Below are 57,027 nucleotides of genomic sequence, written 5' to 3' on the forward strand. Positions count from 1 at the left end.
CTGAGCCTGCCACATGGGCACTGCTGATTCTAGCATGAAGGAAAAGACATAGGCTGCTCTTCTGATCGAGGGAACAGCATTTTTTTAATGGGAAATTATGTTTTGTGGTGGCAAGCTTCTCATTCACGTCTGACTGCATCTTTCTAGTGGAGTAAGAACTGTTTAAGGTGCACTGAGAAATGGAAATCAGTCACGTTACAAGGTGAGCCTCACTGGTTATGAATGATGGAATGGTGCCTTCTGGGAAGTGGTCTTTAGGCAAATCCCTTTCTGCAAAAGGATTAGTTAATAAGATGGGAGATAATCACTCTGTCTGGGGTGGGCGTTTTCTTGTTCTGTGCACTCAGCCCCCGTGCTGGTTTTCTTTGTTGCTCCCTCAGCTGCTGCCAGAGCTCTGTCTGGGGTTCCCATCAGAGCCTGTGCAGGGAATGAGGGGCTCCAAGTACTGGAGCTGCAGAGTAACCAGTGAGAGGCACAACACGTGGTGTAACTTTCACAAGTTACTGAGTGTTATCTTTAAAATGTTTGAAGAGGAATTCAAATTGCCAACTGAATCATTCAAACAGCAAAAGTATTGACAGAGAAGTCAAATTAAGTCATCTTGCCTCCCACTGCCAAGGCATCGTTTTTCTCTGATGGGTATTTTCTGATGACTTTGCTAATTCATTTTCTGTTTGTCAGGGCAGTGGGCAGTTTCTTAATTGGAAAAACTCTGCATCCTCTGCTGGCAAACTTTGTGCTGGTTCCCGGATCCCAGATGCTTTGTGCAACACCCTTCTATCTGTAATAAAACCAGAAAATAGAAAAAGTGAAGCATGTCACAGCTTGTGATTTCTTGTTCGCATAATGCTGCCTGTGTCACTGGAAGTTGCTTATTACACCAGGAAGCATCTCAGGCTCCATAGCTGTGACTACAATGTTCATTAGATTCAGAGAATGTTGTGTCATTTGAAGGAAAAAGACTGTTGACGTTAGGTGGGATTTGACCCCCTCCTTCACCAACATTTACAAGCTTGAGCAAAGGAAAGCCATGTCCTGAATGAGGACATTTCCTTCCTTGATGTCAAATCCATACAGAATGGCTTTACACTGGTTTTCCTGTGGGCCTGGAGGCAGCAGATCTTTGATTGCACATGAAAGGGATGTAATAATAGTGTAACTTTGTTAGCATGATAAATAAGCGTCAGGTTTCATAGCTCATTTTCCTCTAAGGTCTGTGGGTTCAGCTAGAGAAGCACAGGGAAGCAGCAGGGCAGTGGTAGTGGCAGGTTAACACTGATTTCTTCACCCTCATCTGCTTCCTACAGGGCTTGATAAAATTGCATCCCTTCACTTATATGCACGTGAAGTAGCAATGGTGAAATAGGTCTAAGTTGTCTTGTTTCGTGCAAAGTCAGAGCTGCCTTCTCATACTCTGCAGTCCTGATTTACGAGGGTGTCCTGTTTTTGGAGACTGCCAGACAAACAGGGTTGTTCTGCTGATTCATTCTTGCAGCAACATCAGGACAGCCCCCAGCACTGCCTTCCATGCACCTCAGGGAGAGTCAGGCTAAGGACAAACACAGAAGAAACAGTGAAAGAGCCAAACTTGACAAGAAAATTTGATTGTCCTATTTACCTTTAGAAGCAGAGGTCAGAGATGGGTGGGATCTTTCGTTCCCCAAGAAATGGCATGTTCATGAAGGGCAGGTGACTGACAAACCTGCTCTCAGTCAGCTGGAGAGGGCCGGGGGCTGATGCCTCCATCACCACGCTCCAGTTTCTAAACTTTTGAACATAGCAGGTTAGAAGATGAGACAGACCTTTGTGGTCCTCCAGGCTGCTCTGCATATCAGTCCCTGTGGGACTGCTGTGCTCAGGGTGATGTCTTTGATGAAATCCTTTACCAAAGTCAAACTGCCGCAGAGTCAGAAAGACAAGCATTTGACTCTGTCAAAAGCCTGTTCAGTGTTTCATATCAAAGCCACAGGGAAAGTGGGTTCATAGCATGGTAATTTCAATTGCAAAATGCTATTGTATTGTTGGAGGGTGTAATTTCAAGCAACACACACAGCCTGACTTCAGCGTGCTGTCAGTCTGTCATGCTAACAGAGACCACAACTCTGATGAGCAGCTGGAAGTTATAATGTTCTATACTGGGTTATTCCAAGAATATTTCTGAAATGCAGTAATGCTTTTTGCTCCCAGATTTATTTAGTGCAGAGCAAAATCTATGGAAAATTTTGGCATTTCAACATGTGTTGTTTTTTTTTTTTTTTTTCCTTCCTGAAATGAGCTGCTACTCAAAATGTTAACAAATAATAATTGTGGAACAAGGGTTCTGAAAATTTCCCTGTGGGGAATCTGGATTCTCCTTCTCCAAGTCCTCCAAGGAAGGACTATTATCTCCTCCTCATTGCCCAAGGACTCCTGTGGCACTGCAGGCCTCGTGTTCAGATGCAAACTGAGTCACCCAGTCATGAAGTTGTTGGGGACAGAAGGGGACAGAGATAAAGCTCTCACAAGGCAGAAGAAGTAATGTTTTCAAGAGAGTCAGAAGCACAGATCTGGCATCAGTGTGAACCCCAAAATATTCCAACCTGGCTAGAGTCTGCTGGGCCCACCTGAAGTCACAAGGTGGTGACCCAGGAGGTTGTGCACATCAGGTGAGCTCCAGCCACCTTTAAGATGGAAGTAGTTCAGGACCACCCCAGAGATGTCACTCCAGACTTCCAGGAATAACCAAGTAAACTTGTAGATATCTTCTGTTGGTTGCAGGTCAGTGGGCATCTTCAGGATCACAGTTTGGGGAAGGATGAAACTGTAGCCACTGTAAGAGCTGTCTAGCTTCATGTGGAGTAGACTGTTAGGGCTTGGATGAGATGGATTTACATAAAAAAAACACACATTCAGTATAAGTTTGAAGCCTAAAATATTCTGCCATTACACGTGCCAGATTCACTTCAAGAGCAGCCAGCTCAACTCCTCTGAGTTCATGTTCTGCCTCTCAAAATCAGTCTCTTTCCACCTGTTCTGTTTGTTCCCTGCTTCCCAGATGGCATCATCATCCAGCATCTTCCCCAGGCTGTGCAGCCTGGCTTGGATGGTCTCACTCTGCGTTTGGCCTCTGCTGTGATGGCAAATGCTGACTTGCTTCCAAACATCAGTCTGCTGTTGTGACTGCCTCTCATTCCAGCCTGTCCCAGGGATCACCAGCTACTCTCCTCCGTGCCTGCTTTTGTTCCCAGAAAGGACTTTGAGGACTAAGCTGAGATTTCCTTGTTTCCATGGTGTTGCACTTGACCTAATCAACCATTGCAGACCTCAAATGTCCTTGCCTTCAACCTCCCTGCCCATGGCTTCAGGAGAGCACGCTGACACTCTACAGCAAAAACAGGTGGTGTATCTAGAGATAATTAGTGATTACATGCCAGTGATTACAAGCCTATAATGAATAATTAGATGTCAACAGAGTAGAATTACAGTGGATTTAAAGGCACTATGTTTGTTTGTTTGTTTATATGCTTCCTTGTGATTGTAAGGAAGCAAGCAGTCAAATATGTTTTGGCCAGGCTGGTGAAGGAGGCGGAGCTACCATTTGTTTACATTTTTTGTCATGGCCCTGTCCCCTCTGGTATAACCCATGACAAAAGCTGAGTAAGTTCTGCAGGAACCAGGCTGTGACTGAAGATCCTGGTCTGTTTTCTTGTCAGCCCATTTGCTGCCACTTTGGAGGCAAACTGTACTCTCTAAACTGACTGATGCCTTGCAGGAACTAGAACCTGTGCTTGTTATGGTCAGGACTACTTCCTAATTTTTCACTTAATTTTCACTCCCCCAGCTAATCTAGTTATGTTAGAAATTGTGTTCAGTCTGTATTCACTGTCCTACCACTTTCCTTTGAAATCACTGTCATATTATCCCACTCTTATGGACTGGGGGGCTATCCCTTCCACACAGATGTTAAAAATAGATAAAAATAGATAATGTCCATCTATGTTCCTTTTAAGTATGTCCCAGAAAAAAGCAAATATAGCTTACAGGCTCCCTTTTGCAGGGGATAGAAAAAGGCTTCTGTACTACCAATATCCATCACCCCACCACAGCTTGCCCACCACCTCCTTTGCAAGATCACTCTTTTGCAAGTGGTCTTGGAATGGGTTCTTCCCTAAACTCTTCTTCAGCTGCTCTTGTGAAACCCAAGACTCTGACACTGCATCAAATACACCTGGAAGAAGTGAAGAAGTCACCTGAAAAAGAGGGACTTAGTCCAGAGTAAATCTTGCCACATCGAGGTCAGTGTCAGCTATGACAGACCCACAGGGTGGAGGAGAGCAGGTTGTGCCAGTTCCAGACCACCCACCATCCCTATTTCCCAGGGAAATCCTCACCTTAGCTTATAGGATTACCGTGTTGCACAGACACTAAATTAACATCAATGTTTTATCTGCATCATACATGCTCATACCCACCTTTGCTCAGGATGAAGGGGCTTTCCCTAACTTCTGGCTTGGTTCTTTCATCTCAGCTGCTTTTTACTTCTAAACCAGTGGCCTGTGAGTGCCACACCATGAGCAGAGTGTGGTGGAAGGAGCTGAGCTGACTCATCAGACCACAGGCTCGTTCCTGTCTAATAGGGGATTGTGCACCACAAAATTCCATTGTGCTGAGTGTCACCACTCTACGAATTTTACTAAATATGAAAAAAATAAAGACCAAAGAGAGAGATGAACTGATTAAAGAGCCAGATGCTTTCTTGCTGGAGAGGCTGGAACCCAAGGTCAAATTGCAGCATTTCACAGAGCACGGGTGAGTTATCAGCATCAATTGCTGTGAACTTTCTAACACAGTGAGGTGTTTGGGGTTGGGAAAAGGCAGCTTGGTAGTCATTTCCCCACAAAAGCATATGAATGTTGTATCTGTTCATGATAAACTTTGAATGCCTGAAGTTGAAATCAGTCTGCACCCCAGATGTGCTAATGCCTTAACTGCAATACAGCTTTCATGCATCCATAAAACACAGAGTATTTTAAGAATTTCAGACCCATAACTGCCAAATGAACCACTTGCAATATGTGGAGCTAAAATTCTTTTCCCTGTACTTGTTCCATTGCTACAGATTTCTCTTGATAGAACATGGATAAGAAGGTGGCAGGTTACTTTTGCATTAACTGTTAGTGATTTACCTTTCCATTATTTCTGACACTGTGATACAGAAATGAGGACCTGTGTGTGTTACACACTGATATGTGCAGGTGATCAGGCAGTGTTAGGCACCATATCCATGGTTTGTTCTTACAGGTTTAGACTAAGTGGCTGTCCATCATCAGAGTATTCAAATCTTTCATTCAGTGACTAGGCTAGCTGATAAAAATCCAAGTAACAGATGCCACGGTAACCTCTGGAAGTTTCTGTGCTGAGAATGTGAAAACAGAGGCTTGTCTTTCCTGCCAAGTCAGAATACTTGAATTCTTTTCACAGCCCCTATCAGTTAAGCAACTGCAACTGTACTGGCTGGCTTACCTGGGACTGGGGAACTGGACACTTCAAAAGTTCCCTGTTCCATAGGCAAAAGAATCCAAACTACTATAGGTTGTTGTCTTTTTGCTGTAATACTTGGCAGATTTTGCCAAGTGACAGGGCAAGTTTAGCACCAATGCTTTCTGTATGTGTCCAAACCAAGAGTCTGGTTTGAGAGTGTGTGTTGGTTCTGGATGAGGAGGTTTACAGACAGAGCTTTCCCAGCATCACTTCTGGGCTCGAGGGGAGCCCTAATGGCTCAGGGGGACTGAACTCCAGCTCACACAGCTGCCTTCTGCTCTCCTCTGGCTTGTCTTATATACATGTAATGTGTGTGCCTTAACCCTGTTAAGGAGTCTGTACCTTTTCTGTACTTTTTCTGTACTTTCCTTTGTTTGAAACTGCAGTTTCTCTACTCAGACTTGCACTGTAATAGTTTCTAACACACTCACATTTTTCCTTTGAAGACTGCAAAGCACTTTCCACAACAAAGAGGAAAGGACCAGAGAGGTTCACATTTTCTCTCCAGAGCTCAAGCAACGAGGGCAGCTACGGCACAACCTGGAGTGTGGGGACAGTGCAGGCATCAGGGGGTGGACTGCAGCTGAGGAAGTGTTGCTGAGAACATGGCAAGGAAAGCCCTAAAACATGCTGACTGAGAGAGTTACTGTGGTTCTAAGATACTGCGCTTGTCATCCTGAAAAACTGTTTCATGTGTTCTACGCTCATGATTAATGCTATTTTTGTAGATTAGAATGTTTCCATGGTTTTAAATTAGAGAGAGTATCACAGCTTGCAAACTCAGGACCTAAAAGATAACTGCAGCCAGTACTACTTGTCAGAATGATCCTGTAGAATTTACTTGGCTTCCATTCATAAAATTCTATTTTAGATGCCTAATGAAAACAGACTGATTTTCCTGTGTGTGCTGAGCACTTCCAAATCTGCCTTTTTCCCTCCTTCTTTTTCAGTGTAGCCTCTCCATTAATCCTAAAAATCATCCAGTTGTATTCTCTGCATGCCTGGACAGGAGTTCAGATCCCTAACTTGGAAACTGCTGTTGAAAAATGTTGTCTTCTGCCAGCTCTCAGACCTCCTTTATCTGTCTCCAGGAAGTGAAGCTCATTATATTTCTCCTGGACCATGCAAAGCAGAATAATAATCTTGTTTTGTAAAGTATGTTTTGTGTCAGGTTAACATGACTTAACTTCTGGGATGGTTGAAAACATACAAAGAATGTACAAACAAAAGATTTCCAGTTCCATTCAGATCTCTGAATGCACATAACCTAATTAGGCTGTTATGAAGAAATCAGAACTAATGAGCCACTATTACTTGATCCTGACTCCATTTTTTATCTCAGTTTGTTCTTAAAGGAAATGGTCTGCTCAAGACCTGAGCATTTGAAGCACCTGAGAATCAGCAGCTGCTCCTCAGCAGATGTGGGACTGGGCCATGGAGACACTGACCCGTGGGTGTAACTTCATTAGAGCATGAATGGAGCCACAGCAGAAAGCACACAGATCTCCTGCTGCCTGTGAGCATGGACAGGCAGCCAAACCCAGGTTGGGGTGTAGCTGAAGCATTTCAGAACAATGTTAGTTCATGCAAAGGATCAGATGTCCTCCCTGGGAGGCAACTTTCCCTGTACAGATGTCTGCTGTGGGTGGGTACCAGGCTGCACATCTGCCTCTTGCAGGCATTCTACAGCAGTTAGGTCATGGTGTGTGGCTGTCTGAGAAAGAAACTGGTGTCTACCCTGGTTGTGAACTCACTCCTCTGCTGCTGGCTCATCCCAGTGTCCCTCCACAGAGCTTCCCAGCGCAGGCACTCACGGCAGAGAGCATGTCCTGTGCCCCAGCTCACCACGCAGTGTGTCTCACTTGGGGACAGAGTTTTACTGGGTGGGTTTGCTTCCCTGGTTGTGCCACACATGGCACCCACAGCCATGGGAGCTGGTGGGTGCTGCCCTGCCAGCCCGTGTTCACACACAGGGCAGGGAATTACCTCGACGCCCACACGGGGCCCTGGGGTGCGGGTTTGCTGCGGGTGCTGCCACGATGGCACAAGGGCAACTGCCCTCCCAGCAGCCCAGAGCTCACATGGGAGGTCCATCACCACTGCTGAAGTCAGCAGTTTGGGCTGGAGGCACTGAAAACATATTTGATGACTGCGTCTGGCCAGATCCCAGGTTTTCGTTACTAATCTCTGCCATTGCCTTACACTTCCTTCTGCGGGTAAGAGGTGTCCTCAAGTCACAGTCACAGAATCACGTAGGTTGGAAAAGGGCTTTAAAGTCATGACCAGTGCCTGGTGTGGAGGAGCCTGCTCTGTGCAGCTGGGGTCCTGCTCCATGTGTCTGGGGTCCTGTCTGTGCAGCTGGGGTCCTGATCCATATATCTGGGGTCCTGCTCTGTGTCTCTGGGGTCTTGCCTTTGAGTGCACATGCCAGGCCCCCAGACATGTCCCAGTTTCAAGATCTGCAGTAGACCAGAACTAAATGCAAGATATTCCAATATACAAATGAGCAAGAAGCTTGTACAGTGAAATTTTCCAGTCTGTGTTCCTTCCCTAGTTATCCCTAACATGGCATTCAATTGTTGAGCACTGACCTGCAGGATCCCTCCCTCAGTGGAAGTGCCTCTCTCTCATAAATGGTAAGTGTTAGTCTATAATTAGGGAGTCTGTAATCCATAGATTAGTGGCTCCATGCTCTAAAGTCTCCATCTGTTGTACACACTGAAATCATTATATCTCAAGTCTCAGTCCTGTTTCAGGCTTCTAAAATGGTTTTCACAGGATTTTCTTTGTTGTGCAAAGCAGCTTGTTCATGGTTGTCTCTTGCTGTCCAGGCACTGGAGCAGACATTGCACAATGGCCTCTTGTCAGTGTGGCACAAACTGTGGGATGCACCTCTGTCCCAGGCAGGAATGGGACTTTGGAATGTATATTTCTGCCATCTTCAGAGACTCAGCCCCCCTCAACACAAAGCATATGGCACACTGCCAGTTATTAGGGTTTTTACTATGTTTAGACAATCTCTCAAACAATGGAAAACTTTTGCCTTCCAAACAGGCTGCAGAGACAACCCAGAGACCTTCTAACACGCTGCCAGACTTCCCTTCACACAAGCCATTGGCACTGGCCGTGCCTGCCCTGGCAGAGGCACAGTCTGGGACAGGGCTCAGTCCTTCACTCTCCAAATCCTGTTCAGTGATAAACCACTGCACAAACTGGAGGTGTCTCTAAGCTGGCCCACACAGCTGCAGCCTGGGGCTCATCCTGCCACCACACACCCTGCCTGGGGCAGGCTGACCTGCTGTGGTGGGACAGGGACAGGCTCACACGGGGCTTGCCCATGGCTTGTGCCAGGACAGTCTGGGGCTCCCCTGGCATTGTCCCATGCTTTCATTGTATTGTAGCTGAAGACACCTTGCAGCTGCCCCAGAGGAACACCCAGAGCATTCTGGACCCAAAAGCTCCCACAGAGTTATTTTTTTATTAGAGTTCTTTTTATTAAAGTTCTTTTTATTATCACTTATAAAAATGATCCCTTGGGTGGCCATGCTTCCATGTATACACAGGAGTCAGACATGACAGATGTTGACACCTAGGCTTACCACTCTGAGCTGTATCCGTGCAGAATGCTGGTTTCCTTGCACTGTCTCTTCGTTCCATCAGCAAAGTACTCCTGGTACAGGAGCAGTTATTCAGGCTGGAAGCTAATCCAGGAGCTTTTCTACACCCCTACTGATCTGAGTCCCATTATCAGCACCTTGCCTGAAACACATTTCTAATTTTATTACAGGTTTTTAGAAGTCTGAATGTCTCCCAGTCTGGTCACTGAGCAACTGTTGCAGAAGAGATGTTTGTAGGGGCACAGGAGCTGCACCCCACAGCCTCATCCAGGGAAGATCCACAAAGTCCTTCTGAGCTGAGCTTGTCCCATGGGCCCTGTAGTGCACCTCTATTTTACACTGCATATCTATTATCTTTAAATTAGTGTATTTTAATATTAAATGGCCCTTACATTTTTTTACTGTCAAAGAAAATAAGACTGCTTGGCTCAAGTTCTTTGCATCATTCATTATTTGAAGATTATTGTGCAAGGGAGATGGAGATGAACATGTTTGAACTCTGTAATAGCAGAGAAATAAATCTAGATCCAAGTTTCTGAGGTTTGGACCCATTTATGTGTTTCAGTCTTCTAAGAACACTTTAAAGATATGAGCTGCAGTTCTTGGGAACCAGAGGTTATTGGTCACTCCTGGGGTTACTGGTCAGTCCCAGGAGTTATTGGTCAGTCCCGAGGGTTACAAGTCACTCCTGGGGTCTTTGGTCACTCTCAGGGGTTATTAGTCACTCCCAGGGGTTATAGGTCACTCCTGCAGTCATTGGGCACTCCTAGGGTTACTGGTCACTCACAGGTTACTGGTCTCTCCCAGGTCACTGGTCACTCATTGGTCTCTCATGGGTCATTGGTCGCTCAGGTCACTGGTCACTCACTGGTCACTCAGAGGTCACTGGTCATTCATTGGTCACTCCCAGATCACTGGTGACTCCCAGGTCATTCATTGGTCACTCACTGGTCACTCACAGGTCACTGGTCATTCATTGGTCACTCCCAGGTCACTGGTCACTCCCAGGTCAGTGGTTTCTCAGGTCATTGGTCATTCCCAGGTCATTCATTGGTCACTCAGGTCATTGGTCACTCCCAGGTCATTCACTGGTCACTCCCAGGTCACTCACTGGTCACTCCCAGGGTCAGTGGTCACTCCCTGGTCATTAGCCACTCCCAGGTCACTCATTGGTCACTCCCAGGGTCAGTGGTCACTCCCAGGTCAGTGGTCACTCCCAGGGTCAGTGGTCACTCCCAGGTCACTCACTGGTCACCCCCAGGTCACTCACTGGTCACTCCCAGGGTCAGTGGTCACTCCCAGGTCACTCAATGGTCACTCCCAGGTCAGTGGTCACTCTCAGGGTCACTGGTCAATCCCAGGTCAATGGTCACTCCCAGGGTCAGTGGCCACCCCCAGGTCACTCACTGGTCACCCCCAGGTCAGTGGTCACTCTCAGGGTCACTGGTCACTCCCAGGGTCACTCATTTGTCACCCCCAGTCACTCAACTGGTCACTCCCAGGTCAGTGGTCACCCCAGGTCACTCACTGCGTCACCTCCCAGTCAGTGGTCACCCCCAGGTGCACTCACTGGTCCCTCCCAGGGTCAGTGGTCACTCTCAGGGTCACTGGTCACTCCCAGGTCAGTGGGTCACCACAGGTCAGCTCACTGGTCACGCCAGGACATCCAGCCCTTCCCGACCCGCCGGTTGCCGCTCCCGCGTGTCCCGGTGCTGCCCCCTTGCGCGCGCGCGGGAGAGTCGTTCATTGGCCCCGCCCCCTGGCCCCGCCCCGGCTTCGCTCCGCCCCCAAGCACGCCCCTGCGTCCCGCCCCCCGTCGCCCCGCCCGCAATCGGCGGCTTCTTTCACAAACTGGGACAAGAGACTCGAGGACCCCCGACCCCGCCTTCAAAACAGCCCCCCGACCCCGCTCCCCGGGCTCCAGTACAGGGAGGCAGCAGCTTTCCGCTGTGTTTTGGTTTCTGCTCAGGCCCGGCAAAAAGCAATAAATCCGCCCGTGGCCCCTGCCGGGACCGCTACCTGCCCCCCCTTTCCCACTGATCCCCCCGGGACCTCGCTAACCCTTTAACCGATGTACCCCATCCCCAAGTACCCCCATCCCGCTGTACACCCCAATCCAATAAACCCCTACCCCGATGTACCCCATCCCGATGAACCCCCTCCCGATGAACCCCCATCCCAATGTACCGCCCCACAGCCGTGTCACAGCCCCCAACCCAGCCGAGCCCCAGCCTGTGCCCCTACAGCTCAGCTGTATAGTGATTCCTCTGAACAGATTCCAGACAGATGCCGAGTATCTCCGTGAATGTAAAGTGATTTTTTTTATTATTTTTTTTAAAAATGCTGCTGTTTTATTTTTTATACAAACTAAAACACCAGAGGTCATTGAATCCTATATTAAATACATAAATTAAAAAATAACCATTCATAAAACTTTACATACAATAAGGATTCTCTCCTACACGTTAATACATATAGTACAGATACATGTCCAGTGTTTATCAAAGGGTCATTCTGCCAAGTCATTTACAATTTTGTTCTGGAATAGACACCAAAAAAACTGGGAACAAAAAAGTATATATAAAACCACAGAGGTGCTGATGTGAGGGAGGGCAGGGGAAGAGAAAACCCTTTGGATCACCAGCAGCTGTGTGTCTGTTGTCTGAGCCCTGCCCCAGTCAGGAGAGCCTGGCCTGGGCAGTCCTCTTGGGATGCCACGGAACGGAAAGCAGTGGGGTTCAGAGGATGTTTCCCACTGAGATGAGGGCAGGGGGTTGGAAGATGAAGAACACCTACAAAAAAGTCTCCATGACCCCCCAGGCACATCAGTAAGAGAGGATGGAGCTGTGAGCCAGGCTGACAGCACTGCAAGAAGAGCCATTTACTTCTGCAACCCCAACTGCCTAAATTCATCTCGCCTAACCAGGCCCTCATCTGAAGAGCTTAAATTGAAACTGTCTTCAAAATCTCCCAACTTGGTCAGTGGAGAAAAAGCAGCAAGTCAAACTGTGGTCAAGCTGATGTGCACTACCTTCTGTGGCTCACCTCCTGCCTCAGCAGGACAGAGAGCCTGGAGTGCTGGTACTCCTGAACAGGGATGGATGGGAGGGATCCAGGGCTGTATTTGCTGTCCTCAAAGGCTGCAGTAAATTGATTTTTATTTTGCTGGTTGGTTTTGGGGAGGGGAGGTTGGCTGCAGTGACTAATCTGAGGGGGGATTCTCAATCCTTTGATTCGATGAATATCAGGAACAGCAGAAAACCCAGGATTAACAGTCCCAGGACAGAGCAGGGTCCAGAAAAAGGATCAAAAAACTAGTTGCCCATGAGATGTGAAACTAAAACTGGAGGAGTGTACCAGTTGGGGCAGCTAAACAAGTCTAGATTCAGTTCCCCATACCTAGATTGAAGTATACTTTCATCAGCTATAGCAACGATTTCTATATACAACAGGGAATAGATAGGTATATGCATATATATGTATATATATGTACATATACACTATATATAGATACATGTATATATATATACACAAACATCAAACTCATTTAGATCTAGCTGATAGCAGGACGTTTGTATTAACTCATATCAGCAAGTGTGTTTTAGGCATGGCATGTGTTACACTGCAAGGGGAGTAAAGCAGCGGCGGTTCAGCTCCATGGAGGGAACAGCAATCTCTGAAAGGTTTGCAGACCCAGGTCTGCTGTGGCCAGACCACCACCCCACCCTGAGCCCTTGGGAATGGAGCACCTGCAGGCATATGTATACACACAGGAGCAAGGGAGGGCAAATTGGGTAAAAAAGAGAAATTAAATAAGACAACAAGGCTCAGAGAGTCTAAATGATGAAGCCTGCCACAAGATCAGTCAGTTTTTTCTATCTGTGCCATAAACCTTCCCTATGATTGCCTGAAATAAATGTTTCTAGTCCCCTTTTTTTTTTTCTTTAGCCAAACCAGTGGTGGAAGTTATTGCACTGTCATTGAAACCAGGTGCTGCTTATTCTTCTGCAAGAAGAGCTCAGTGCTTTAACTGCCAGCCCTAATGCTGAGGAAAGCAGCCTAATGGTGTGAAATTAAGTGGTGCTGCAAGAGGGGAGAAAAGAGTGAGGGAGGAAGAACGAATAGCCAGTGAGACACCCCCCCCCTTTTTTGTAGCTATCAAGCTGTTGTAAAGCTGCTAGTGATCTCCAGCTGTCACAGGGGTGGGACAAGGCTTCCCCCGACTCCAGAACTTCAGGACTGAACTGCTGGCTCATGGAAAGCAAGTGTACATTTGGGTCAACCTGATCCACAGAGTCTTCTGCTGAGGAAAAGGAATTTGAACAAAGAGCATGCAACGTACCTGCAGTCGTGTAACATATATGCCTACAAGCCTGTCTTTTAAAACAATGAACCAACAAACATACAGCAGAATTCAGTGCAGAACTCAGTGAACCCCTCGGCTGAACCAGAGTGCTTCAAGAAGATGGGGTCATTCTATAACTTAAATCAATTTTAAGGAGCAAGGGGAAAAAAATCACTTGCTAATAGCTTCTAACCTTTGATGAAAGGCTTATCACAATATCCTGGCATTCAAGAAATGAGGATGTAAGGAGTCTGTGGAGAAACTGAGCCCAGCATTGCTATGCAGTTGGGTGAATGGACATTACTGATTAAAAGCTATCCTGGCCAAGTAAAAAAGATATCTGTGAGGGGCTGGCACCCTTGATACTAGAGAACTTCCTCCCTGCTAAGGCCACAGAACTGCTTTTGACCTGACAAGTTGCTGTGGCAAGTGACTTCACTGCTTTGTGCCTCAGAAGCTTCATATGTAAAAGTAAACAGGCAAACAAAGGAGAAGCTCTTTGAAAAGCACTTTTTGATGAGCCGTCTGTGTGCGTAAGATGTTGGTACATGTGAGCCCTGTTTTGAAGGTGTAGGTAATGCACAGGCTGTATTCTGGCCCTTAATTTTCTAGTTTGCAGTACAGACATCCACTTCTCCCAGTCAAAATTAAGGCTCCATCGTGGAAGACACAGCCTTGCCACAGGAACCCCAAAGTCTGCCCAGGCACGACTCCATTCCCAGGAAAATGAAAGCTGAGGCACAGAGATGTGCACTGTCAGCCCACCAGCGAGGGAAGGGAGGGTGGGTGCAGCTGGCTGTGCTGCTCCCCGCGGCACAGGACCCTCGCAGGGTCTGCTGCAGGGTGATGCTTCTCAGGGTCGTTTTTATAGAGTACTGGGGGCGTGGACCTGTGACCCTCAGGGGGGCACCAGGGCCGGGTTCCAGGCTTTGTGATTAGAGAGGTAAGTAATGCTTTGAAATGCAAACTGCTTTTAGTTACTCTTAACAGTGGAAAAATCTAAACAGACTAGCAATACCTCTTACTTGTAATGAGGCTGTGTTCACACAGCTTTTCCCCATTTTTAGTTTATGTGTCATTAATCAGGAAGCCAGCTAACAAAGTCAGCAGACAAGCTGAACCAAAACATTTGTTCCAAGCCGGGACAAAACAGTTGGAAGCTGATGCTTTATGGATCATGTCAAATGGGCTTCCCCTGCCCCCCCATCCTCCAACATTTGTTTTCTTTCTCAGAAGCTACTCTGTAGGTCCAATCCAGTGATCCTCAGTGGTTATTCAATAGTAAAACCAAGTATAGTCATTATTATCTCAACGGCAGTCTTTAAAGAGTATGAAAAGTATCTGATAATAGACAGGCTGTTCTTCATGGAGGGACAGTGAAGAGAGATAAGGCTTCAACTCTGTCGGGAACCCTCCTTACACCACACACCCTCTTCTCCCCTTCCTTGGCCCAGGCGGGTGGTGCTGTGTTACGACCTCAAGCACAAAACGTGGTGACCTGTCCTGCCCATCCTGCAATAACCCAGACCGGTTCATTTTCCTTTCCTCCTCCTCCCACATTGCAGCTGTCATTTGTTCCTGAGGTTAAAACCAAAGAGGGAGAGCAGGAGTCCCTGCAGCGAGAAAGCTGCACAGTTCAAGCCGAGCGCTTGGTTGTCGGCATCTCCCCGCGGCTCGAGTTTCTCCTGCTCTGTCCTGTTCGCTTTTGATCCATTTGTGGGATGACAGGGTGACATTTAAATGATTGCCCTGCACAGCAGGGATAGATTTTTCTCTGTTGTAACTTTGGTTCCATGCCCAAGACACACTGACTTGATCAGCTGAAAGTGGTTCCTTCCCTTTAAGTTCTTCCCGGGTGATGTAGGTTCACAGTTTATTTTTCTTCCCCTTTCGTAATTTCAACATATAGAATTTCATTAGATGCAGCATATGTCATAGCTTTAGACAGGAACTGTCAGGTAACAAATTTTGAGTGATGGCTTTAAAATACAAGGTGGTTGCAGTCTTGGCTACAGGTTGTTCATTTTTATACTTTTTAAAATAGGTGTAAACAATATTCTCTTCATCAGGGGATGGAAGCATTTGCCTTTATAAGGACTTATCTGGGTAGTCGGGCACTCTAAAAATAAAATAAAAAAAATCTGTATCAGGTAAGTGGTAAGTTCCTCTACCTACCTATCCCAGCTGCCAAGATGCAATCTATCAATCAGGAAGCTGAAAAGGTCTGATCTTACAGCTACCAGTGTTAAACTGGTTTTGTTTGTTTGTATGAAAAGCATTTGTGAAAATTCCAGGCATTTTGCTAAGCCTGTCCATTTAAACCCCTCAAAGCCCAACCCTCTGGTCCAGAAGAGTCCCCATAGGCATCTTCAGATGAATAGTTACGCACAAGTTTCAGTGACTCTTGAACCAAAGCTGCCCAAAATTCACCCCTGACAGGAGACATGGCAGCAAGCAATACCCTTGTGGTGTCAGGGCAAGCCCAGAATTTTGGCTAATACAACACTGAGGCAAACACAGAATGCTGCTGTCCCGAGGAAGCCTTCCTTACAGCTTTCCCTATGGAAAAGAACTTTAGTTCTCAGATTTGCACCTAGGGAAAAAAAGGCACCATTTTGTCTTTGTTCTCTCAGCATTCAAGCCTACATAGTAAAATTCACTGGGTGCAAAATCCACACAGACCACACTCCCTTATGTGATCACAAATAAGTGAATGTGTAAGTTCACAAACACAGAGAGAATGCAGGTAGGAAAATCCCACGTAAACAGGAATTAGAGAGCTTCTGGTCTGCATACAATATACTGCTGCACATGGTTTCCTCCATGCTTGTCCCTTGTTATCTCAGTTCAGCAGTGAGTGCTGTGTTCACTCTGGGCAAGAAAGAAACCAGAAAGTATAATCTGTGACTGCACTGTGGTTTTCTCTCACCTGGTGAAAAGGTCCATAAAGAATAAACTGCACCAGGGCATGAACAAAACCAAAGACCTTTCACCACCAAGTGGCTCCCTAGGTGCATTTCAAGGAGGAGTTGAGGGTTTTGTTTGTTTGTTTGTTTGAAGTCCCTTACGACAAGGGTAACACAGTTCACTTGCATCCAGTGGAAATAAAGAAATATACCTCAGTAGCTGTAATAAGAAGAAATGCTGATGGCACACTCCCCCTGCCATTCTCACCTTTGCTGAGTTTGTCACCTGGGTAGGCAGGTGGTTTTTAACGTGAGTGGGAAACACAAATCAATGTTAGTTATTCTCTCTGATTCCATGTATTCCAGCCTCAGAAAATATGATGTTGTTAAAATCCCTCTCAATCTCGCCAACTCCATTCCCAAATTGCTTCTGTCTGGAGATTTTCCCTCAGGTAGTGAGGGGAAAGAATCCCGTGGAGGAAAACGGAGGGGTGAAGGCAGGGGACGAGGAGCTTACCATTGCCTTGTTTTTGAGGAACTGCTACAAGACTTGATGCTTTGCACCTGTGGAGTGCCTGGCCTTGGTAAAACACTCTACAGGTATCATGCGTGCTGTGATGCTGGGCCTGCTGCAGCTCTTACAGTTCAAGGGAGTTCACAGCAGTGCAGATCCTCTGGAAAAGCATTGAGTTTATGTATCCCACACACACCTCACCCATAAGATTTTTCCACTTTCACTGCCAATGCCCCATTCTCTAAGTCACTGTATCTCCACCGCTGTCACGGCTCCTGCCCCGGTCACTCAGCTCACCCTAACCCATCTTCTTGATTCCTACCTGGCATTCATAAAGCCAAATATGCAAAAGAATCCTTCATCTCCTGAGCGGTCCTAGGAGTAGCACAACCCAACAGCAGGCTCCCTGGGGCTGTAAACCACATTTCAGCTCTCGCTGATGCTTCTTGTCCTCTCTGTGGGGAACTGGACCCCCCTGTGCCCCTGGGACCAGCCACTACGGAGCAACAGTGAATTCCAGGAGTGAAACTCATCTTGGCACTGCAGTCAGAGCAGCCTTCCTGGGCTCACCAAAGTGACACCAAAGGGATTTACACCTGCTAAACCTTAGATGGTGCATAAAACAAGTGGAAAACCCACTGAAGGAGACTGGGCTGGGCTGGGGGGCAGGGTGCGGTGCAGGGAGGGAAGTGAAGTCTTGACACATCCCTAAAGGATCCATGTAAACCCCCTGCAATGACAGCAGTCAGTGCTGCACCTGGGACAGTCCTGTCAGCCCTAAAGACAGCAGAGAAAGGCTTATGTTGCCTTTCACTACTAGCCCTGCTCAAGGAACGTGCCAGCGAGGTGGATCAGCTCAGTGGAGAGCGAGAGCTGGATGGGACCCAGCAGCCCCTGCAGGCAGAATGACTGCAAGTGAGTAACAGCAAATCTGCTAGAATTTTAGGAGAAATGTGGAGTTCTGACCTTAAACACCCCATCAGCTTTTCTAACCACCAATACCTCCCCTCAAATTAGGCCAAAAGGACAGAAGTGTTAGCAAATGTGGAGGTGGTGGTCTCTTTTAGATGGTCTTGATTCTTCTCCTTTTCTATTCTTGGTTCCCCCCTTCCTGCTTTGAGAAGAGGGAAGGAATGGCTGCTCTGCAAAGAAGAATGCAGTCTGCTTTGAGTACATTGCAGAGCTCATTGTGAGGCTGCTCAAACACATTTTTTCTTTGCATGCAGACACTGAAATGTTACAAGGCACTAGAGATATTTTCATAGGCTCCAAGACAAAAGATTAATCAGCATTACTGGAATTCCAATGTCAGAATAATAGGGGATTTTCTTTTCTGTTTTGAGAAATGCCTATTTCAAAAGATACTGCTATATAATTGCAGTTCCTGAAAAGCCAATTTTCTTGTCTAGAGGGTCTGTAATTCTCAGCATGCCTTCCTTTCTCCTCTGTGCTGGCATACCAAACCATGCAGACAGTCCCAGGAAGTACACACTGGCATTTTTTCCCAGGACTAGGGATTTTGTATTCTAAATTACAGTAGAATTAAATTTTTCATGTGAATCATATTTTTCTTTTCTAATGAAAAATATTCTGATGGAAAGATTTTTACGCATTTTTGTGAATATTTTTGTCAGTTGTATCTACCACTGATGGTTTTTTTAAGCTTCAGAAAAAAAAGTTTTTTTCAAAACTAATAACCATTTAAAAATCAGGAAGACAACATTTCCTGATGAGTTCTAATACTAATGAAAATTTTAATTGTTATTTCTCAGGATGCATGCTCTACTGCAAAGGCTTCACTGCATGCTTCATCTTAAAAGAGACAGGATTAGGAAAAACTGTTCAGTAGTTGAATGTCATGAATGCATTTTTAATCAAGGTGACCTAAACTGAGCAATGTTGTCCTTTGAGGTACTCCCTGGTTTCTTTCTTTTGAAGAACTCTTACTCCACCACAGCCAATACCAGTATTGGTAAAACTAGGATGTATAAGCTTCTTACCAATTCTGTAGCTGTACCAGAAGAGGCAAATAGTCACTAGAGAACCCATTCCAAACCCCTACAGGTGGAAAATGTAGGTGCAAAATGTATATACAGCAAACTCTGAACCTCTTATTACCCAAGTTTTTCTTGTATGCTGCACAAGGACATTATTGTAGCTGTGACAGGAACTGAAAAAGGATGACACTACAGGCAAATGGAAAAAACTCATGCAGACAGGTTATTGCAAATGTCACTGTCAGCTCCTGTGAGTTTTCAAGGTGCATCTTAAATCCAAGAATTTTTTTTATTTGGAATCCCCCCCTAGGTTGACTGCTTGTTCTGGACTCCTGATCCTGCAGAAGACAGTCACGTAAAACTATTTGCTGCTACTGCATACAGTGAAAATTTTGGCTTCTTAATATTACCCTGTCCCTAATTTGGCTGTTTCAGAAGACTTTCTGATTTTTTTTTCCCCACTGTGAATAAGTTAGAAATCGTAAAGTCACATTTCCACCAGTCACAGCCACTCAAAACATCTCGCAGCTGCTGTGCTGTGTCACGGTTCCCAGAAACCCTGCAGCAGGAACATTACTAAGTATGCAGTCAGAACTTAATCTGTTTAATGATCACTGGATCGAGGCAGCATGTTTTAAATAGCAGCAGCTCAATAATGATATTGGCTGTTGTTTACAGGAGCTGCAATCACTGATATGTCCATTCCTCTGATTCTTTTCTATGGCTCGTTCCCCATCCAGCCCAACCTACACATATATTGGTGCCTCAGCCCATGGAAACATTCATTTTGAGGTCTGGCTGGACAAGGAGGCAGCAGATTCCATTTGATGTGGATAACTCTGAGAGCTGTGTCTGCATCTGCACAGAACTGAAATCCTTGATCTAGCTGGAACAAAGCACAAAGTAGGGGCTTTTCCTTAAAGGGAAAAGGAAAACCCACCAACTTGGACCCAAGGCACTTAATTGTAATCAATACCTTGAATTGCACCTGGAAACAAAGGCTGAGCTGGTACAAATGGTGGAAGGACATGGAAGAACATCTTTCACACAACTGTATTCTTGGCTTGCCTTAAGTGCAGACCAGAGGAATTTATTCACTGACATAGCTGAAGCCAGAGCCAAGAGATACAGTGAGAAATTCAATGGTATGGGTCTGCCCCCAAATCAGAAAATTCTGCTCCACCATTACAGGTTCTTGAGACTTTAACATAACATTTTCTAGGCTGTGTTCTACTTCTGTTATCCTGGATCAAAGAAAGATTGTCCTATCCCAGCATCCCGGTTCTGGAAGTGGCTAGCCACAGATGGAAAAATGGGACCATTACAGTTCTCTGATTTATTTCCCCATCTTCACACTGCTTTTTGAACTCTGAACTTTCAGCTGCAAAACATGCTGTGACAAAGCCTTCTTTACAACCCTGTATCCTTAACTATCAATTTTCATTTCCTTTAAGCTTATCACACGATGATTGCTTGTACTTGAGGAGACAGTGAATGATAGCAAGATATCCATCCACCCATCCATCCTATGACAAATTTTCTAAACCTCTCCACCTTTTAACAGAGTGACTTCCTGAGCCAGAAAAATCCTTCCATCTCTCTGTCTCCCCCTTCCTGTCTCTCAGCAGCTCATCATTCTTCCTTGCCTTCCTTTGCATCCTTCCTACTGCTGGACACGGAGCTCTCTACCTGTTACAACCTCCTGACTTATCTCCTGAGTGTCACTTCAGAGCCCATCACAGTGTGTATATGGTTGAGATCATTATAACTGTTTTCCATCTGCATCCCTTTGCAAACATCAACACTGAATTTCACCTGCAGTTCTCTTGGCTGTGTGATATTGTGAAATTCCTGTTAGCTTTTATTTTTACAATTCTGAGTAGCACAGTATCACCAGTAACTCAGCAGCAGGACAACCCCCTGTTGTGAACTATTACAAATTGACAACAACCTGCTGAATTCGCTGGCTCCAAACATCCACCAGAACACACAAGGATGTGATCCTCAGCTCTCTGCAAGAAGTGCTAGCTTTGGGGAAATAAATAAAACAGTCTTACCTTTCCAAGAGGCACATTGACATCAAGGCCAAAGAATAAAGGCAAGAGAGAAGAACAAGAATAGAAATAGAAACTGCAGAAGAAAAAGAAGATTGTGTAAGCATCAGAATTATTTTTGCACTCAGCAGAACAATTAGAATAACTATGCATTCCAAAAACACTGTATTTCCCTAGTTACTTCTGTAAGTACCATACCACCTCCCAGGCTTAGAAAACAGATCCCAGTAATTCCAGTGATGGATTACAACTGGCACAATATTGAAAGCCTGAGGTGTAACTGTTACTATGAACTCCCAAGGGTTGACTTAAGTCACAAAGCTGGATATCAAAAATAGCATGGGGAGTATTTTTAAGTGCTTTAAAAAACAGTGGCTGCAAGCCACGCTGGAAATGGCCTGGGAATATATCTATGTATACATGCACATACACACACACAAAATATTTATCAAAGATTAAATTAATTAACAATTTAACACATTTAAATAATGTAATGTAGTATTGTAATATTAAAGTCTGTATCGACTGACACAGACTGAAAAAAAAGGACAGTAAATCACCACCAGTGGGTGCAGCTGATTGAGTGGAACAGAAAGGTCGTGCAGTTCAAGAGCACTGGGTCCCTACTTTCAAACCACAGTTGATCAGCTTGCTTCAGAAGCATAAGAAAACCAACCTTCTCCTCCAGATCCTTAATTTGTCTCTTTTGGATGTCGGTTTTATCTTCCAAATCTCGGATCCTCTGGAAATCAGAAAAGAAAGCATCTACCTTAATTTCTCAGTAAATCTGTTCCACTGAACTAGTAACTTAATGTTCCAAGTGCAAAAAGCCTAGAAATCCATTTCTGTGGCAGGGATAATCTTGTGTCATACTGTGACTCCATCCCCCCACCCTGCCAAACCACAGCTTTACCACATGTTCAACTGCTCAAAATACAATCCTACACACATGTAACTGGATTCTCAAATGCTGGAAATTAATATCAATGGTGGCTTTGTTTCACATTATCTGTTTTTTTATTAATCCTTTGTTAAATAGATGGAAAGTGTAAGATCATGGTTATACTCTTTGCATGCACATAAAAGACACAAAGCATGAAACAATTCTAAAAGCTAGATGCCAGGCTCCCTCATGGCCTGGAGCTTGCCTAAATTTGACCTCAGGTTGTGTTCCTGTACAGCAAGGCTGAGAGGATACATGTGTGTAGTTCTTTTCTTACCTGATGAGCCTGCTGGAGCAGCTCCATCCTCTCCTGAAGAATCTGGCAATCATATTCTCTGCTCTTCCTCAGCATCTGACGCCTCAGCTTTTCTACTGCTGTCCTCAGCTCTTCCTGCTGTTTTTCAGTGAGTAGTTCCCCAAACTTTATCACTGTTTCTTGCTGCAAAGCATTGTACAAGGTGGCCTCAAGCTCCTGGATCCTCTGGTTGATGCAATACCAAAAGCCAGTTAGAGATGAAACATGGTTTAAAGCACATTGGGAACTGGGGGGTTGGTGGCAGATTCCCTGCATGAGAGGTGATCCCTGTGCTCAATTGTGCAAAAATGTGAAAAACAGAACTCAGAAAACGATTCCATGTTCTGGAAAAAGGATATGAACTTTTATTTTTAAAATATTTTAATACTAATTTTCACTGAAATCCCATACTCTTACTTTTTTTAAATGCACTTAACAGAGATGGAGTTTGATAGAATTTTCATACCTATTTTAAGTGTAAAATATTTCACCAATTCTAAAATTTCAAGCCATTGTGCTAAAAAACTCCAGTTGGACAAGCTGACATTAATGAGCAATATCTGCTTTTAACTGTTCCAGATTTCAGGAAATGTTGCCTTTTTATGACATGAAAAGGCAAGATGTTGTGTTGAAGCCATGCAGATTGCATGGTAGGACATCAAAGAATGAGAAAAAAATCAAAATTAAAAACCCTCCAATGCTAAGAAAACAGCAAAAACCTCTCTTCCTGATTCAGCAAGAGTTTATGTCCTATTGCAGGGCTGTCCAGTATGTGCTGCACAATTTCCTTTGTACATACCATGTATGCCTGGTCAAGAGCTTGTTTCCTGTAGTCTAATTCTTCCTCCAAATAACCTTTTATTTTGCAAAATTGCTCCTACAATGAAGGATCATTTGGACAGAAAAATGAATTAGTTACTCCAAATACTTGGGGAAGTTTTATGAAATCATCTACAGATACCTGATTTAGCAGGATGAGGAGACTGGTTCTCAACTGACTCTCTGCAGAGTTATTAATAAGGTAGTAACTTTAACATAACACTGCTTGCTTTCATTACATAATTCATTAGTTTCTCACTGGTCCTGAATAAAATGCAATACAACAGCTGATGTTTAGACTATGAATCTTATGAGACAAAGAGTGCAGGCACTTACATCCCTGAAAATTATTGAGCAACCTTTGAGCCCTCTGTACTTATTAATAAACAGTCATCCTCATGGAAAGAGAGAGAAAGTTTTCAAACTTTCACTATTTCTGTTTCTGTTATTCTGCTGTTGCATGTGAACCAGACTAGGAACAATTTCATGGATTCGCCAATAATCAGAGAAAGGTTGCATAGTGCATTTGCCTATAGACTCTCCTACTTCTCTTTTGGCACATCAACTAAGTGTGACACATTCAGCGTCCCCAGAATGTGTAATAAGGAGAGTTTTCTTACCATATCACTTTCCAGTTCCATCATTTTCTGATGCAGAGCAGCTTCAGCTCCCTCAATCTGCTGGATCCACTGCAGGGAAGACAATGAGAGCTGTACCCTGCTGTGTTTTCTAGGCACACGAGCAGTGGGATATCTACAGCTTCTTGTTAGTCTGGTTTTAGTAACCTATTGCTAGTTCTGGGCTCATCCTGGGGCTGTTCTCCTCCTGTGACAGAGGCAGCCAGGATGTCTGCAGGCAGCACTTGGCAGGGAAGCAGCAGGAGGGTCACCACTGCCGTGTCACTGGAAGATGGACACGTCCTTGGATGGGCAGGGAGCCCATTTCATCCCATGGATAAAGGCCCACAAATGAGGCTGTAGCCTCTCAAAAATAGCTTAGCTGGCCAGATGGCAATTCTGCTTGCAGAGGAAGAATTGTTCACTAGAGTCCTTTGAAGCTCTCATGTTGACAAAACTGTTTTGCACTTGAGCCTCAGAAAGCAATTTTAACCAACTTTTAACCCCACTTTCTTTTTCATTTCCAAAACACGGAACTTAAAACACATACTGTCAGTGAAATTTTGGGCACAGATCCCTTCAGAAGCTTCAGAAACCTCAGGCCTAGAAATCTCAAACTATATCTACTTATGGCTTAAATGTCTGATGGTTTTTCATTCAGTTTTCCATTTCAAGTTTCGTTTAATATTCTTTTTGTATTTGCAGTTGTCTCCACAGCTTGAGCCAGCTGAGTTTGATATTTTTGCTGGTTTAGCAAGGTGTTTGGGATTCTGCTGGCACAATTTATTTGGGGAATCACTTTCAGTGCTAGAAAGTTCAACAATATTGACAACAACAGGGCATAAAATGTGTTAGATGAGGCTTTAGATAACACCTGAGAAAAGCAAGCACACAATTTACCTTTTCTGCCAAGGACAATACGGTGGAAGCCTGAATTATGGCCACTTGTTCTTCATTTCTTAAATTCTGTGAAAAGAGAGTGAGGAAAGGAGAAAATTGGCAGCAGTTTCCTGCATGAATAAGGACAATCCAACCTACAGACGAGGTGTACAGTTTTCAGAGGATCCCTGAAGTGCTGAATATCCTATTCCCATTGAAACATACAGAGCCCACTGCTTCTGCCCTTCCATATGATATGGACTAACTGTATGTCTTCATTAAATTGCATCTTATGAGAAATGTAAACTAAAATTAGACCCATTTGTTTCTCTTCATGCTAGTTTTACAAAGGTGAGTTTCCATTATTAAAGCTTTTGTAAAAATAATGCTGATTTACACCAGCACATGAATAGACAATCATGATGCTTTGGGGTTTTTTTATCTTGTACACTCTCTTAAGACATATCTAATGTTGGCCAGAGATACAGGATGATCTCTTTTATGTGGGCAGCAATGCCCTCTTAGAAAGCCACAGGGAATTTGATAATTATTGCCTATTTATGAAACTGTTTGGAGGAATCTTAGTCCTGAGGAAGAGTGGTTGACTCAGACTGTCAAACTAATTCATATGCTTTCCTGAGTGAATGGAGCACAGTCAGGCCCAGTTCCAAATATCAGTGGCCTCTGGACATTCTTCCCAGTCTGCTAAACCAGACGTAAAAGATGCATAATTTAAAAAGCATCTTACAAAACAGACATAATTACAGATATCACTTACTGTACTGTACAAAATGCAGCTTGTAAAGGGAAAATATTTCCCCTTTCAACTTACCCCATTATCACCCAGGATGTCTAACTGCTTTATGAGGTCTGGGATGCTGACATCCTGCAACGAGAGAATAAGGTAAAGGCATGGTATTCACCTTTCATCATGGTTGCAATATCCACCCCTCCAATGAACCATGTGGAAATCAGCCATTTTGTTTTATCCTGTGGAAATGCATCACACACTGATTTTGGTTGCCTTTGAACCAGATTTTATCATTATGGTGAGAATTTTGAGTCTAACTGAACTGTGTCAGTCACCACACTCTTACATCAGACTGAGTTTAAACGCCTGAAATTTAGTGGAATTATTAGTAAGGGGTTATATGGGCAGCACCCACCACCCCTGCAGGGAGAAGCACTTATAAAACTGACCTACCTTAACCCCTTCCTTCATGCAGTAGATCTGTAGAGCACTCACACCATCTGAGAATGGGTGAATCTGGAGATTAAATGGTGGGGACCGTCTCTCTCTTTCCTGCAAACAAATTGGCAAACATGCCAGAAGAAGATATTAAAATAAATGCACACAGAAAATGCCACAGCTGCTGTTTACATCATGTTTCACAAAGCCAAGCTCTTCATTTTACAAGTCGAAGGAAGAAACATTTAGACCTAGTCTGAAAAAGTGTGCCAAGAGGGGCAGGATCTTAAACCCAAGCTAATTGTTTTACAGGAGATTATTTGATGAATTATGTCAAATTTGCAAATTGTCTGTGGAAGGGCTGTCACCTAGCTCAAGTGATTTGATATCTGAAGTTCTGAAGAACTATGTGTTGTTGTAAATAATCCCTTTAGAAACAGGTGTTTGACTTTGCACCATTAGGACACTCAGATTACACATTTGCTATCCCGGTACCTTGTACTTTCTAACTTCTGTGGAAAACAATATGATCAAAAAAGTTGATCAACTTAGGTATTTCTACATCTTTGTTGCTTAAAATTTACAAATATTTGTCCAGTTTTAAAGGACCAAAGACAAAAATAAAAATTTGATGATGTTATTTCTTATTCCTTTCAGGTATTCACTTTCAAATTCATTTTTAGTTTATGAACATGTAATTCACTTGATCAGTCCAGCTCCCTGTCACATGGAAACACAGCTGCCAGGTAGAACTGTGGGTCACTTCTATAAATAAGGGGAGAGTCTCACACAGCACTGATTTACGAGACCCAGGAAGGGCTCTGTGTGGCAAATGTATTTGGCCTTGGGCAGCAACTGAAATGAAGAACTGAAAAATAAACCAGTTTACAGTGGATATTAGGGCAGGTGAAGTTTTGGTTGGCTGGCATGACAAGAATCTCTAACTCCTCTGTGAAGAGGGAGCTTGAGGTCTGGCCCGTCCATACTTCAGCTCAAAATTAACAGCGCTGGGCCTGATCTGTTACTGTTTTATCGCCATATCACTTGTTTAAACCCTTGATTAAAGTGGGTGTCCAGTGCAAGTGCACTCTAATTTTCTCCCAGCTCTCCTGCAAGGAGCCCATCCATCACCTCCAGCTCAAGGTTGCGGAACTCCAGCAGCTCGTTCTGGTCTCGGGCATCCTGCAGCTCCTGTTGCAGACGGTTGTTTTCTGCTTCCAGTTTCTCTATCTAACAGAAATATGTAAAATCAGGATCTGTGTGACTGTTACAAGAAACATTAAATATTTGGTGAGTAGTAGTTGAGGTAGCACAGGCTGTGCAAAATCAAAACCCTAGAGATGGTTCACAGGATCCAGATAACCCTCCAGAGTGAACACACAAAACCTGGGAACATACCTTGTCTAAAAGCTCTTGGTTCCTCTTAATGAAAAGCTGCTTGTCTTCCACCCAGTGTGAGTCCTGTTGGATGAAGCAGTACTGTTACACAGTAATCAAATTCCACAAGGCTGGGTACATTTATTGACAACTGGAGCCACAATATCCAGGCTTTAAAATCCTACAGGAACAAACTGCCATTTACAGATCAACATATTAGTCTACCAAGCTGTAGCAAGACTTATGACCTTGCTAGACCTGCCTGTTTACTGACCAGCAACACTGCATCTCATGGAACTTTATACTGAAACTGTGCCAGGTATTTTGTAAGCAGAGCAGGTAAGATACAAAACAGGGAAAAAAAATACACAATAATTACTTACTTGTCCTTTCTGTGCCAAAGTTTTCTCCAGATCTTCTATTTTGGCCCTATACCTCTGGACTTCAGCTTGGAGCTGCTCCTGAGCCTGTTGAAGTCAGACACAGCATTAAACAGTGACAAAACCAGCACTGTGACTGGTAGTAAAAGGAAACCAAAACCAGCAGGGCCTGGGTTCATGCTGTCAGTTCCACTGAGTAAGAAACTATTAGAAAGATTCAGACTCAGTGATGTTTCAGCCCTCAGACTGGCACACAGATGACACAAGGGAACGCAGTGGTGGATCAGCCCCAGCTCCCCACTCAAGCCTGTTATTACCATGAATTGGCATCAGAGCAGCAAAACACAAGTTTCAGGTACTTGAGGTGCTCTGCTCAAAGACCCTGGTAAAGGGCAGTCCCTGAATTTAAAAATAAAGGTGCTTAGTAGATGACAGTGGCAAAAGGTAGTGGGAAGAAGCAGTTACTACTGCTGGGGGGGGTCTTCAAGAGCTGACTCAACAAACTAGCATGATCTCACAGCTGACTACTTTGAGCAGGAGTTTGGGCTGGAGACTGCCTGAGGTCCCTTCCAGCCTGAATGATTCTATAATTTTATTAAAGGCACAACATTTTTAGCCTTGGAAGGTTTACTGTAGTCTGCATCACCTGAATATTTGAATTCAATTTGCATTTCTCTGCTAGAAACATTCAGGTCTTCCTAAAGTAGGTGCAATCTGTGCTTTTGTGAAAACCCACAAGTCTTCATTTACCTTTAAAATGCAACCCTATCATATGCAGGCAAAAGATGAGAAAACCTTGTGATTCTGTGCCAGGCTGCAGAGTTGTCTGCTTTGGCAGATCTGCCTAACTGCAGAGTTTTCAGGTTCAGGTGGAGGACAGCCTCTTGTGAACTGAGTGATTAAAAGTCACTCTCTTTAAAAATGCCCTCAGCAAACGAGTGAAGAGATATCCCTCAGTGTCAGGGACGTTGTATGTACTCCATTCCCCTGTGTGTCCCTTTGAGGGGTTTGTATATCCTGAGAGCAATGAAATGCTGGTACCCCCAAACAAATACTGACCTTGGCTTCTCTTTCAGCATCTATGACCCCTCCTGTCTGCTCCTGCAGCAGTGCATATGCTCTCTGCAGGGCCTGGTACTCCTTTGTCAGCTGCCGAAACCGCAGCTCTGACTCTTCCGCTGCTAAACCCTGAAAAATAGGAAGGGACATGTCTAAGCACTGGGACAGCAAAGCACTGCCAGAGCAAAGAATGCAAGTGTGATTTGTTAAGCACAGTAGTTGGTTTACAAGTCTTGATTCAAATAGCTTTTTGAATCACAGTGAGCTTGCTGTGATATGAAATAATAAGAATGGGGAGTTTATATAGCATTTATAGGTCTTTAAGCTGAAAGAAATGTGATAGGTTTGTTTCCTTGAAGGGGGAATAGGAAAAAAAACAACCTCAAATTGCAATGTAGTCATAGCTGTAGACTCTATGGACTAGGTTGTGGAAGAAACTCTCAGCACTTCAGTATATGAGTAACCAAAATAAAGGTCAAATGAAATACTTATCACTCAATATGCACTATAAAAACCTAAGTGTTCTTTAGAGCCTAACCACTTTTTTTGGAAGTCATAGGATGAAAACCTGTATTTGCTTACCTCATCCAGATCTTACCTCATCCAGATCATCATCTGGGGTTGCTGGTGTCCTGTCTGTTCTATATGAGGCCACAGAGGATGTTTCAGAGTCCATGGAATCATCATCATACCCAAAAAATGTATCCACCACATGTCTCTATAGAAGGAAAAACATGATTTCTGAACCTTCTGGGAAACTCGTAGCTTGAGTTGTGGAGGGGGGCAGGGAAGAGTTGCTATTTACTTAAAAGACAAGGTATGAAAAACGAGCAATGGGCTTCCCCTGCAATTACCAAATCCAAACAAACTCAAACCACACTGAAGATTAGATCTTGTGCTGGTGGAGAATAAGTTTGCTGATTAACTTTCCCAAACCGAGGATCTGTCTGAGAATTGTTTTGTTAACCACAAAGCTCTTCAGAAGACATCTATCAACATGCAGACAGGGAATACCACAGAGCTGGAAATGTGTGCAGAATGTCTCCTCTCATGGACACTGCTGATACTTTTAATGTCTCGGTGCTTCTCTTGCTGATATTGCTGCTGGACTAAGTGAGTGAAAGCTGTGCTCATACAAAACTAGCACGAAAGAACTTTTATCACATCTTTCCAGGACTGCAGTAACCAGCACATGTTGCAAGAGATTGCTCACACTGCCCAGTTTGGTTGTATGTCTGACACTTCACTATCGCCAGTCTCAGCAGCTGAATTAAATCACATGAAAATGGTCAGATGTGTCCTGTAAAGGCACAGATGTTTGACCCTGCAGGCTTGGTTTCAGGGTACAGATTTGAGCATTTAAATACTTGGTTTATGAATAATTCTGCAGACAAACTGATCAATGAGCAATTAAGAAGAACTTCTGCTTTGTAACATTTTTCACTTTTGCTGACAGGTTAAAACCTTCTAAACCTGGAATTTGAATCACACAAAAAACATGTACCAAAGATGCCAATTACCTTTTGCATATATTATAATTTTTGTTCAGTGTGTTGTCAAGGGAAGATAATTGCCATATTCTCTGATGTTATGCTCTCTGGTTTAGAAATAAAGTTTACTGATGAAAACACTTTTCAGTCCTTGTCTCCCACTTGTGTCTACTGTGTATTGCTTCACAATCCATATAGAAACAATGTGATGACACCTCTAGGATTTACTGGTCTGAAACTCCCTGTGTGTAGGACAGTGTTGCATTACTTTCACAGAACATGCTGATGCACTAAGGGATGTCCTTGGAGGACCAAGAGCAAGCAAGCAACCAGTATTTTTGCTGTTTGGAGGTGGGACATGAGTGTTGCAAAGTCATTCTTCACATCGAGCTGATAATGGAGCTATTTGAACCATTACTCACTACTCAGCTCTAAAATTGTGGTAAATTATTCCAGTTTTGGATTTAACCCAATTCAGGCTGATACAAAGGCCTGTGGAACTGAGCAGGAGAGAACCACACTCAATTTCTCAGGCAGGAACTTCTACTTGAAGAGTAGAGATGCACAAGGATTTTGCTTTAGCCCATATGTGCTGTGAAAAATAGATCACAGAAAACAGTGGGAAGGTCTCTTGAAACGTAAATAACTCTCAGACTAACAGACCTTGAGACCAATATTTATAGAAACCAGATGGAAGAACGATTATTGCTATTTCAGGGGGAGGGGGGAAGCCCCATTTTGCTGAAAGTAAAATAGCTGCACACCCTTAAACGAATTTCAGAGTGGATTTAAAAAGCTCTCCCAAAGTAACTAAGGTGTTTATAAACCTGATCATTAAAGCAGATTGTTATAATCCACAAAGCTCTCTGTAATCTGATTGCTAAACTGTGTTTTCCTACACAGCCTACTAGCATTTTGTAAACTGAAAACAATTTTTCTTCTTACCTTAATTGGCTTTGAGCTCCTTTTATGCTTCCTGCGACGAATGAGTTTCTCCCTGTCCTGGAAAATAAGATTAAAAAATTACTCTCTTCTTCTTTGCAGAAGGCCAAACCTACAGAGGAAATAAATCAGAACTTCCAGTGGCTCTCTGCATACATTCAAACAGGAGTCTGATTCCAGGTGGAAGGGAGGATTCATATCCAAATCTGATTGTGTGTTCAGCTGAAAATCACCTGAAGAAAGCCCTTGTGCAGTTGCCTTGAGCAGCTGTCAAACACAGGCACTGAGGGATTGCCCTCCAAAATCCCTGAGAGACCTCATGCACGGGACTGGTTTGGACCTCTGTCTGCCTTCCCTGCCAAGGAGATGCTGCCTCTATCTCAAAGTCATTAAATGATGGGAGTGTTGATCTCACCACTCCTGGCAGTGATGTCTCAGAAGAGACAACAGCCTGTTTTGGAGTCCTTCTCCTTAATATTATAATGCAAAGTCAGCTGACAAACAAATTGTCAGCATTAAATGACAGAACACGCCTTGTGAACATGTAGGTACCTTCCCAAGCTCCACAGTTCTTAGTCTGCATTCCTTTCTGGAGCTCAATTCACACACAGTGTTATGCTTTGAGCTGTAGAGGCTGATGCTGCACTAGAAATTCAGTTAAACTGCACACATGCACACCTACATCTAAACACCTGCAGATGTTAAAAGTGGGCAAAGTATTAACTTTCAGACCTCTGGTTAGAAGAAGAAATATCACCAGTGGTGGAGAGTACACAGCAATCATTCCTAATTTCCTGGTGCTCTGGACATACCCTTGTTAACTCATCGATTATGTTCTGCTGTTCTATGACCTGAAGCTTTAAGAATTCGGTTTCTTGTTCCTCATTGGCCTGATCCAGGTCATTGAGAGATCTTAACTTCTTTAGAGGGGGATGTGATGTTATTTTTTCTCTCTGTGGTAAGAAGAAACACATAAAATAAGATCCAGCACCTAAAAGACCATCTTTTAGTTAAAAATTAGACATTACCTCTCATTTAAGCTGTACAGCCCTTTTAATATGCTTCAGCTAAACCATTTTTATTAATACCCATCAGTGCCAGCAGCACAGCAAGGCTGAGTTCTTCAACCAGAACAACAAATCTTTATCTATTTAGTTATGGTGTGTCAATACAGCTTCTGCAGCAGCCCTTAAAGGTCACATACTGCAGTTCTTCCCTGGCCACGCATCAAGATGCCCCTAGATGTGGCAAATAGAGTTGAACCTGTCCAGTGGGTATGCAAATAGTATCTACTCCCATGACCCCATGTGCTTACTGATGCTCAGTGTATGACCATACACAGTGAGGAAATGGACATGCTTTACTCATGTGAAGGACATGCATCCAGTCAGACCAGGAGGGAAGGCAAAAAGTGGTAGTAACAGATCTATTTTAACTAGAAGTCCATATCCTGCCTGCTCCTGAGCATGTGTGGAAAATTCTCTACAGCCTGTGAGAATTACTGTAGCCACCCACAGCTCACTAAGGTTCATGATTTGGGCATCCATAGCATGAAGAGCAGATGTCAGGGAGCTGAGTTAGAACATATATGCTGTGTGTGCAGATATGCACCAGCAGTGCTGCCCACTGATGCCTAATGCATGCAGATTCCCCAGTCCCTTCTCTGCTCTGAGAGAACCCAGAGGACTGTGATCTGCACTACCACTGCTGTGGAAGAATAACTCTGACCCATGACACCTGCAATAAGTTTATCTGTCTTCTGGGCATGGGTGAATTGCAGTCTTAAAGTGGATTAACCTTGTAACACTAAAGTCTTTTTTCTATGAGACAAGAAAGTGAATCTGATCGTCTCAGCCTAATCACCAGGAAAGCTGCTCCCACTGCAGGGCACTCAGCCTGCTCAGGACAGTGGCTGCTGCAAGCCAGGGACAAGGCCCACAGACACACTTAGCAGGGGAAGCTTATACCTGGCAACCCAGAACATCCATCTCCCTGTTTATTAATGCTAAAGCAACATCAGTGCATGTGTAAGGGCCTGGATGCTGACTGATACTCAGGGCAATCCCCCTTGAAGGATATGCAGACATAAATGCTTTGAGTCCGCTTCATATAGCCCCTACATGTGAAATTTATAGCCCTAGCCAAATTTAAACACCACCATTCTCCCTTTCCCATATCCATCTATCATGTATATGTTTTATGGAAAGCAGTATGTGCTCAGTGCCACACCAGGACTTAAGTTTGCATCATCAGCTCTAACAAGAACATATACATGCAAGATGAACATTATGCTGGCTGAAAACAACACTCTTAACAGCTTCCTTTTTGAGTTCCAGGTGAAAAATAGAACAGTAGGACATGCCTCAATAATGCAACTTTTGTTTTTTCTTCTTTTTTTTTAAGCAATTGAAACTTAATATTCTAAATTTGGGGACAGAATTAAACACTCTGATTATGCATTCACCTAAATATATTGCCCATCTATGCATAATACACAGAGTTATAGTATGTAAGTCTATAATAATACAGACCTAACCACGGCTGTATATTAGCAATAGTATTACACTCCATATACAACAGATACTCTCTGTGTATATATACATGCATACACTATAAAGATTTGGCCACCAAAACAGACATAGATCATCCATTTTGCTCTTCAGTACCAACCATTTCTATATTTTCTTTAGTGACTGCTTTGAGTTTATCTTCCATGCGCTGCAAAGACTGCATAAGTTCATCATTTCTCTTCGTGAGGCACTTGTTCTTTTCCAGAAGAGGTTTACATTGTTTCTCAGCTTCTCGGACACGTTTCAACTGGATTGATAATAGTAATAAATACTTGTCATGAGAGACATGAACATACTTGTAATTTGCAATCTTGATAAGACACTATTTTGCAATTTTGACATCAAGAACATTGAGGAGATCCAAGCCAGCTAAACTGATATGAAAGGAGTGCATTAAGAATTATAGCTCAGGAATAAAAAAAACAACAAGAGTTGAACTTATCACACTCATCCTTAATCACAGAAGTAGGAATGTGAACAGGTCAAAAACCCAGCGTGATTCAACACACAGGTATCACCAGAGGAGAAAATCAGACAAAGAGATCAATTCTCTGTTGTCCATACTCCCTAGACCCAGTACTTTAATATTCTCAGCCTGGTCAATTACTGGAAAGACACTATAGACCCTATTTCATTTACAAGTCTCACCACACACTGCTGTACACTCAAAAGTCAAGGAGGAAACAGAAGCATTCATGTAGAATCCTATAAAGCCTCAGTGCCTCAACTTCCATTGCGATTTTGTACTCACGTAACTTCAGTGAAATTACTATTTAACACTAGGGTAAAAAAATCCTTCTCAGCCTCCCCTCTCTGCCTTTCCTTATGGCTCTCTACCTCCTCTCTCTGCCAGAGCAAAGCTCACACACCAGTTCATTTCGTTCATCAACGAGCAAGGTGTTCCTGTCCTCCAGCTTGCGGATGGTGGCGTTCAGCTCCGCTATCCTCTTCTGGTTCCTGCGCAGGTCCTGCGGGCAACAACGTCACAGTCACTGATCCTCCTCAACACACATGCTTGGGAAGAGAATCCTCAAAACACACACACACCAGCCAACCTCAGCTGCCATCACCAACAAGTTATCTTTAGGGACTTTTACAATACTGAACATGCCGGTAAAAATACAGAACTTTTTGGAAGGAATACTTTATTTGAAAATGTTAAGCTGTTTGAAAAAATAAAGAAAACCAACCAGATGATAATTTTTTAGGATGGGTAGAAAAAAAGCTAAAACATTCCAATTTTTATTGCCTTTTCCTAGAGATTGCTTCTCTTTGCTGAGCCACTACATCAGGTGAAAAGGTAAGGACAACCCTTTCAGTATCAATTGCATTTACTTTCTTATTCCTCATTTGTGTATGTGTAAATATGCTCTCACATATACTTTAGTTGTGTAAACACCTTCAGTTTAGTCACACAATGGGTGAGTTTCTATATACATTCATTGTGTAAACATCTTTGGGTTAGATACACAATGGGTGAGTTTCTATATACATTCGTTGTGTAAACATCTTCGGGTTAGTCACACAACGGGTGAGTTGCATGCTTTGTGAATGACACCTGTGGGAAGAGTAAGACAGACAAAAAGGAGGATCTCCTAAGAGTCTCATGGATTCTCCAGCCCCTGCCCCTCCCAGCTCATCCTCCTAATTTTATCTGGTTTTGAGGATGCATGTTATCAAAGTAGTTATGGCCATCAAATGATTCTTTCAAAGGAGCACTAATTACTTAAGATGTTTTATATTTGTAAATAGAACAACCAAGGAAACAAAGTTTTGCCCAACTAGCATTCTCCCTGAAGACTCTACAGACATAATTTTTCTGTAGTGAATAAGACAGAATGTTTTCCAGGGCCTGAGAAGCTATTTCAGCAAGCAAAACACATCCATGCTTCTGTTTTTCAGGGACCAGTAAAACCTGCATACAGGGCTGCTGCAGTGCTCCGAGCCATCTCCAGCCCTTCCTGGGATCTCTCTCTTGGGACTGCTCATGTTACACTCTGCCTCCTTCACCAAGAAGAGCTGTTCATCCAGAGCTTCCTTCTGCAGCTGCAGCTTCTGCACGTAGCCTGTCTGTGTCTCCAGTTCTTTCTCCAAGGAAAATATGATCCTGTCTTTAGCCTTGATCTCGTCCATCTGAATGAGAGAAACACCAGAACAATATTAGTGTGTGAAGGCAACAGCATTTCAGCCTTCTCCGATCTTGTAGTATATGATTTACTTAAGAGCACTGTTCACCCCTCAAATCTGCTCTACCAAACTGCCCCAGTTTCTGCAAAACACTCTGGCAAAATGAAAGTACTATTATCTAGGAGTGATATGAATCATTGCCTGAAAACAAAACTTATATCTATGTTAAATTTTGCCTGAAGCTGCCAAAGATCCTTTCTGGTCTTGCAGCTTTCTAGGCTTGCCAAAATCCTCCCCATAGCATTTTTCAAAGGGTAGGGTTAGGTGATGATCTCCATTAACTAGATGTCACTCTGATACAACTTCCTCCACTCTGACAGCAATACAGTGCCATTGGAAAGCATTGTGTAAGTCTGAGAAAAGTGATTCTGGACATGTTCAAGGTTCTTATGCAAGTAAATAGCCTTCAAAAAGCCTTTCATCAGTTGCTAAAGATAAAACCATATAATACATATGTAGAACCTGAGTTGATTTTACTAAATTGCTTTGTTTCATCCTGAAATTCACTGCAGCTCTTTTTTATACTAAATAACTGAAAACAGCTCCTCAATTTCAGATGAGAAAAAAAGAAGAGTAGTTTGTCCTCAGGGTGAGGCAGAACAAGCAAGTGCCAGCGTGGTTTGGAGAGTCTCAGTGGGAGCACCATTCCTAGACCACGGCACAGGGAAACAAGGCAACCTGCACCACTGCTGGTGTGGGCCTCTTCTGGTTCATTTTCCCCAGTAATTACTAAAGGCTATGCCAAGGCCAAATCAAAAAGTGTCTCCCCTCCTGCCATGGTTTAACATGTTCAAGGTACCATAACATGGGCTGGAGAAACCAACAAACTGCAAATGCAGATGCAAATGCTCTTTATCTAACCCTTTTCACCATGCAGGTATTAACATCTCAGGAAGCCAGATCCTTATGGACTAGGCCAACCCCTCTCCTGCTTTAAGTTATTAGCTGCCATCCCAGTGCTCTAGCTGACTCACCACGATCTATCTCTTCCAGAGAAACGACAGTGAGAAGTTTGTAACACTTTTTCCAAAGTGAGGTGCATTGCAGAGTTCTGTTATGCACGAAAAGCTAAGAGACACAGAAGGCAAACTCAGTGCAGCATAAGAGAACACACAAACTGTTTTGATTACTGACCAGGCGTCGGATATCCCGTTCACTCTCCCATTTGATCTTGGAAATGGCTTCCTGGTGGGACTGGTGCTCGCTCCGAAGATCCCCCGCCTTGATCTTATCGGCCTGGATCATGTTGTTAAGGGCCTCATCTACCTGCTTTTTGGCAGACTTCAGTTCAGTGATTTCCTGCAGAAGCTTAAGGCGCTCAGAGTCGAACTGTTTCCTGGCCTCCTCGCGAGCCTCGATGGTCAGCGCCGTCCGCACTTTGTCGCTGCTCCCGTCCCGCAGCGCGCACAGCGCGGACTTGAGCCGCTGGATCTCGCTGTCCCGCACTTTCACCATCCGCGTCATCTCCTGCTCGTGCTGCTTGATGAGGTTCTCCCTCACAGCCTGCAGCTCCTTCATTTTCTCCTCATGGAGCTTGGCTTTCAGCTCCGTGATCTGCACGGTCTGCTTGCGCTGCTCCACCTCGCGGATACGCTTCGTTTCTTGGGTCTTCTCTCTTTCCAGTTTAGCAACCTGCATTGAGATACAATGAAAGTCACCTGCTGCCAACGTAAGGTTGTCAAAACAAGCCCACCCAGACGTATCCATGCCAACACCCTGCTGCAGACCCCAGATAATCCTCCACCCTCCTGCAAAAAAATATGGGCCAGCTCCTGAGGCACTCACGTAAGTTACACTGCCTTTACTCAAACAAAACAACCCTGTCTTCTCCAGGTGTCCTGCCTCCCACAGTGACACTACACGTACTTTCAGTATTTCCTTAGGAAATAAGACTCTGTGTATGTGTGTGCATTTGTTTAAAACCCTTTCTAATCCAGCAGTCAACATCAGGCAAATTCACCAGAAAACTGGAGGGCTCAGGAATAGCAAGGTTCCTACAACCCTCATGAATGTACTGCTCCATTTGAGGGTCAGAGGCTTCTTAAACTTGTAGCTCAGTAAAAAGGAGTCTTTTCCAAGGGAGCCACAGGACATCCACAGCAAATGCTGCAAGCTGGGAAAGAATCAGACCACTGTTCTAGGAAAGAGCTGTGTGGCATCTGTTGAATTCTGTGATACCACTTTTTCCATATGTTTCTCTTCCTCAGCACAGACATTGCTATTTAAAACCAAATCCTCACTCACCTTAGATTTCTCCTGATGCAGCTCAATTTGAATGTCTGTTAGCTTGGTCCTGAGTTCCTCATTGGCAGCCTGTAGGGCAACAATCAGTGCCTCAGGCTTTTCGCCCTTGCTACGTCCTTTTTTTGACATGGTGTCTTATCTGCGAGAGTCCACGTGTTTATTTCAAATACAGACTGCCATCTTTTTCTGGTCCTTTCAGTGCCAGTTAGTTCAGCAACCACTGCGTGACATTCCTTAAGGTCCTGGACTCAGTTGCTTTGGAAGCCCTGCAAAAAGTAAGACATACAATTTTTTGTCAGTGGACACTGCAGCAGGACAGCTCACATGGTTACAGATCACAATAGAAAGCTCCCATCTCCAAACACTGCAATCTTTGTCTGAAAACCTGCAAGGGACACCCCAGCACAATCATGCTTCTGTCCACCAGCCTGGCCCACTCGTGGGGATTGCATGTATGTCCTTTTTCAGTTCTCAGAAAGGGGCACCGTGCACTGAAGACAGGAGTTCTTTTACTGTAAGGATTAGTGCTGTTGAAGGCACAGGACTAGAATGGACAGGTTATCTAACCCAATCCTTGCAGTCTGAGGTAACCACAAAGCAGACACCTCACTCTCAAGGATCTACCAACAATATCATTCTCTTCCCCTTCCCAACCCTTGATCCCCTGAAAGATCTTGTGCCAAACTCAAAGACTTTTCACAGCACTCCTACCATCTGTCACAGGAGGAAAGGGCAAGTGCTGGTCCTCATCAGCATTCTGGGTCTCTGTAGAAGCAGAGAGAACTAATGATGTACAAAAGCCTGTTCAGACTGAAAATTGATCCCTTCACCATTTCCAAGGGATTGTAAAAAAAATTCTACCAATGGTTTCTGTCAACTGAATTTTATTGGGAAAATTCTGTCCTAAGCCAAGGTGATGGAATAAGCTTAAATCCAAGCACATCAGCATGATATACAGATCAGAAAGCCAAGGGGGTTTTCCATATCACTGAGAACATGAGTGCCCCTTTGTCTCATATACCTGATGTTCAGGGTTTTTCGGTGGGGGGGAGGTGGTGGTGGTTTTTTTGCATTTGTTTTGGGTATTGGCACTGACTGACAGCCTCAGATAAAGAGGTATTCTGTCTACACACAAAATAAACATGGATTTAATAAGCTGCCTAGAAATTTATGTCCACATGTCTCAGCAATGAATTAGATGGTGCCATGTTCATGTTCACATGGTCATTCTTTCCTACCACATCCATGAAACATGCAGAAATGACACATCCATACTGATCCTGCTATCCTGAAAACACTGTCCTCCATCACCCAGGGCTTCCTATGCTGCTCCCAGTTACACCACCTCTAAAATCTGGTCTTTTATGAACTGTTTTCATTCCACAATGAGCCACCTTGGATGCTTAGTCCTGAAAGAATAAAGAGATAAATAGAGAGGTGCCCACCCTACAGATGGAATGCTGGGGTGCCTCTGGACAGCACAGAGTGAATGGCAGCAGAAAAGCCCACATCAAATGGCAGCACACTTGAGCTGGAGAAAGAACATATTAAAGGGAAAATCCATAATGAGGGTCAAAAAACATATTCTCAGTCTTCTACTAAAGGGTAATTTAATCCTTAACAGCTAATCAAACAGGCATTTTTATTTTTTCCTCTGCAGACTTAAACCAGAGGTTTGGTATTTAGTATGCACAGCCATTCTAGAGGCAGCAGTGATATGCTGAGAGCATAGAAATTTGTGGGACCCCGGGACTGCTGAGCTACTGATCTTGAGCTGAGCAGACAAGGCTTCAAGGAAAGTAGCAAAGGGCAAACAGAGAAAGCAGAATATTTTCTACTCCTGTGAAAGGAAAAATGGGACACAAAGCATGAAATTAGTCTCATTATCCTGTGACAAAACACCAGCAACTCCATGGTTTAGAAACTGAAAGTGGTTTTTTTTTTTTTTTTTTTTGCTTATGAGCCCCCTTCCTTCCTCACTGCAAGCCTACACAGTTCATTGCTTTCACTAGCACTGTCAGGTTTAATATTATCCTGCAGGCTCCTCCAGCAAAAGCCTGCTCTCACAGCCACGCTGCCAACAGTAACAACTCCAGGAATTCTGCTATTTTGTGTGCAGTTTGCCATTTGATACAACTGATGTTTGGTCAAAACACAAAGATTTGCTCTGAAAAGCAAAGGGCATCACTTAATAACTGAAGCCACCATCCTGATCTTTTGAAACGCGAAATACTAAGAAAACAGGAAGCATGAGAACCATCTGAAAGGGAATGACACGTGTGGATATACAGTGTCTACCTGGCCTGCAAAGAATGAATGTGATAAAGCTGGGCATAATGTCACCAGAAGTGCAGTGCTGTGTGCAACTTTCCTGGTGAATGAAAACAAAATCTCTGTGGCATAAGGACAAAGCAGATGTCAAGGATGGCAGGATGACTGATGAATGTACAACTGCTCTTCAGCAGTCAGTGTAAACAGTGCATCCCTAAGGGGCCACAACCTTATTCCTGCTGAAATCACTGCAGACTGCCCTCTGCCTTTTCTGAACTGTGTCTGAGAGACGAAGAAAACCTTTCAATTAGCCCAAATTAAACAGAGCTTGGAAACAGGAATAAGCCCAAGAGCAGTACTGTCCTCCTCAAATCTCTGATAGCTCCTTCAAATGAAACTAGATGCAGGTAACCCTCTGACTCTTGATGCAACAGCAAGGAGGACCTAAACACCTCTGAAGCTGCTGCACACCTTGGAGGATACTGGATGGCAAGTCCTTCAGTTACAACACATCCACCACCCCACATCATGTAACAGATGAGAGTCTGAGCTGGGCTGAGCAGGGCTGAACAAAGCACTTCAGGTACTAATGGCAATTAGTTTCAAGAAGTCCCAGGTCATGGGACTGGTTGCAGGTCTGTTCAGGAATTATCTAGTAATGGAATGACTCCACAGGAAGTATAACAGCCACAGCCACATTGTCACTTCCCCACCTTGGCTTCCACTGAAAGGAAAACTGCATGGTTTGGAAGAGCCTATTCCTACTGTATCTCTTGATCATCAGGCTAGAGAACCAGACTTCACAGCAAGCTATGGGGCACTGCATCTTCTGAGATGCATATTGAGTTAAAATCTAGTTAATTCACTGGAGAATTTGCCACCCTTTTCATGAGAAGTAATAGCACATTGCTATAGGCTGTGGAGTATTTATCAGTAAGAGCTCAGCTACACTGGAACTTAAACTGCTACAGCAGTACAAAAAGGCACATTTGAGTCTCAAGGTTTGTTTGGTTGTTGTTTGGGGGGGTTGACTTCTGTTGGGGCTTGTTTTAGGATCAATTCAAGCTTAGCTGCATGATATAAGCAGGTGGAAGTTTATTTGTATTCATGCTCCCAGAGGTCTCAAACAAATATTAGCCTCTCAGCATGACAAATACTGAGTGTGCAGATAACAGTGTGTTGCTTCCCATGGCAGAACAAGCCATAAAAGCATATATGCCTCGAGGAAAACACTCCATAATCTTTAAGGTTGAATGTAAAAAGACAAGTATAACTGGATGAGCAATTACACTCGAAGTTTCTTCCTATACAGTTTCTTTCATCTTTTGTTTTCCTTCCTTCCTACAAATTTCACCCACTGCTATTTCTTTTATTGTGGTTTCCATCCTTTCCTTTTTAAATTCTTTTTCCCGTTATTTGCTGTTTGCTCTAGTTCTTTCTTTTCCATGGCATTGCAGGTTACCTTTTTGTTGATATTTGAGTTTAGTAATACCTTAGGAGAGTACAGAGGAAAACAACACCTGCACGTGCTCCTCAATAACAGCATTATCCTTCATCTGAAGTGGCAAAGGAATCTGTTCTGAATGTTGCTCCCAATTATAATCTATGTATAACACAGCTAACCTCTACCTACCTAATCCATTTCTCTCCCTTTCTCCTATAGTCATTTGTTGTTTGGTTTTCTCCAAACCAATAAACACATTTATTTACCAAAACAGGCTTTGCATAATACAGAAAAATACCTTTCTCTGTCTTTACAAGAGACACCTTGGGATGGAAACACCTGGGAAAGAAGAAATGAGCACTTCACCACCACAACCTCTACCCTCTTGAATCAGAGTATTCTGGGCCATGAGGTAGGTGGAGATGCCAAAGCATTACAAAGCCCTGTGCCTCTGCTTCAGGGACTGGGGATCACTCAATCATTTTCATCAGTAGCCCTCACACTTTTATTCTCTGCGAAATTGTTGCTGCATGATACTGTCCAGAGCAGGAAAATGGTCACAGATGGTGTGCAGGTCTCTGCAGGGAGACACAAAGCCTCCACTGGTTACACCCAGATCTCAGAAGAAAAGAATATGAAGAACAGTCCAACCCCTCCCCTATCAGTCATGTCTCTATTGATTACAACCCTGAAACACAATTTCAGGCTGAAGGTGAAAAAGCAGTGGAATGAAGTTTGCTTTGAACACTCTTTTTTCTCTCTCTCTCTCAGCATGTGTCCTGCTGATGAGGCCCTGGGAATGACTGCTCCATTTTGAAGTTCTTTTTAAGCCAGGCATGCCTTTCAGGGTTAAGCAATTAAGCAATTGCTTAAGACAAGACACAGATGTGCCCTGCCAGCATATGGAAGGTCAATCTGAACTCTTGGCACATGAAGAGGTGGCTCTGGGATGGCTGCTGAGACCTGAACTCTGCTGGCTTTGGCCAAGAGAACCCAAATCCTCCTCAGTCGGGCCCCCACGGTCACAGCCACAGTCAGACCTCGGACTTGCCTCTGCTACTGCAAGTCTGAGCAGGACCTGAATATGCTGCAGGCTGCTTCCTCCAAGCTCGCACTAAAATGTCAGCACGACCTTAGGCTGAACAGCCTTCAGCCTCTGAGGTGCTGAAGCCAACCAAGATGGATTAGTAGGGGCAGGAATCAGCTGATAACAGTTTCTCAAGAGGGCTTGTCCCCTGAAGCTGCTGTTGCAGTGAGTTCAAACATATGCTTGCCTGTTCACATCAGGACAAGGTCAGTCATACCCCCTTATCTGAAAGGATTCACGATGAAACAATCCCACAAAAGATATCTGAAAGTTTGGGGAGGGTTGGAGTTTAGCCTTCCCCTCTAAATCTGTAAAAATCACTACTATACTGAATATTAATCTGTCATGTTGGGGTCAGGCTATTGCAAAGCAATCTGTTTTTAGGGAAGGACTTTGTCATGAGAGTTGAAGGCTCAAAATTGGCTCCTTTCTCTGTTTTGGTCTGCCAGGAACAAGACAAGTTGCAGAAAATGCCTTCCCAGTTTCACTGGAATAACAGCACAAGAGAAACAACACTGCCTTTGCAGGGAAAGTTCAGCCAAGTATGAAGGGGTGTGAGCATGTACCAATTAAACAGCCATGGGCATATATGCCCCAGTTTGCACAAGAGACGGGTGACCCCATATTTACAGAAATTGCCTGGTGCCTTGTCAGGAAAAAAGCTGAGGCCATTGTCTCTTACAGCTCTCTGTTGGAGTTTCCCCATTTTTAGTAAGACTCTTATTTGTTTTATCTTGTTTACTGTAATAAAGTGCATTAGAGGAATCTAGCCAATCAGTTTTGTCTTCTGAACCATTGGTTTGCTTTTTCCACAAACTGTGTACAAGATCCACTTGAAATTGTGCAAGCAAAATGAACTTCATGTGGAACTTCACAGTGGACTATACATAGTGGACAGAACTTGATTGTGGGTGCAAAGAGGGTCAAGGCCACACACCAGAAAATAATATGCATAATGCAAATTTTGCTCCTGCCCCAGCAAACACACTATGTTATACACTTTTATCAGACCTATATTCAAGGACATACATATAATGACATAACTGCAGACTGTGCCTTTCCCACCTGGTAGTCACTAGGTAGGTTGTATATGAATTCCAAAACATAGCTAACAGTGCAAACACACATCAGCTCAAAGAAGCCTTTAAAACAGTAGTCCTGAGCTCCTTCTCACCCCTGGGAAATAATCCTGGGCACACTGTCCTCTGAGAGACTAGGACATGCTTTACTCTCCATCTTGACCTCACGTTTAAATTGCCATGTCCACAGGCAGCACAGGGTTTCACTGGCAACTTCTAACTGCAAAGAACTGGACCAGCCTCACAAGTCATTAAAAAAACATAAATTATGTTGCATTCCCATCACTCTTGCCTACAGCTATTTAGAAAAAGTAGAGAAACAATCTGTAAAACATGATCTCAGAGAAGACAAAAATCAGAACAGAAGAATATAACCAATCCCATTGTTAATCTATCAGCACAAAGCTAACTTTCCACTTGTACAGAAAACAACAAAAGAAATGAAAATAAAACAAGTACTTCTGGGACTTACAGATTCTTTCTCATCTGTCAAAAAGACTTGCTGCTGTATTTTGGGAATTCCTTGGCATTCCAAGAAAAGCTTTTATTCTTATGTGGAATTGGTTTCAAGTAAAAAGTGAAGAGACAGCAGGTCGAGCAACCCCTCTGCCCCAGACACTTTACAGCCTGATGTGCTCCTCCTCCTCCTCAGTGCCCGGAGGGAGCTGGTCTAGGATGGGGGACAGGAGAGGATGGGGGTGAGAGGCAGATCATTAACTGCTCATCATGTACACCAAGGCATCCAGCCGTGAGGACACAGGCTCTGGCATTCAGCCTTTCCAAAACAGGAAAGCTCACACTCGAATGTGGCAGTCGTTCCACATGGCTAAAGGAAAGAACCTGTCCACATGCCCGCACAGACACACCTCTGCTCCTCTAGGCACCTTTGTTTTCTCTCCTTCTCTCAGCCACCCACCTCACTGCCTTCTCTAATCAACTCTCCAGAACACTGGGCATGGGGAGCCATGCAGCACCCAATGGCCTCGGTGGTTCCTTGTGCCCCCGAGCCCGGCTTTGAGCCCCCGGAGCCCGGCTTTGAGCCCCCGGAGCCCGGCTTTGAATGAGCGGCTCTTTGGCCCTGGTGTCCTTGTGCCCCGGCGAGCCCGGCTTGCGAGCCCGGCTTTGCCCCAGGAGGAGCCCCCCGGCTTTGAGCCCCAGAAGCCCGGCTTTGAGCCCCAGGAGCCCGGCTTTGAGCCCCAGGAGCCCGGAGGCTTTGAGCCCCAGAGCCCGGGCTTTGAGCCCCAGGCAGCCCGGCCCCAGGAGGCCCAGCTTTGAGCCCCAGGAGCCCGGCTTTGAGCCCCAGGAGCCCGGCTTTGAGCCCCAGGAGCCCGGCTTTGAGCCCCAGGAGCCCGGCTTTGAGCCCCAGGAGCCCGGCTTTGAGCCCCAGGAGCCCGGCTTTGAGCCCCAGGAGCCCGGCTTTGAGCCATGTACGAGGCAGCCCAGCCATGACCACTCCAGTTGCTCCAACAGCACAGGGCTGCCAGCACAGCCACAAGTGACTACAGCCACACTTCAGTCACAGGAGTCAGGTTAAATTGCATATCTCCAGGCGTCTTTCCTGTATCAGAAATAAGCGTTCCCGAAATGACAGGTGATTTTGCCGCCTCTCCAGGTGAGCCCCCCAGCAGACGCGGGTCCTGCCGCACCGCAGTGACCCCCCCGCAGCACAGAAGGTTTGCAGCTGTGTGGGCATTTTCTAGGTCATCCCCACACAGCACAGCCAGAGCACAGACACAGCCTCGGCGTGCCCAGAAAAAACGCAGCAAATCGGAATTGATCTGGACCACAGGGGAACGGGAGCAGCTGGAGAGGGATGCAGGAGGGCCGTGCTCCTCTGGCTGCCACAGCACCGAGACCACACTGTCACTGCGGTCCCTCTGAAGTCTCTGGTTAGATGGAGGCCTGTGGCACTGAGCTCCCCTGAAACCCAGATGCAATTCTGACCCCAAGGTCAAAGAGCACAGGTTTTTATGCCTGTACTTAGCAAGAAAGCCTGAACGGTAATTTTTCAGAAAAGCAGAAACATGGCAGTTTCCATAGAATTTAGAGTCATTCAGCGTCCCTTTAAAACATGTTCTAAAGCATAGCCCCTCCTTACAGCCAAGCAAAGTGTCTCATGGGCTAAATTTTGCCTCCATACACAAAAACTCCAAGTCTCAACACAGGAATAACCTTGACTATGAAAGAACAAAAAGCACACGTTGTACCTCCTGAGGAACAACGAAACCTACATTCATTCAAAGTAGTAAAGATCACAGTGCAGGCATCTAGCAAAGGCAAAACTAAAACCAAACAAATGCTCATAACAGCCTTCTGCAAGGGCAGAGAAAACAGCTCATCCCAGTAACTTCCATCATCTGGCCTTCAGACACCCCATAGAAATGGATCCAAAAATAGACTAAGAATGCTCCCTCCTGCATATTTTGTGCCCAGATATTTCAGTGGAATTTTGGCCTGTAACGCTTTTAGGTTTTGTAGAAAATGCAGCTGCAATATTTTCCTGTAAACAATAAAATCTTGAAAAAACTTTTTATCTGCTTAGTGTAGTACCTTACAACCTACCACAGGGTGAAAAATGAGTGCCTATGCCCTTTGGAGGATTAGGATCCTAGTTTACAAATGAGGCAAGAAATGCCAATATCACACTACAATCTAACCATTGGGGTTTTAACATCTATTTATTAACTGTATAAAATAAAATCCTGGACATAAGACAAACATCATCATTATCCCTGTATTCGTTTTCATTTGATAGCATTATTATTATTCCCATTTGTGGCTGCTAGATAAGAGAATGTTTGGAGATCTGGTTTATCAGTTTGGAGATGGGTAAACTGCTGAAAAATGAAGACTGCAAAGAAGGGGATAGTGCATAATGCAGTGCCAGTGATGAAGCTTTGCAGGAACCATGATCAGAGCTCCAATGCCAGATTCCAGGCAAGCTTTCCTCCATTATTCTCAGGCTGCACATTAACTTTCATTTTTTATTTAAGTACAAAACATGAAGAGAATCATAATAATAATCTCCTGTGTTCAAAGAGAAGAGACCTCTAAATATTTAAGTCTGTTTAACTCAACAAAAACTTCCGTGCATCAGTAGAAGGAAGGGCAAGAAAAGAACTTAATTTCCCTGTGTTTTAACCAAAGAGGGAATTTTGAGGCTGTTCAGGTAAGTCTGACCATCATCTGAAGGTATTTCCTATGGCACTTTACTCATCCCTGTTCTTCTCTAGAGTGCTACAGTGACAGCATCAGGACATTATGAGAGCAGCTTAATACTAAAGCTACTAGAGAAAGATCACTTGCAAGCTGTAGACCACTTTCCCTGGCATGCTCCAGCTGTGGAGTGCTGTTTGTACAACCAAGAGCATCCACAAACCTTGTCTAGCCAGAAAGTCACCTGGGATTTGCCATCAGTATCAGAAAGCAAAGCGGGAGAAGCACAGTAACAAATCTCCTGTTCTGTCTGGTGATACAGTCAGTATGGAGGCTGAGATGGCCTATGGAATTCAAACCTGCACTTCAGAGCAAAAGGTCCTGTTGCAGCAATAACAGTTCAGTTCAAAGCCAGAGGAGCAATCTCACACAACACCAAATCCTCAGAATTAACCTCAGTGAGTTACTGCATACCACTAGGGTAAGACAGAAGAAAAATTTTAAATGTAGTCTCTGCCCCAACAATCTTATAACTTGTTCAAAACCCCAATGATATTAATGGGAACCAAGTACTTTCCAAAACACAGAAAAACCTATCCCTTTTCTAACACCAGGTGCTGTGCCCGTTCTGACTGCACAGCATGAATCTGTACCACAGTCACCACAGTCCCTTACTCTGTTATTAATGCATCTCCCAGCAGGCCTCATTACAGAAGAATATGCATATAGCTGTACATTTATAGCAAGTAGAATGACTCTGCTAATTATGCAACAGCTGCCTAATATGAGGACCACCAAATGCAAGAGGCATCTGAAACACTTGTGTGAAATAATTTTACAGAGATCCAGTGAAAAACTGGTTCCATCCCTGTAACAAGAAGTTCCAATCGAATAGTTATCCACTTGTCTAGCAAACTGCAGTTAAAAAAAAATCTTACTTGAAATATAAAACAGTGCCTGCAGTTGACAACTGCTTTACCAGTACATCTGTACAATGCTGAAGTAAAAGGGAACTTTGCCATGGATTGCAACAGAAGCAGGAGACCAACATGCCTCCCATGGTAAGTGAATCCATAAAATGTACTTACAGCTGAGCCTGGGGACTTAGAAAAAAGAAGGAAACAGAATTCTATTAACTCTTAGAATCTTAATCAGCCATACTGCCTTTCATCTTGATGAACGAATAAATTAAAGCACTCACGTTTTTTCTTGCTCTTTGAACAATGCCACACATGTACCAGACTGCTGCAGTGAGGGGCTGAGAATTCATAGCTCTGGTCTGACTAAGAACACTTCAGCAGTGCTAAGCAGCATCCAGACTACTCAGATAACACATCTTAATTTCCTCTCTCAGGAGAGACCCAGAGAAGCACCATTTAGCCCAATTAAAGTTTAAATATGAAACCAGGTTTAAAGTAAAACATAACTGAACAGTCCCCTTTGCTTCATGGGTACTATCTGCTCTGGATGTGTGTTGAAGATGGGCACAAGTACCCAACTTTCATCTCTGACAAGTAACCTCTCCAGGGGATGCTGCTCTTTGTAGGGTCACTCCAGCTCTTTTTACCACAGACTTGAAAGCTAAAAGACACATATTGTAACCATAGATGTGTGTGGCATACTAGATTGGGATTCAAATGAAAATAACTTGGAACACAGTAGACAAAACTCTGTGCAGGGCAAGCTGGAGAGAAACACAGAAAATATTCCCTGACAGGTGCTGCACAATGAATATAATTGCACCATAGTCCAAAGTGGTGACTTATCAGACCCAGGCACAGGAGTGGGTCTGATAACACACCCTGGGTTATCAGGAAAATCAAGAACAGACTCAGTAGTCTCCTCTCAAAATAGAAAGTCCTTTTTCCAGACAGGAAAAACATATCTGAGCTAAGAGATTTATGGAGTACCTTCAGATTCAAAGCAAAGGAAGTGAAACAAATGCTGCCCTCACTAAGAGTAGCCCTTGAGATAAAGGAAAGAAGCCTGAAGAAGCTGCAAACCCTTGTTGGACAGGACTGTGATGGGCAGTATCACCAAACACACCTTTATAACCACATCATCACCACACACTAACTCTGGAAAGGACTCTGCCTCTAAGTTATTGTCTGGCCAGTCCCTTGCCAGGTTTGGATTTTGTGACCTGACTGAACCTCAGCTGGGTTCCAAACCTCATCGGCCTTCTGTAAGTGCTCATGTTCCCCTTGTAGCAGCAGACAGGTGCTCACAGTGAATCTGCTCACAGTTCATACTACCACACTTGATTCTGTGAGACCTACCAGAAAGCAAAAGCATCACTGGACTCAGGACTTCCAGAGCTGGCTCAGACTTCATGGGCAGTTTCAGACAACACAAAAATGAGCAAACTGTGCAGTTCAGCCCAACTGAGGATCACTTCTCAACAGTATTTAAAAGTTAACAGCTCAGTGAACTGTTGATATAACGTGTTCTACCAACAATGAGAAACAGGGCACATGCCAAGTTTGCTTACTTATTCCCAGGATTTGACAGTCCCCTTTCTCAGAAATCCCTAATACAAGGAAAAACACACTTCAATAAGGATGTTGGTACAAGCACCAGCTCATCTCTAAGTCCATTTCAAGGATCAACTGATCACCTGTAACAAAGCATCTCTGACTGAATCCTCCAAAATCTGCAGTCCCAGGAGGAAGTTTCTGGGGATAACATAGCACCTAAAGTACTAGCAAGGGACTATCAGAAATTCTTGAATTGTCTCATTTGTGTGATCATCTGTGCTCTACTGAAGAGGAACAGGTCACATGGGCAAATAATTTTACTGCCATTGACCAAGCTGCTTATAAATGAAATTGCAATTAAAAGAAAGGGGCTTTTATTTTTCTTGCCCATAGGAAAGGTCTCACTCCCTCTGGGCTCACTCCAAGGGTCAGACTTCAATTTCAGCTACATTATAATTTTCTGCTTTCTGAGAGCAAGAGCAGGTAGAAACCACAACTCATACACATGTCCCTCCTGACACCTTGCTCTCAGACACTTGGCTCTGCTCAAGTGACATTCACTCCACTGTGAAGTGGATTTAGCTGTGTGAACATGTAAAAACTCTGATCTAAACTTGTTTTCTTCTGGGCCCAGAGCCAGCATTTCAGCTCTTGCCAAGGTAATGATTAACATGCTAATTTGGAACTCCACTGACCCAACCCCCCATCAGAAAAGGGTGCTGTGATTCAGGTTAGGTAACCCTAACATCAGGGGGTTTTCCAAATCAAGGCTGCTGATCCAAGCAGCCTGGCTCTGGATCCCAATCCTGACTCTAGAACCAGAACTTCAGAACATGGCAAGCATGATGTAAATACCATGTGAAGCTTTTTCATCCTCAGCAAATCCTTTTTGTGGTTCACAGTTCCTGCCAGCAATCTGCAACTATTTTAAAAGAGGCATTTTCTACTCCCACGAAATAGTGAAACTCCCTTGGAACTAGACGAGCAGTTTCAGTGCTTGCCTGCTGGAAATTTCATCCAGTAGCTAGACTGGATTCATGCTTGTTTGCTGATGTGGTCTTAAGCAATATTTTAAGGAACTAATACCTCCACATAAGCCAATTCCCATCACTGCACCAACTGTGTTAGCTACAAGGGGAACACCGGCCATACACGATCCCCTATGTCTCCAAAACCTGTCTCATTTGGCTGGTGGGATTTGAATGAATCCTAAATGAAATCTTTGCTGTGGCTTTTGTTTACCAGGTTTCATCTATGCTTTGCATTCTTTCAGAGTAAAATTCAAGCCCCAATTATTGCATCCCACCCTGTGTGTGTTATACCACATAACAAAATACATAATTAATGAAAGCTGTGATTAATAGCATGACTTATATTATTTTACTATCACATCATAATTCAGCATCCTGAGATCAACCCAAAAACTCAGACTTGCTGAAAATATTTCCACCATTTACACAACTTTGTTCTGCATTTCTGTTTGTCAGAAAATTCCACATGTTACATGGTAGTAGTTTACGTGCATTTTATTCCACCAAAAGGTGACAAACAGCTCTTCAGAACAAATCCCAACCACCCTCTGCTTTTGACTGCACAAAAAATCACTGTATTGTAGTTAAATTTTTAATCAATACCACAGTTATTTTCAGGAATATTAAAATACATTCTGGGCTAAACTCACAATATCCCTTGGCTTTGGGGCTCTGCACACAGAATACAGGATGAATCTGGCACTGTGAGGCTGCTCATGCTAAAATTACCTTGGCCCTTGCTCTAAAACATGAACCAAAAACACCCTATCCAAGTTGCTGGCGACTCCATGGAAACAGTCAAAAGGGGACAGAAGCATTATTGTTATCTGCAGCAAAGCTAAGCAGATTTGTTAAACCAATATTCCAGTATTCTGTGGCTAAAATACCATCTGTCTCTTTTCCATACAATTATTTCCCCAGGAGTTGCCATAACACAGTGCACACCGAGATCAACACTACCAGGGAAAAACAAAATCCTGCCCTATCCTGAAAGGAAACAGCCATTTTCCAGAACTGGTACTTTTCAGCATGAGATGCACATGGACACTGACTGGAGACTCTATTTAAGAATGGCAGAACTGCCAGGACAAGGATGAGCTCTACCAACCTGCCCAGCTCACTGCAAGAAAACATTTCAGTGGGTTTGTACTGTGGGCATTATTCAAGGCCCATTCTTAGTTTACAAAAAAGATGGTTTTTGTAAACGTATTTTATGCAAGTAGGGTCACACTCACCCACGAGACAACACGCACTGCGTGGAAGAGAAACTCTGCAGTTCACAAAGCTTATAGTATCAGCCTCTCCTTTATTTGATTTTGACTTTAAAACCCAACAAACCCATCTTTTATTTAACTGAAATGCACATAAACAAGACAACAACAAACAGTGAGGGAAAATTCATGCCCCGTATCCTTCTCCTGAAAACCTCTCCTTTTCTTTCTAAGGCCATAACCAAGATTATCTCTTGTCTTACAGATACCAGAGGAAGACATTTTACATTCACCACTAAAGACTGTCAGGTATTTAAGTAATTTCTCTAATTAAAGCAATAAGGTTAACTTTGGAAGTTTTTGCCATTTTTAGCTCAGCTCTTGATACAGCCAATAATGGCAGATATTGGTTTCAGAATGAAGGAGAAAAAAACCTGCACTCTGGCCTCCCACGTTCACTTTTAACAATGTAGATCTCTACCATGAATTCTTTTCTTTTTTTGAACACCTTACTTCCAATCAGATTACTACCTTCTTGCAGTTTCTTATCAGGTTGCAATTCAGTGTAGCTTCAAAAAATGTATTTTCTTCTCCCATCCTATTGCTAATAATGCCTTATAGAACCTCATGTACACATTGCTCTAATTTCCCATGTCCTGTATCCCTCTTGCCTTTTCCTTCCATATACTGGGAAAAGAATATGAATGTTCCCATTACCAGGGAAATTCAGAAAAAAAAAACTAATCTAACAGTTTGTCTCTTCACATCAGCTTTTCAGCAGAAATGCAAACACATATTTTACATTAGCCATTTCTAACCATCTTTTAGAGTCAAAATACCTCTAAAAATAAAAACATTACAAGCAACATTGGCTAGAAACACTCAAGATTATTCACTTATGAACACACTGTAACCTGAGTTACAGTTCCCATTTCTGAATTGTTGTGAATCTCACCCCTCTATCATATGCTGAAAGATGGGTTCCTTCAACACTCAAGATTATTCACTTATGAACAAACTGTAACCTTAGTTACAGTTCTCATTTGTGAATTGTTGTGAATCTCACCCCTCTATCATATGCTGAAAGATGGGTTCCTTCATCATCCCTGGAGTCTGTGAACTCTTCAAGAATGGTCTGAAACAGGACTTTCATCAGATAACAACAGAAACCTTTTTTTCCCACCAATGGCACTGCTCAGCTGAGGAACAAGTGCCTGTCATGCCTCGCTCTCTCAACAAAACAAAAATGAAAACGTGTAACACCACACATGCTGACTTAAGTAGTTCTGCCTATAATGGAAAAAATAGAACCTGACAAATAAACAATTAGGATAAAGTGAAACTCATGTTAAATGTAGAATTTATCCTTACAGTTTACTATTTAAAAACTACCCCCGAAACTTGCAGGGTGATTTTTAGCTGAACTGTGCTGCTTTAAAAATGGGAGCACCAGCTTCCATTTTTATGATGATGACCAGGTCTCTTCCCATGTAAGCAGGTGATGAGTTGGATTCTCAGCTGGAAAAGGTGGAAGCATGAAACACCACCCACTAGGATCCACCTGAGATGCTGGTTCATAGTTGACGTGACAAAGCACAAAAAAAAAAATAAATCAAGAGGTTTCCCTTATGAGACATTCAGGATACTGTTTTGAACACAGATTTCCATGAAGGCTGAAACCAGAAAAATCATTTTCTGGTAATTTCAGAGAGATCTGAATATTCCTTAAGCTATTGGATACAATTTCAAATCAACTTCCAAGGACAATGCTTACACCTTCATTGAGCTCACCTAACACAGGCTCCCACTCACCAACACCCACTGCACATTCCGAGGAAACGGCAACATGTAGGTCAGGCTGTGACCCACAAAAACACAATGCAGGAGGGATCTGTGAGCACAGAGCCCTGCTGGGCTCTGCCAGGCAGGGATCCCACCTCTGGGAAGGCAGGGATGTGTGTCACCCATCAGCTGTGCCCCTGAAACACGCGCTGGACACACTCTAAACTCACGGCTTTGTTCTTTAGAGCATTTCCAAATTAATTAGTGCAGCCTTTCCTTAGTTATAAGCTACCAAACAGTAACCAGCACAATTATTCTCTCAGCTGTAAATAACCCAATCTTCCTCCAGTGCAGCAGTCCCCACATACTCTTTGTTTGCCAAAGATTGTAACTGATCACAATTTCCCATCAGAGAGGGGACATGAGAAGGTGATATTATTAAGGGCTGTATTAAATTAAAGCAGACTCTTTAAAAATGACTGCATCTCATTTTGTTCCTCACTAAAGCACAGAGATGGAACAGAGCAGCTTGCAGGACCTTAAACATTAAGTACAAATAAATACAGTGAAAAAAAACTCTCAAGGACTTACCTACAAATCACAGAAGTTCAAAACAAAAATCACGTTAATGTTCATGAAAACCTAAGTGTATATTATGTATTAATATAATTTTAAGTCTTTTTAAAATTTTTGTAAACCAGGCTTACCCCAAATGCACACAAAACAGTACAGTATTGGTTCCAATTAATTTCTATCACCTGTAACATTAAGAGTTCTAAGGATTTGGCTTAAACTGTAGAAATTAATAACTAAAAGTATTTTTCCACCCCTTAAAAAAGCGAGTGAATTTTAGCAAACAACTGCAGAAGCCCTGACTCCACCCCTTCTCCCAACTTTATTTGCTCGCTCATTACTGATTGCCCTAAACCACCTGGGACCTCAAAGCAATTTTCAACAGCTGTTTCTTCTCTTTTCAGTTTTAGTTTCCGTGTTACTTAGACCTTTTGTTTACAGTCCATGCAACGTGAGGTTTAACAAGTCTTTCCCCTAAACACTTAAAAGAATATTACAACAAAAAAATTTCAACAAACATCAACAAATATCTTGAGAAATGGAGTACAGGTGTGAAGCTATTACCTCCTGGGTGGAGATGGAAGGAATGAATAAAATGGGAGACAATGTGCATTTGAGCATCAGCTGTTCTCAATTAATTCAAATAATTAATTTTATTATTTTTTATTAAGCAATCTGAAATGCTGTTATACTTTGCATTATCATTTCCAACATAAAAGAAGGTCTGGCATACCCTACCAACTCTTCTATCCTAACAATTTTCTCAGGTACATCAGTTTTCTTTGTTATCCATCTGAGTACATTTCATCCAAAGTTAGAAGAGCAACTGTAGTCTATCCAGTCTTCATTTGTATTCCTTATTTGTTGGTACTTGTTAAGCTGTTAACTAACAAGGTTTCACTGTGCAGCTCTGTACTAAAACGTGTGCTGTATTTCTGTGCATCCTTCTTGTGCAAAGCTGCCGTGGGGATGGTCACAGACATCGGTTCACTCCTGACAGCTCCCCTTGTGACAACTGCTGGTGCAGACTGTTCAGCACAGGGAATTGCAACGTCCAAATGTCATCTTCCAGGGAAAACACAGATCCTAAAGTTTCCAGGACGTGTGACAGTTTCTCAGCAACCCACCAGTGATCCAAATGCACGGCCACCAAAGCAAACAGCACCACCAGTTCCAGTGAGAAGAACTAAAAGCCCATGTTCCTGAAAATGCCTGCATGTATCATTTCTCCTTTAAAGTTCATTGGATGCTTTGGAATCCAAACTGTAGGCTGTGATCCACACTGTTCTTCTGTCATTTCCAAGGAGCTGTATTTACACTCATTTGACCTGACAGTGTTCAGTGTGGCCGCACCACAGAGCTTTCTCATGGTTCTTCCCAGCATGCTGTCGAATTTTCTATTTAGAGCCCCACCTCCTGGAGCAAAGATTTCTAGTCCTCATATTTTAAAGGAGAAGTTCAAATAGCCCTTAAAGATGCAAAACCTAGAAGTACTACCAAAATTACATTTTTCTGCCCTCATGGATTCTGGACAGTGAGAGCTGATGACAGAGAACTGCACAGACCTGGAAAGAGAAGGCAGCAGAGAATCCATCTCTGAAGATGGGAAGATAAATTTGTTATAATCTGGTAAAGACCAGATCTTCAAGGGATATAGATTTATAGAGGAACTTTGAAAATGTTACCTGCCTGGAATTTAAGTAAGCTATTGATTTAGAAACACATAATGCAAACATGTAATTGTAAATTCAAGTAAAGCTATAAACATAAATATAAAACAAAATAACTGGGTTTTTAAAACAAAAATATTTGTTTTGCAGGCTTGTAGTGCAAACATTGTGTTGCCATGCACAAATATTAAAGAGAAATCTGACAGAACCCAGAAGATACGAAATCACTGGAAAGTGATTCAAAATTTGGGTCTCTGGTAAGGACTATTTTGCTGCCTCGTGACTTCAAAAAGCCAATAGAAAGCACATATACTGGCCACAATTAAAAATTACCATGGCTCAGTAGTGAAAGCATCTTCAGGCTCACATAGTTTGGTTAAAAAGAAGAGGGGGAAAAAACAGAAGTTATAATTAACAAACTATTTGGATTTCAACTACTCAAGCTTCACCTGAGTTACATCAGCCTTATGACAGTAGAATCCACCACCACACCTTTGTTACAGTTGGAGGACTATTTTTATAACTTTCTAAACTGCAATATCAACTATCAAATGAATGAATAGGAATTAAAATTGAAAATTATTCTGGGCATTGTTCTACCAATTACATTTCACAGCATTTTCCTGACCTGAATACCCTGAGGTCACTTATCCTTTGTAATGGAAGAGAAATTATGCAGCATCTTTCCAGATAAAGTCTTACCAGAACCCAGCATACATTTACAAATAACAACAGCCAATCACCTCCTCAAAACACAACCATGTTTTAGCTGTACCTTACTTTCAATTCACAATGAGCAGGACACAGAAGTTGTCATTCAGAAGATTATTTAGCTGGGAATGGCCCCTGAAAGCAGAGGAATTACCAGAAGCCACTGAAAGGGGACAGGGACAAGGTTCTGGGAAGGGAGGCTGAGGCAAAATCACAGAGCCTGAAGTGGGGCTTGGGGAGGACACTGGAAACACCTGGCTCGAACTAGTCTCCAAGGTAAGGGACATGTTTCTCTACCTTAGGCACTACCAGAACAGTTTGAGAGCAGAAAGTCAGAAAGGTTGCAGCATCTGTCACTGGCAGCCTACTCCTTTCTGCTGGGAGTTCTGCTGACAACCAGGGAATCCCAGCAAGCCCACCCCACTGCCACAGTTCTGGGAAAGGGACAAAGCCAAAGGGGCAATCCATCAATAGCTCCTGGCAGCCACCTCCACCAGGCAACTCCTATGGAAATCCCAGAAAAAACTTGCCAACCTTTCCTCCCTGAGGCTTGTCCTTGGGATTTTGCTGCCTGTGGAAGCAAAGGTGGAA

The 57,027-nt window shown here is 43.6% G+C and overlaps 1 protein-coding gene and 1 long non-coding RNA gene across 2 annotated transcripts in view; one reads left to right on the forward strand and one right to left on the reverse strand.

Annotated features, from left to right (window-relative positions):
* LOC108639880 overlaps nt 1-203 on the forward strand; it is a 2,285-nt gene extending 2,082 nt beyond the window's left edge. The window contains exon 3 of the long non-coding RNA XR_001920787.2: nt 148-203. This is a non-coding gene — a long non-coding RNA (uncharacterized LOC108639880). The remainder of the gene's footprint in view (nt 1-147) is intronic.
* Nucleotides 204-11,485: 11,282 nt separating this feature from the next.
* On the reverse strand, nt 11,486-38,203 carry JAKMIP2 (janus kinase and microtubule interacting protein 2). Its single transcript, XM_008927853.3, has 21 exons — nt 37,945-38,203; nt 36,835-37,332; nt 35,437-35,646; nt 34,383-34,481; nt 33,614-33,760; nt 31,756-31,896; nt 30,947-31,003; nt 29,110-29,229; nt 28,512-28,640; nt 27,456-27,539; nt 27,094-27,156; nt 26,827-26,925; nt 25,711-25,809; nt 25,339-25,392; nt 24,528-24,593; nt 23,631-23,699; nt 22,991-23,068; nt 22,174-22,377; nt 21,630-21,695; nt 20,957-21,029; nt 11,486-15,601 (listed from the first exon to the last, which is right to left on the reverse strand). The coding sequence occupies exons 1-20, from the start codon at nt 38,071-38,073 to the stop codon at nt 20,979-20,981; spliced, it is 2,463 nt and encodes an 820-aa protein (XP_008926101.1). The 5' UTR covers nt 38,074-38,203; the 3' UTR covers nt 11,486-15,601; nt 20,957-20,978.
* Between the last annotated feature and the right edge of the window lie 18,824 nt (nt 38,204-57,027).

The sequence above is a fragment of the Manacus vitellinus genome, unplaced genomic scaffold (assembly GCF_001715985.3).
Source record: "Manacus vitellinus isolate BGI_N305 unplaced genomic scaffold, ASM171598v3 scaffold_25_pilon, whole genome shotgun sequence".
In the NCBI taxonomy this organism is placed as follows: Eukaryota; Metazoa; Chordata; class Aves; order Passeriformes; family Pipridae; genus Manacus; species Manacus vitellinus.

What these genes read in the sequence shown, in the direction of transcription:
- JAKMIP2 (XM_008927853.3), bottom strand. Translation starts at nt 38,073, where the DNA reads ATGTCAAAAAAAGGACGTAGCAAGGGCGAAAAGCCTGAGGCACTGATT. An exon ending in CTAAAGAAAATATAGAAATG is followed by an intron (nt 31,897 to 33,613) that starts GTTGGTACTGAA and finishes TTCTTACCACAG; the next exon opens with AGAGAAAAAATAACATCACA. An exon ending in CTCTTGACCAGGCATACATG is followed by an intron (nt 22,378 to 22,990) that starts GTATGTACAAAG and finishes TGCATCAACCAG; the next exon opens with AGGATCCAGGAGCTTGAGGC.